Source organism: Diabrotica virgifera, chromosome 1, assembly GCF_917563875.1.
Source record: "Diabrotica virgifera virgifera chromosome 1, PGI_DIABVI_V3a".
In the NCBI taxonomy this organism is placed as follows: Eukaryota; Metazoa; Arthropoda; class Insecta; order Coleoptera; family Chrysomelidae; genus Diabrotica; species Diabrotica virgifera.
The window spans coordinates 41,067,750-41,139,838 of NC_065443.1; the positions used below are offsets into that span (position 1 = coordinate 41,067,750).

Below are 72,089 nucleotides of genomic sequence, written 5' to 3' on the forward strand. Positions count from 1 at the left end.
GCGGTATTTTTAAAATATTAAATAGGAATCCCTATGTTTTTATTGCAGATTTGGATTCGTTACATTATAAGTGACCTTTATTCAAGACATTTTTTCGAAATGGGGATGGATGGCGCTATAATCGGAAAAATACGATTTATCGTGATACCATAGGTAAATTATAGAAACGATCTAATCTCTCGAGAAATAAATGAAAAACCAAAAAATATGTTTTTAATATTTTTAAAAAATGTATTCAATAACACTAAAAACGATCACCACACTCCATCCGATCTAGGGGTGGGGGTAACTTAAATATTAAATAGTAAGCCCCATTTTTTATTGCAGACTTGGATTACTTATAAATAAGTAAGTAAAGTCGCTTCGCTAAACTCAGACACAACTGGCTAGTAACTTTAGTATGTAATTTTGTTAATTTGGTAAAATTGGCAAAACAATAATTACTAAATAGTTAGTAATTTTGCCAATTTTGACAAATTTGGCCAAAAACAAAAAGAAAAGACCTACTAAAATCGCTAGCCAGTTGTGTCTGAGTTTAGCGAACCGACTATAGTATTTATTCGATACATCTTTTAGGATTGTTGATATATGTAATTGGAAAATACGATTCATCAGCGCCATCTATTAACAAATCTACAAAATGTCTCGAATAAATAACATTTACTTTTTTATGAGGTATTAATATCTACAATAAAAAATGGGGGTGCCTATTTAAGATTTTAAATTTACCCCCATCACACCTCCATGGAATGGAGTGGGGGGTCGTGTTTAGTGTTATTCAATAGGATTTTGAAAAATATTAAACACGTGTTTTTATTTTTCATTTGGAGGTGTATTTTTGGAGATATTAGACAGTTTCTATAGTTTACCTAGGGCCTAGGGCCTAGGGTATCAGGGTAAATAGTTTCTTCCTATTATAGCCCCATCTATCCACAAACCGCAAAAATGTCTCGAATAAAAATTACTTATTTTTGCATAAGCAATCTGAATCTACAATAAAAAATTTAGGTTCCTATTTAACCCGGCATCCGATAGGTGGGGTGTAGTACACCCCAACAATTCTGAAGCGCCTAAAACATAAGAAAATTTTGCATGGAGTGGCCACAGCGACTAGATAGCCTTTTATTGTATATTCATCCATGCGATAACACATTCATAGTTTATAGTCGTCTGTTTAGATTCAGCAAGTACATTTGGATTGAAAGTGGTCAATCCCTACGAGTAGGATTTTGTACTTTCTGTAGAATTGTCTTATTTTGTTTTACTCCTATGAATAAGTAGGTATAGGAAAGAGAATAATACTTATTACGGATTTAACATATTTTTTATTGATCTAAGCCAGCAGTCGGCAACCTGCGGCTCGCGAGCCGCATGGCGAGCCGCCATGCTGCTCTTTGGATGCGAAGCTGCGGCTCTTTAGTTCAACACTCAAATATTATTTGCATTAACATATTTGCAGGTGGAAGATATTCAACTTTCTTCCGCCTTATCACTTGCTATAGATGAGTCTTACGACTTAAAAGACACGGCACAATTTGCCCTTTTTGTCAGGTATATGTCTTCCCAAGGTCCCAAAGAAGAACTTCTGGGATTGATACCGCTCTCGGGATAAACTAGAAGGGAAGATGTAGTGAATGCCGTACAAAAATGCCTTAAAGACAATGAGATCGATTTAAATAAAATCGTTTCAATAGCAACTGATAGAGCCAGAAGTATGACAGGAAAAAATGAAGGGGCAACAACGATTCTTCAAAGCAAAGTAAATCATGAAATTTATTCTTATCGCTGCATAATGCACCAAGAAACGCTTTGTGACTAAACATTTCCAGCCGAAATAGTTGAGGTCATGAATTTGGTGACCAATATTGTTTATATCAAAAGCACTCGACCATCGTCAGTTTAAAGAATTCTTAAACGAAATGGAGGCTCAGTATTCCGATCCTCCGTATGTAGTTAGGCGACGCAATATTCAAATACATATAATAAGACAACTGAACGAGTAAATACAAGGCAATTGGTATGGCAAGGGTGCATGAGGCACGAAGAAGAACAAATGGACCAGAAAAGCTTTGACTAAACTCCATCAAATAGGACAAAATCAGGAAGTTCACAAACTACATGGATTAACAGAGTGATATCTAAAAGGAGAGTCTGAGTACTCAATGAAGATTCCTGATGAAACAAAAAGACATGGTGATCGAAGCGCTGGATGCTGCAGAAGCTGTAGGACCCCCGCATATACATGCATGCATCTTTATACGTGTCTACATGCCCATTCTAGACCATCAGATTTCAATGCGAAGTTCAACCACGATTTTGACCGCTATGCCATATGGTAAAATGGCATAAGGGAGAAATCGTGTCGCAGCACATGGGAGGATTTTTTAAATCTCCCTACGAAATCATACATTTTTCATATACTATTTTACTCTCCTTGATTTCATCTTATGCAACCCATTTAACATTTAAGATATTTTCGTTTACTCCTGTAATAACTAAAATTAATCTAGGAAACGTCAAACACGATAACAGTGTCCCATCAAAACGCTCGACTCAATAAAGCCGAAGCTTTGAATTATGAGAGAAGGACTAAATTAGGTACAATATAACATTTTAGAAGTACAAAGCTTTAGCAAAATTAAGCCCTGTGAATATCGGTAACAAGCCATTTAACTTTGTGTCTTGGATTATCGAACACGACACTTGAACAAAATCAATTCAACTTTTAATGAGCGAAACACTATCTACGGTATAAGTTCGAAATTGGTTTTTGGTTTGTGGGGGTAAATATATATAACACAGCTTTTAGTTCTCCTAATAAGGAAATGACCAGGAATGGATTCTACGCCATACTGTTATTTGTTTAATCAATAGTTGTATAATCCACAAATTGATAAATATATACTGTATTATAATAAGTTTTCCTCGATTAATACAATGAAACTTTCATCTAAACTAAAATCAATATCAATAAAAGGATTAATATTAAAAATAAACTCGCCAGGCTTCCGGGTTGAACCGCGTCGTTGTTTTCTAGGCCGAGCTTTCGACGTCCTCTCTGACGTCATCTTCAAAACTTTCGGGGTCTCAGTCTCCTGAGACACTACACTTACTACTCACTACTTCACTACTCACTACAATACTGTTGTGCGCGATGTAGGAACGGTCATTTATAGCGTGGTTCGCTGACGTGGCCTTTGGGTGAGGGTTCGCTGAAGTGGCCTTTGGATGGGATTTGGCGCGAAGATTAGTCACTGCGGGAATTGGATTGGCGCAAAGATTTTTGACGGTACCGTATTTCGAAGTATTTTCGTAATTATTTCGACTCTAAAATGACATTTTCTTTATATGTATTTATATTTAGGTATATTTGGCGATCAAAATTCTCGAGCTAAAACTCCATCCTTTGTTCTCTCCAAAGGCCTCCAAAAGGCCTCCAAATGTCCATGCTTCGACACCATACAAGAGGACTGACCAAATGTAGCATTTAATCATGCGCTTTCGAAGTTGAAGTTGCAAGGTATCATTACAGAAGAATGACCTCATTTTTAAAAATGTCGTGCGGGCTATCTCGATTCTACATTTTATCTCTTTATCTGGATCTAGTTGTTCAGTAATATGGCAACCAAGATATTTAATACTGGGTACTCTTTAAATTATATGACCATCAACATATAACCGTGAATCTTGATGGGCCAAACTGCTAAATACCATGTATTTTGTTTTTGAGCAGTTTATATTTAGGCCAAACTCTCTTCCCACTGTGTCAATGGCATTTAAAAGGTGTTGTAATCCATTCATATCATCACTTAAAATAACTGTATCGTCTGCATATCTGATTGTATTTATCAGAATTCCCCAATTCTATTAATTTTCACACCCCATTCCAAATTATGCAGCGCTTCCTTAAATATTATATCTGAATATAAATTGAATAACAGTGGGGACAGTATACAACCCTGTCTGACACCTCTTTGTATTTTGCATATTTCTGTTGATTTTCCATTTATACAAGCTGTCGCTGTTTGACGCCAGTATAATTTTTCTATGATTCGTACATCTTGACTATCAACTCCTTTAGTCTTTAATATTTTAATTAATTTGTGATGTACTCGATCAAAAGCCTTCTCATAGTCAATAAATACAGCAAAGACGTCTTTCCTTTGATCTCGGCATTTCTGCGATAACACATTTAGTGAAAAGAGTGCGTCCCGGGTTCCCAGTCCATTTCTGAAGCCAAATTGTGTTTCGCGCAAATAATATAAGAATAATGTGCATTTTTAATGGTATGAGCATATTAGTTGGACCACACACACTACACATACAAAGATTCAAATTTAGATATGATGCCATATCTGATTTTGTCTTTTACAAAAATGGCGGGCATTTAAAACGAGTCTGCCGCACATGGTACATGTGAAGTAGTGTTGCCCAAAATCGGTCTTGGTCTTGCAGTCTTGGTCTTGTTCTTGCGTTTTCGCAAGACCAAGACCAAGACCAAGACCGCCTAATTTTAAGAAGACCAAGACCAAGACTTACCATGCAAGACTTGAGCAAGAACAAGACTTAGCCTGCGAGACTCTTGCGTCTTGCAGTTAGAACTGAGGGTCGTTTTAGGGAGTATGTATATTAGTTCGGCTATAGTCTTATATACTTTAAGAGAAACAAAAACAAATTGTAACAAAAATTTTGAAAATTGGACTTATGTTCACTACGAACAACACCATAAACATACATAGCGAGTCAAAATATCCATTTAAAGAACACTTGACACATTTGACACGTACTCAGGTCATAATTACAATGTAAAAATAAAATATTTTGTACTTTCCTTCCCATCAGACGACTTCTCTGAAATTAGTTGTCCGGGTTATAGGTCTGGATCCCGCGTATGAAAAAAAAGTTGATTAATAGCAAGCTGAAAATTTGTTAATAGCTTAAGGGTGTCTAGTCGGACAAACTTTGATATATGGGAACACTGGAACAGGGGAAGTTTTAACTGTGGAACAGTTTAAAAATTTGGAACCGTCAGACCACGAAAACGTCACATGTATTTTGTGCGACAGAACTTCCAATTGATTTGTTACCCTTTCATTAAACTCTCATGCAAAAATCAGGCTGCTATTTATCACCAAATGGGCAAGATAATGAGTGGAACACGTAGAACATGTCAAATGACAGGAATTATGACAGGTGATAAATAGCAGTCTAATTTTTGCGTGAGAGTTTAATGAAAGGGTAACAAATCAATTGGAAGTTCTGTCGGACAAAATACATGTGACGTTTTCGTGGTCTGACCGTTCCAAATTTTTAACCCGTTCCACAATTAAAACTTCCCCTTTTCCAGTGTTCCCATATACCAAAGTTTGTCCGACTAGACACCCTTAAGCTCTTAACAAATTTTCAGTTTGCTATTAATCAACTGTTTTTTCATACGCGGGATCCAGACCTATTATGAGAATAGTCGCCTTCTAATCATAACATAACATTCTTGCTTTGCGACGCCGATAGTAATATCAAATAACGTATCCAAACTTTTTAAAGATATGTCACCTTGCTGAGAAAAAATATACCTAATAAGTAATTAATTTTTGTCATTATTAGTTTTCTAGGAATTTAAACACCACAAATTTAATCTTATCGGTATATAGAATAGTAACACTATTATGTATTATTTTTGCTGAATGTACTATGACCTATGCTATGAGATCACTGGGTTTCAGAAAATTTGCCGAAACAGCGCGGCTATTATATTTAAAAGTATAAATAGTGTGATAACGAGACAAAGGAACAGTGTAAATAAAATACCGAAATTAACGATATACACTTCTCCAAAAAATTTACTCACCACCTTAAAAACAGGTCATTGTTAATGTCTTGAATTTCCTAAGCCTGTTGTCCGATTTAAGTGATGTTTTTAATGTGTTGTCTTATTTTTATAAATATCGCTGTACTATTATTGTTGCTAGACAGGTCAATTATTATTGTCACTGTAGACCGGGTGTACCAATAAAAGTTTGTTATTTCACAGAGCTAGCATCACTCTGTGGAATATTCTAGCATTTATAAAATACTGAAATTACAACTATAACCTCATATTTTCGCTTATATTGGATAATAAAATACACTACTACTACTATTACTATCGGCTTACAGCGTTCTTCGATGTCTTCCGACTCCTAACCTCTATTCTTCTCTGTTTAACCATGGACCTGGAGGGATTTCTCTTTCCTCTAGTTCTTTTTTAACTCCCTTCCTCCAGCTTCTTCTCGGCCTTCCTCTTTTTCTTCTCCCTTGTGGTGTCCATGCCATCTGGAATTCTCTGTACATGGCCGTACCATACTAGTTGTTTTGTTTTTATGTCATCAATTATTGTATGTGTGACTCCCATCATTTATCGTATTCTCTCATTTGGTATCCGATCTCTTCTTGATTTGCCTGCTGCTCTTCTCCAGAAGTCCATTTCTGTTACTAGTAGCATTTTCTCCGTTCTTTGTTTCAGTGGCCAAACTTCACTGCCCTATGTGATTATACTTTTAAGTATGATATTGTATATGAGCTATTTGTTCGCTTTAGATATTTTCTGATCCCACAGAATGCCGTTCATCATGGATATGGCTTTGCAACCAATAAAATATATAAGTTTCTAATAAACTTTAGTTAGTTAAATAATAATAATATCGTATGGCATTTTTGCCGGGGAGATCCTTTCGGATAGTTCCAGCGCCAATTACATCTTTAACCCTGTTTCAAGTAACTAGTGTCGATGTACACTAGCCCAGGGGGACCGACGGCTTAACGTACTCTCCGAGGCACGGTGAGACAGCTCGTGTCATTATTGGAAATGAAAATGGTTTGTCTTTGGCAGGGATCGAACCCACGTCTACTGGCGTATGAGGCCAGCGTTTATGCCGTTACCCACGGCCGCTCACCTTTAGTTAGTTAGAACATAGGCACGGATCACTTAGATCATGGGTTCAAACTCCACCCGGTATCAGTTGTCTAGATCAGTAATTCTCAATCTCTTTGAGTCATGAACCACAATAGTACATTGTTTACCGGGTAGGAAAAGCTTAACATTCCTGGACGACTGTGAAGATTGCTAAGTCGAGGCGCAAGCCGAGACTTAGCAACACAGAGTCCAGGAATGTGGCTTTTCCTACGAGGTAAACATACTATTTTTCCGCAAATCGTTTAAAATTCGACAGATATTGATTGATTAAAAAAAACGCGATAATTTTATTCCCAAATAAATGGTGCTTTGAAATTCCTAATAAAATTACTTGGGTTACTATGGAAACGTATTGAGGTTGAATTGTAATGAAGGCTTATAAATTTAATTGCTGGTGTTCTCGAAAGTAAAATGATAAGTGATGATGAAATTTCCATTCCTGGGGCTCCTCCAGAGCTGGTTGAGGCAGTGAGTACTGCTTCATTAGAATTATTGCCAAAGAAATCAAGTGAAAAGTACGAAAATGCATACAGACGTTTTATGGATTATCGCATGAGTAAAAATACGAGTTCTTTCTCAGAAATTGTTGTAATGGCATACTTCCTAGACCTTTGTTTAAAGATGAAATCTTCAACATTATGGGCCAATTATTCAATGCTGAAGTTAACCCTTGCACTTAAACACAATGTAGATATATCTACATACTCAAAACTTCGTTCTTTATTGAAACGGCAAGCTCAAGGTTATAGGGCAAAGAAATCTAAGATTTTAACGAAGGAAGAAATTGAAAAATTTATCCAGGAAGCTCCAGATAAAGAAAATTTAATGATTAAGGTAATTTACAAGTAATTACGTATTTTTTATGGGAAATAAGCCACAATTTTACTAAAAAATGAATTTATTAACGTTTCTAAGCTCAAATAAATTCATATTTTAGTAAAATTGTGGCTTATTTCCCATAAAAAATACGTAATTATAAAAATTCCACAAGGAAATAGCTTCAGAACAACAGTAATTTACAAGGTTTTAATAGCAATGTGTTTTCTATCATTTATGTAGAACACTAACAACTGTACGGAAATATCATTTCCTTACAGTAAGGAAATGACATTTCCTTAGAGTAAGGAAGTCCTGACTTTTTCTTCAAGAAATTTTGACAGGAATGTCAAAATTTCCTGGCGATTTGCGGAAAAATACTTTTTATTATTTTTGTTACCAACTAACTGAAATAGGTATCTAGCTAGGTAATCTAATTAAGTATAATAATAATTGTGGTGCTGATTTTAGCTGTGTTTACGTTTTGTGTACCACCGCAAATAATGATATATACCACCAGTGGTACATGCACCCCAAATTGAGAACCGCTGGTCTAGATATTTATTAATTTGGCTGGTCTTTACTACGGCTATGATATTCTAGCTTAAAATGTACATCTCTATCGCGTTGTTCAAACATATGCAAGACTTGCTTATGTAATAGGCAACTGCGAGACTTGCAAGACTCTTGCTGCAAGACCAAGACCAAGACCAAGACCGGGAGCGCAATACCAAGACCAAGACCAAGACCAGGTGTACTGGCGCAAGACCAAGACCAAGACTGTCTAAGTCTCGTCTTGCTCTTGCATTTGGGCAACACTAATGTGAAGATACGTTATGCATTTAATAAATGGTAGTTAACATAACTAAAAGTTTAAAACATTTTCTTAAAAACACTTTTACACTCTTTTCAACGGCGGTATTACCTTTTTGAAAAAAATACATATAGAGGGTGAAAGAATTGAAAAAAACAACAACATATTTTTACATAAAAAACAGTAAAAACAAAACTTCTGGTAAACCGAATCTTCTGGTTTAAGACCTCGATCTAATTTATCAAAAAAATAACCTTGATGCCAAATTTGGCTGAAATCGGACTTTTTGTTCAATAGTTATCGTACTATTAGTCACATATGTATAGTAGCCATTTTGAATGACTTTTTTTTCAATTCAAAATCTGAGAAGGCCTTATATCTAAATTTGAATCTTAATGTGTGTAGTATATGTGATCCAAATTATATACTTCTACCATTAAATGCACAATAATTCTTATAATATCTGCACGATTCTCCCACACATAGGTACATGAGAAGGTACGTTATGCATTTATAAAATGGTAATTAACATAACTAAAAAGTTCAAAACATGTCCTAAAAAATATTTTTACGCTCTTTTCAACAACGGTACTAAGTTTTTGAAAAATTAATATATACAGGGTGATAGAATTGAAAAAAAAACAACAAATTTTTACATAAAAACCAGGAAAAGCACAACTTTTGGTATACCGATAATAAAATTTGGTTGAAATCGGACGTCTCGTTCAAAACTTATCGTGCTATATTCACATATGTATAGTCGCCATTTTGAATGCCCGCCATTTTTGTAAAATGCAAAATTTGAGATGGCCTCATATCTAAATTTGAACCTTAACATGTATAGTATACCTATGTGGGACAAGTTATATAGGGTGAGGCAGATAACTGGCCTATTAGAAATATCTCGAGAACTAAAGGCAACAGAATCATGAAAATTTGAATGAAGGGGTTTTGAAGGATCATCTATTAAACGAAAATATTTTCATCTCTTTGGAACTTCCGGTTATACCGGAAGTTGCTTATAACTTCGTTTTTTTAAATGGGACACCCTGTATATTTTTACATTTTTGGATTCTCTTCGATGTCTTCTATCTTAAAATATGAGGTTTTGTAATGTTATACAGGGTATTTTAAAAGATAATTACGTTTTTTTATTAATTTCGTAGCACAATTAACACCCTGTAGAATTGTAGTAGTTTGACATCTAAAACTCTACTTACGTTCAAATGATTTTTAATATACTCTACTATTGTTAAGAATCATTAGTATAGCTAAATTTTTAATTTTAGTATACAGGGTTGGTCGAAACTCGGAATGAGTATTTTCTGAGTTTTCTTAACCCATTAACCGCCAAGCAAAGAAATACTGCAATAATATGGAATATATTTGATTAACTAGAGTAAAATAAACTTAAACATTCGTAAAAAAATTATTTTACACTTTGATAATGGCAGGTGTCACAACAACAAAATGGTTCGTTTTCGAACCTTTGGCGGAAATGAGATATAAAAATTGAAATACACAATTTTATATTTTTGTGAAAAGTCTCAAAACATTTAGAGTGTAAATGGACCTGGAAGTTTTGATAAACAAAAATAGTATTGTTAGAACATTGCCTACACCTTCTTCAGCTTCTTTATCAAAAACGAAGTCGAACGGACCTCTATCTTTTTTAGAAATTATTTTAGATATTTCCAGTTTACACTTTCCATTCCTGTATCTTGCACTGTGCCAGTTGCATAAATTCGACAAATCGACATATTGTCTACAACACTACGCAACCTCCCTTATGTAGCCTCCTCCCCCTCCCCCACCCCCACCCTAGATTTTAACAAAACTGAATACCAGAATACCCGTCTTTCTAAAGGTACGTATCCACTACGTTCGTAATATTGGACCACCGAGGCACTGCCGCACGGTCGTTGGCGCACTGTTGCACGGTCCGGGAGCGCCAACCATCCAATATGTTCACAAACCTCTTGCACTCCGCGCTCCCTGCACCTGCTCCAGTCGATACGGTATGCGCTCCTCTACATATAAACCGACACCAATTGGAACGCCGAGGCGGAGCGCGCACTGTTGCACGGTCTGGGAGCGCCAACCATCCACTATGTTCACAAACTTCTTGCGCTCCGCGCTCCCTTCAACTGCTCCCATCTACATGCATGCGCTCCTCTACATATAAACCGCCATCTATTGGACCGTTAAGGCGGAGCGCCCACTGTTGCAACCATCCACTATGTTCACGAAATTCTTGCGCTCCGCGCTCCCTGCAACTGCTCCAATCGATACGGTATGCGCTCCCTTACATATAAACTGCCACAGATTGGAGCGCCGAGGCAGAGTGCGCACAATTGCACAGTCCGGGAGCGCCAAACGTGTCCACTATGTGGAGCAGTTCCAGGAGCTCGGAGCGCAAGCATAGTGGATACGTGTTTTTGCACATAATAAAGAAATATCCCAACAAATTACTGCCTGTGCATCACCTTGAACTTATTCCTGCTCAGACATGATTATATGTCGACTTCCGCCAATGGTTCGTTATCGAACCATTATTTTCAAACACGAGATTTGATGACTCAGAAATTATTTTTTTTGTATTTTTATAACAATTGGTGTACAAATAGGTTAAAAAAATAATGTTTTAATTTATTTGACCACAAAAGTGTTATGCCAATAAAATTACTACAGTAAAAATAAAGTTGTGTCGAAGGATTGAAAATGTCGGGACATTTAGAAAATATTTTTGTGATGAAAGCACGAGTTTGGAAATTAAACAAAATTAAATATAGTTACACTTATATCTTGTGCTTGCTTAAAAAATACAAAGATTTAAAAAAAAATTAACGAATTGTCAAAAAAAAAATTCTACAAAAAAATGGTGCGTTTTCGCACCTTTAGCGCTAAATGGGTTAAATATAATACCCTGTATTTCTGTCTTGTAGTGAAATGATATTTTATAGTACTTTTTTATTTCTTAAGCATTCCCTATACCTAACTGCTTTAATTTTTGAGTTATTGGTGATTCAAGGTAAACATTAATTGCAACAAAAAATACGTAAAATTTTATTAGGTTGGCCGTGGAAATACTCAATCCCAGATAATTTTTCAGAAATAAATACATATTAATCCAGACTGGTCCTTAAAATTACCAATAATAGTTTAGCTATCAAAATACCTACGTAGTTAAGATTGTTGGTGCGATAAGCAATTAATCACAAATTAAAGCAGTTAGGTATAGGGAATGTTTAAGAAATAAAAAAGTAACATAAAATATCATTTCATTACAATACTAAAATACAGGGTGTTCCATTTAAGAAAACTGAGAAAATACTAATTCCGAGTTTCGACCAACCCTGTATAGTAAAATTAAAAATTTAGCTATACTAATGATTCTTAACAATAGTAGAGTATATTAAAAATCATTTGAATGTAAGTAGAGTTTTAGATGTCAAACTACTACAATTCTACAGGGTGTTAATTTTGCTACGAAATTAATAAAAAAACGTAATTATCTTTTAAAATACCCTGTATAATATCACAAAACCTCATATTTTAGGAAAGAAGACATCGAAGAGAATCCAAAAATGTAAAAATATACAGGGTGTCCCATTTAAAAAAACGAAGTTATAAGCAACTTCCGGTATAACCGGAAGTTGCAAAGAGATGAAAATATTTTCATTTAATAGATCATCCTTCAAAACCCCCTTTATTCCAATTTTCATGATTCTGTTGCCTTTAGTTCTCGAGATATTTCTAATAGGCCCTTTATTTGCCTCACCATGTATACTTCTATCTGTCAATGCACAATTGTTTCACATATCGGCTGCACTAAAGATATAACAACTCCATGAATATATCCACCTAGGCCAAATTCTGAAACTTGACAAAGAAAACCAAAGTGCAATAATCACCAGATGAACAAGACTGGCATGGGCAAGATTTGAAAAATTTTGTAACCTTAGAACATTTGGACAACGTTGGAATATAACACTACAAAATTGGAGACCTTACAAAAATAAACGACCATGAGGAAGACTAGATGAAATATATAGATCATATTAAAATAATAGCCGGAACTAATTGAAAGATTGTTGCTCAGGATTAAGATCAATGAAAGGAGTTGGGAGAGGCATATGTCCAATAATTATTGAACGATAGAATGCTATCAAGAAAAAGAACATATATATTCTAGATGCGCTCTTACCTACAGCTTAGCTCCATGCGTTTACTAGAGAAAACAAACAATTCTAAATATTATACTAAAGAAAACGTTCTCCGTCCGATATTTTCGGTAAATCCGTACCCGTCCCAATCCAAAACTGGATTCCATGCCTTGAAGAGTTCTTCTTGTTGTTCTTTTTGTGTAGACATGACTCTGTATTTCTTCTTCTTTTTCTTTTTCTTTTTCTTTTTCTTTTTCTTTTTCTTTTTCTTTTTCTTTTTCTTTTTCTTTTTCTTTTTCTTTTTCTTTTTCTTTTTCTTTTTCTTTTTCTTTTTCGTTTTCTCTTTCTTTTTCTTTTTCTTTTTCTTTTTCTTTTTCTTTTTCTTTTTCTTTTTCTTTTTCTTTTTTTTTCTTTTTCTTTTTTTTTTATTTCTCTTTTTCTTTCTCTTTTTCTTTTTCTTTTACTTTTTTTCTTTCTAGAGCAAGTTGTGGTTTCATCGTTTTTGTGGCCTTCCACTGATCGCCTTATTATTGGGGAACCTTCTCTCACCGTTTTTCATTCCACTCGTCTGTTTCTTACCCGGTTATCAATGTTCTCAACCTGGTATCTCGGTCGTATAACTGTACTTCTCGCTATGTTCCATAGTGTGTTCCCATCGATCTTTCGAAGGATTTTCATTCCTACTGTTTCTAGCACTCTTCTTGTCTTCTCTGTGCAAGGTCATGTTTCTGCCGCATATATGTCATTATAGGTCTCATAAGTGTTTTGTAAATTCTTCTTTTCATTTCTTTTCCGATATATTTATTTCTCCATATTGTTTCATTCAGGCAACCTGCTGCTCTGTTTGTTCTATTCTCTTTATCTTCCATTTCTGTTTCGAGCTTTCCATAGCCAGATAGTGTGATGCCTAGATATTCAAATTCCGTAACTTGTTTTATTATAATACCCTCTAGCTCTAATTTGCATCTTAGTAGATTTACTGTTATAACCATGCATTTTGATTTTTGGGGAAATTAACATGTTAAATTTTATGGCAGTTATCTTAAATTGGTGCAGCATACGTTATAAATGATTCTCAGTTTGAGGGATTAGTATCGCATCGTCTGTATAGCAGATTATCTTAAATTGTTTCTTTCATTCGGTATCATTTTTTGTTCTTATATTTTTATTATTTCTTTCATGATCAGGTTGAACAAGAGAGGACTCAGTGAATCCTCCTATCTTATCCCATTGGCAGCTTTAATTGGGTCAGTAGTTCTTCTTCTACTTTTACTTTTATTGTTTCTTTTAATAGGTATTTTCGATCGTTATAATTATTCCTAAAAGTAACTCTACTGTCTACAATAAATGGATAACGTCCTTTAATTTGACTCTATCAAATACTTTTTTACTGTTCACGAAATATAGGTACCGAAATATGTCGGTTTGTTGTATTTTAACGATTTCTCTTGACCTTGCCTCATTATAAATATAGCGTCGGTGCAAGATCATCCCGACTTAAAACTTTGTTGTTCTTTTGCTTATGTTAAAATTTTATTCAGTTTGTTTGTTATCGCTTCGATTGATAATTTTAATATTGTGTTTAATAAATTAATTTCGTTGTAATAGAAGCTAATCTGGAAAGCTCAACGTAGGTGGCGCTCGTGTAGTTGGAGGTCACGTCAACTTACCTCAACATTCAAATCAATCTATTTCTAAGTAAATAATGCATAATTTGTTTCGCTGTGTGAATAAAATTTGAGAAAATAAAATGCCTCAATGTTGTGCTGTGCATTTGTGCTAATCAAGAACATCAGGACACAGGTTTTCCAAAGATATTCTGATGAGAAAAAAGTGGATTGTAATAAAAAGAAGGGATAAATATGTGCCGACAATAAATGCACGTATCTACAACAAACCTTTTGTTGAAGCAGATTACGTATTGCCCCTAGATTCAACTGTAAAAAATAGAATACTTACTATAAAAATCAAATCAAAATTTATTATAAACGCACGAATTAAGATATGCGATTTTATATACATACACACTGTTGCCACATCTACAATCGCTTTTTATGGAGCGAAAATATAAAAAAAATATATTTGAAATAATAGTATAGAAAAATGTGAAATAATAATTTGAAATAACTCTCAACTTCTCAATACTTATTAGTGACTAAAACATACCTGACCAAACCTAACCTAGCGTAATCGAAAATAATATAAACAAGTTAATAAATGAAAATTAAAGTGACCTAGTACCATTCAAATATTCTTTAGTGACTAAAACATAACTTAATTAAACCTAACCCTAAATTTTTCTAATTTCCACTTAAATTTAAGGTCGCCTTTCACCTAGACAAACACCCAAATAATTATACTTAATTAAATTAATACATTCTACATTTCCATGAAGAATTATATATATATTTTTTTAATAAGGCAACGTTGCAGAATCAACTGCGCTCAACCCATGCTTAAACCAAATTTACACCAAATGCGCAACTGTCGTGGCGACCATATTTTGAAAATAGGTGAAAATATCACATTTTTAAATTAAATAAACACAAAAATTAATGCTGAGCGCACTCGTTTGTGAATTTTAAATTGATAAAAAAATAAGGCAGATATCATATACAAAGTTGTTAGAATCGTGGGAGGAGTGAGTTAATACCAAATAAAAAATGTTCGCTGTGTTTATCATTCGATACGGGCTTCTTTTTTTCCAGTAACTCTCACATTCCTTCTCCTCGATTCGCTTTTCAACACACAAACAATCCAAGATCCGTATTTTTCTGCAATCATTTATTATTTATTAAATCGTAAACAAAAACACCATATACAAACTTCATGAGTTGTCAAAACGTTGACCCCCAACTACACTAGCGCCGCCAAGCGAGAGCAACGGCGTACATAGCTGCAATTATCCGGGTTCGAGTTGTCTCTTTGTGATATTCTGTTTTATTCTATTATTTTTGAAGTTATACTTCTTTACGATCGGGGGTGAAATTTTATAATTCCCTGGCGCATGCGCAGACACACAGGGTCAGGGACAGGGACAGACGCATTGCTAATCTTTCAAATTATGTATGTATCAGCGCAAATAAGTCATTATAATAATATATTCGTGTTATTAATTTTCTCCTTCTTCTTCCTTCTTTTATGTAGGCTTTAAAGCCTGTTTCTTCTTCAATATTAGCCTCATAAATTGTTTAAGTTATCGCACCATCTTTTTCTTGGTCTGCCAATACTTCTTCGTCCATTTGGAGACTTATCTCGTGCTATTCGTAATATCCTATCCTCTGCCATTCTACTAATGCGTTCGTTCCACTCCTGTGTCCGTTTTGTCACCCATCCATTTATGTCTTCTACATTGCATGATCTTCTTATGTTTTCGTTTCTTTCCCTATCCAACAGACTTTTCCCTGATATTCGTCGGAGTATTTTCATATCTGTTGTTTCTAGTAATCGTCTCATTTGAGATGTGTCAGGTCTTGTCTCCGGCGTGTATGTCAATATAGGTCTAATTGCTGCTTTATAGATTCTTAGTAAATGTTCTTGGTATAGTGTTCTTAGTAAATGTATTATTTATTATAATTTTTGTGTCTTTAGATTTGTCTTCCTCGGGCGTAAGATAATAAATATCTATTTTTATACTTCACTTTGATCTATTTGTCACCGTGATGTGTAATTATATCCGACACGTCAGTAGCACGGGGCTTCATAGCTCGGTTGGTAAAGCATTGGACCAGAGATCGAGAGATCGCAGGTTCGAATCCCGGATGATTCATATTTATATTCATTTTTTTTGGTATTGTTAAGTTTTGGTTAATTTTTGGTAATTATTGTTAATTTTTGGTATTGTAACTGTTAAGTATATTTATTTCGTTGAAATTATAAAATATAATAGAACTATAACTTCTTACGTGCGTACAAAGTACACACACATTCTTTTTTTAAATTAGTTTTAATAGGTGTTTGGTCAGATCTTGTCCTCCGTACTTTAGGACTTTATTTAATATTCTGTCCTCCTTGGTGATTTTTGATATTTTAATTTCCTAATGCTTGAAGATTTAAAAGCATGCAACAAGAACCTCTGGGAGGGTATACAACCTGTAGAGTAAATGAACTTAGACATCACCAACTACAACATTTTTGATACAACAATTAGTATATTTAACATTTCTAACTTATGATTTTACTGATTATTAACTCTTTTTAACAAAACTTTTTTGAAAACTATTTTATTTTTTAATGCCTTCAAATTGATTAGTTATTTTTGTTTGAGTTTGTGTCACCTTATAATGTTTGTGAATTTTGAAAAATACAATTGTTATATAGGTTATTAGTTTTCGACAAAAATTTATTCAATTATCAGAACAGTCCGACTGACGGAAATTATGATGGTGGCCGAAATCAATCGAAGGTTTACGTCACTTCCGGTCTTGTATTGGATACATAATAGGAGTACAAAACAGGAAATTAAAATGTACGTTGAAACATGGCAGCAACACCACACCAAAACCAATATTAATGATTTATTTGTACATTAGACTGTATGGAAATGGTCCTGTTGTCTATGTATATACTGTGATAATTATTAAATGATATCCGACCTACATTATGATAATTGACAAATGACGGGAATTGAGATCTAATCAAGCGAAAAAATTAGATCTTTGTCATGTTTACGTTTAAACAATATTGCATGCATTGAATTATGAGAAATTTGTTAATTTTTGGAAAGTACACTAAGCATCAAAATTAACGCACCACCTTATGGGACATTTTTGATGGCTCGTATTTCCTAAACCTGTTATCCGATTTTAGTGATTTTTTTAGTATATTATAGACTTATTCTTTAAGAATATCGGTGTAATAATATTATTGCTAAAGAGGTAAGTGTCACTGTATACCTAGAGTAACAATAATAGTGTGTTTTTTCCTCAAACTTTGGAACACCCTGTGGAATATTCTAGCGTATATAAAATATTGAAATTTAAACTCAACTATAGCCTTAGGCTTTCTTAACATTTTGCATTTTGACTCATTCGCTTATGCGGGATAATAAAAAAGTTAGGTACTTTACCAACTAGCTATGTTCTTCATCAATACAGGGTGTTTCTAAATAGGTGCGACACACTTTAAGGGGTAATTCTGCATAAAAAAATCATGTCCATTTGCTTGATAATCATATATCCGCAAATGCCTTGTTTCCGAGATACGGGATGTTGAATTTTTTCTTACAAACTGACGATTTATTTATTGCTCTAAAACTGACCGAGATATGCAAATTAAATTTGGTAGGTTTTAAGGGGTAGTTAATGCGCACCTTTTGACATACAATCAAGAGTTTTATATTCACCATTGGCGTGCATACGGAATGTATCTAAAATGTTTATACCCGTATTCACGCCAATGGTGAATATAAAATTCTTAATAGTATGTCAAATTTTTTTTTATTATAGGATATTTACTACATGCAATCAATACATAAAAATTATAAGCATGTTTGTTGTTTGTTCAGAGGGGTGTTTGTGTGTATAAATTTGGATTTGTTATCCAGCGATATCAAAGACTCCACTAGTCTCTTAAATTATTGAACTGTGCCCTGTATGGGTAAGTACTTCACTGCACTGCACTGCACTCCACTTCACTTCACTGCTGCTTAGAACCTATATGGTAGCTCCAATGGTTTGTGCTTCTTCAGTCTCCGAGTCAGCTCACTATTATCTAACAGGTTCAGTGCAAGATTACTTGGGTGGTTTTCTAATTTTACCAAATGGCGGCTGCTGTATCCACTCACTATCTCATTAACTGTGGCTACTTGGAGATTGTCTCGGATTTCTCTGCTTGGTATAAACCAAGGTGCATTTTTATGGTCCGTAGTACCTTCGACTGGAAGCGTTCCAATATCTCAATGTTTGAGTTTGCAGCCGTACCCCATAGTTGTATACAATATGTCCATATTGGGTAAAAGGCTACTTTATACACCAATAATTTGTTTTTTAAACTAAGTTTTGACTGTCTTCCCAATAGCCAGTAGTATTTGCTGAGTTTCAAGCCAAGTTCGCTTTTGTTAAAAATGTGCTTTCTCCAGGTCAGTCCTTTGTAAAAGTGCATCCCTAAATACTTAACGCTGTCAGATTGAGGCAGATCTTGTCCATTTATTGTAACAGGTGGCACTGTACCTCTGCATTTGGTAAATGTAACCTGCAGTGATTTTACTTCATTGAATTTAATTCTCCAGTTTCTTCTCCAGTCCTGAATTTTCACTAGATGCTGTTGGAGAATTCTTGCGGCTATGACTGGGTCTTTGTGTTTGTGCGGTTGTGACTGGAAGATCAGCTGTGTACCTAAGATAGAGAAGTGGACCAAGAACACTGCCTTGTGGTATCCCTGCCTTTATCAATGTGATTTCTGATGTTGTCTGTCCGTACCTTACAGTAAAATATCTTTTTTTTAGGTAGGATTCCATAATAATGTACAGTGTGTCGGGGAGTGATTTTTTTAATTTAAACAGTAGTCCATCATGCCAAACCTTATCAAAGGCTTGACTCACATCTAAGAAAGCAGTCGTGCAGTAACTTTTTTGCTGAAATGCTTCATTTATTTCATCCACTACTCTGTGTATCTGTTCAATTGTGCTATGATCCTTTCTTAATCCGAATTGGTGTTCAGGAATCAGGTGGTTTTTCTTCTATTATGGGAGTCAGTCGGGTTATGAGTAGCATTTCTAGGAGTCTACCAAGGACTGGCAGCAGGCTGATTGGTCTGTATAAAGTTACTTCATTTATTGGTTTAACCGGTTTCGGAATAAGTATAAGCTCGGTAACTTTTCATTGAGCAGGGAAGTGTCCTAATTGTAGCACTGTGTTAAATATTGTTGTTACTAGCACTATCCCTTTTCTTGGGAGCTCTTTAATAAGACGGCCTTTGATCAGATCAAACCCTGGAGCCTTATCTGGATTTAAGTTTCTTCTGATTGTCTCATGTATCTCCTAACTTTGAAGAGTTTTGGAATTTGAGACATTTAATGTGGAGCTCCAAGAGTTTCTTTGATTTTAGCTTCTATTTTAGGCGTGTTTTGCGATGGAAGAGGCTGAAAGACTTCCTCCAGATATTCCCGGAAGGTATTTGATTTTTCCTCATCAGTGCGTGCCCATGTTCGGTCTCTTTTACGAATTGGTGGAATTTGCTCATTTTGTCTTTTTAAGTTCCTAACCGATTTCCATAATGAGTAGTCTGTATCTTCTGTACTTTTTTTTGTGATTTGATATTTCTGGTGTTGCATTTTTCTCAGCAGTGTGGATAAGGTTTGTTAAGTGATTTACTGCAGTTTCAATTTCTGTTTTTGTTTTTAATGATATTTTTAAGTCAATTTTTGCATTAATTTGGTTTATGTCAAAAAATGTGCAGTAACTACCCCTTGGAAACCTACCAAATTTCATTTGCATATCTCAACCAGTTTTAGACCAATAAATAAATCGTCAGTTTGTAAGAAGAAATTCAACATGCCGCATCTCGGAAACAAAGCATTTGCGGACATATGTTTATAAAGCAAACAGTCATTATTTTTTCCTGTAGTTTGTAACTCCTTAAAGTTTGTCGCACTTATTTAGAAACACACTGTATTGATGAATAACATTGCTAGTTGTTAAAGTACCTAACTTTTTTACTATCCAACACAATCGAATGAATCAAAAAGCAAAATGTTAAGAAAGGCTAAGGATACAGTAGAGTTTTAATTTCAATATTTTATATACGCTACAATATTCCACAGGGTGTTCCAAACTTTGAGGAAAAACACACTATATGAGACACTTTTATCATTTTAGCAATAATAATATGACATCGATATTGTTAAAGAATAAAGCTATAATATGAAAAATGAAGAATAATAATATCGTATAATGTACTAAAAAAATCACTCAAATCGGATAACAGGTTTAGGAAATACGAAACGTCCAAAATGTTCCACTTTTAAGGTGATGCGTAAATTTTGATGCTTAGTGTATTTATAAAAAATAATCGGTAATTATACTAAATAAATAAAACTTAACCAAGCATGATGAAATAATTTTTAAAAGTAATAAATAAACTACTGGCGTAGGCGCAAAATTTCTCGGCAATGTGTTTTAAATACATTTATTTCTTTCGAAACCTCAGAAAACTAAAGTATTTTTAAAAATTTTAAACGCAGAGTGAAAGAATGCAACATTACCGAGTGCCGAAATTACCTTCTTCTATATTTTTTATATTAATGGGTTACAGGGGTGAAAAAAAAAGAAAATTTAGTGAGACTTTTGATTTCAAATATCTCATTCAACAGAAACTTTTCGGTTATTTTAAAGGCAATTCGGCCCTCGGTAATGTTATCTTCCATACTGTGTTTAAATTTTTAAAAAATACTTATTAGATTTCTCAGGATTCGAAAAAAAAAGGAATGCATTTAAAACAAATTGCCCTTAAACTCTCCCAAGTTATGATTTTTCAGTTTTGCGTGAATTAAAATTTTTAAATTTCAAAAATATCAACTGCATAATATACAGGTTGTTTCATTGGGAAACGGAAATCCGTAAATGGTTAATAAAGGTCACTGAAGCGGTTCTAGATATACTACATTTATTGCCTCATCGACTTTTATACCAGAGTTACAGGGTGTTTTATCGATTTTGTCCATTTTTTTCTGGACCCATAACTTTAGAACCACCTTGTATATTTTTGTGATATTTGGTACACATATGTGTGATCAACTACAAATCACAAGCAAAATCCAGGTCCGGACTAAAAGAATACATAGGTACTTTGAAACAACCCTTTGTATAATAAAATTTTCAAAACCCGTTTGCATATTTGAAAGAGCACAAAAAACTAACTTTAATGATTCGCTTCAATTTTTTGCGCAAACACTTAAATGACTTTAGTTTTGAAATTACATATATTGAAATATTTAAGAACTTTAAGATTAAAAAGCACGTTTTTAAAGCACTCTTAATAAGAAGTTATTAAAGTTAATGAATAAGTACTCATTTTAAAAATAAAAAATACTTATTTACAACATTGGAACCACTCACTTTGTAAATACAAGAAATATCCAGGTAAAAAAACATAAAGTAGTTTTGACCTTGAAACAACACCCAGTAAATTGAAATTTTCAAAATCCGTTTGTATAAGATTTTAGTTTTATATTATTTATATAGAACTGCGTCGGGTACACAATTGTTGTTTTTTAAGATTTTCAGAGAACCATTGCCAACCCTGCAGAATCTTGAGAATCCAACCTTGCAGAATCTTATCGGCCCATTTCCTTGTTATCATGTATCATGAAAACTTTTGAAAGGATTATTAAGCACCGGTTAGAATTTCATTTGACTAGCACTGCTTTTTTCCTTTGGAACAATTTGGTTTTAAAAAAGGGTTTAGTACTATCGACGCAGTATCTTATTTAACAACAGACATTCAGTTACGTTTTTCAAACAACTTTTATTTAGGTGCTGCATTTCTCGGTACAAAAGGTGCCTACGATGCAATTAATATCATTATGTTGAGAGAAAAATTGCTTCAGGCAGATGTTGCTCCAAGAGTGTGTAATGTCTTGTGTGATTTTCTCACACAAAGAAAAGTCTATGTAAGGTCGAATAACGATTTTACAATAAATCCCAGACGGTCATCCACAAGTTTACCACAGGGCTCTGTTATCTTTCTTTTTTTGTTTAATATTTTTACAAAAGAAATACACGATGGAAATAATAATTATAATATTATACAATACGCTGATGATTTTGTCATTTATAACAGTAATAAAAAATTAGATATGAGCTCACGTCACATATAGAGATAACTACTTTAAAATTTGAATCATTAGGTTTTTCCTTAACCCCTCAAAATATAATGTTACCATCATTACAAAACATAATCTGCGCAATATTGATAATATTAATGTAAATGATACACTATACATAGTATCCAATAAGGTAACTTATCTTGGAATTATTCTTGACAAGAATCTTAGCTGGAAACCACTTATACAAAATATAGAATCAAAATATTCAAACGGTATAACTTGGTGGGGAGCAGATCCACAATCGTGTTTAACTTTCCACAAAGCCTTTATTAGGTCCATCCTGGATTACGGATGTACGTTGTATGAATCAGCCAGTTCTTATACCCTAAAACGATTGGAAATAATTTAAATTACTTCCCTAAAACTCTGTTTAGGTGCAATGTGTTCAACGTCTGTGGAACCCCTTCGGATTGAAGCACTAGAACCACTATTACTTTTGCGGAGGGAGCGGTTGTCAAAAATTTTTTTTATTAAGTCTTCTTTCAAAAATCTTACTCCGTCACATAAAATAGCTTCATTAAATACACACAATTTAACAAACAAATATTGGTTAAAAAAAACCTTCTCCTCCATTATGTATGGCTTTTAGAAATATAAGTCCTCACAATAGTGCTTTAAAAAGACCTATTTCAGTCCATAAATCTGAATTCTTTGATATGTTGGAACCAATAGCAATTAATATTCCTGTATACCATGAAAATTTGTTGATAAGTAAAAATACTCTAAGCGCCTGCATAGCAAATCTGCCAGAGTTTCTGGAAATATATACCGACGCATCAAAACAAAATGACGGTACGGGGTGTGCATACTAAATACCATCAACAAACGTTCAAGAAAAATTCAAACTAAATAACAATATTTCCTTTTTTTCTGCAGAAGCGATTGGTATTATTAAGCCTGTGAGTATATCGAAAAAAACTAAAATAAAAAAATATAAAAAAAAATTTGTAGGAAACGCTTTTCCTTAGTTACGAGTGACTAAAGTTAAAAACATTATAAAAAAATCAACTAAAAAGCAAAAAATAAAAAAATTCAAACACATTCGTTAAAGAAAACCGTGGGGCGAAAACCGTTTATTCGATGAAGATGCGCCCCACGCTTTTCTTTAACGAATGTGTTTGAATTTTTTTATTTTTTGCTTTTTAGTTGATCTTTTTATAATATTTTTAACTTTAGTCACTCGTAACTAAAAAAAAGCGTTTCCTAAATTTTTTTTTATATTTTTTTATTTTATACTTTTTAGTATTACAGTTTTCAAACATTAAAATATATCATCATGTTTATTAAAATATATGTATAAAACATAACATGATTAACAAACATGAAAATTAGTCGGAATCGGCAAAAAAATTTAATCTCTATTGTTTATTTATGAAACATAATCTAAAAAATTAACGTAAAAAGTGAAATTATGTATAGTTCATATAACTAGATACAATCTCTAAAACTTTCAAGTTTCTTCATTGTAAAAAACAAGGGAATTTAAGCATTTTCCATTAAAATCGTGTTTTTTTATTTAAACAATTAATAAACATAAAAAAATTTTTATTGACTATTTGTGTATTGTTCCTGCGAATGCATGTCTGCAAATTTTCATTCATTTTCATTGAAAAGAAGGCAGTCAAATTAACGTCTAAATATTTGACACAAACGATTGAACTAAAGAAAAGTGTTTAATAATAAATTACATACAATCTTCTTTTATATCAAGTAATTTAATAAAAAAATTATTTTTGGACACCCTGTACAAATAATTATATAGATTTTTATATTACTAAATAAAGAATTGAATGACCTTTCAAATGAGCTATCGCATGTCCCCTATTCTCATTTAAAAAATCATCGATTACGTCATCGCTTCCAGATGGATGACGTCACTAGTATGACATATATGTCAAAATATCGTAATTTAAAAATAAAAATCGACCTCTTTCGGGATTTTTCCTTAGAGTCGCCTTTTTACGAAATAACGAATTTATTCCTTTCATTTGCATCGTACTGTATAAACAAATATATGAGTGTTCAAAAATTAAAACTTTATTGTTTATTTATGAAGCGTAGCGTAAACAATTAACGTAAAAAGTGAAATTATGTATAGGTTATATCATTAGCTACAATCCGTAAAAGTTTCAAGTTTCTACATTGTAAAAAACAAGTGAATTTAGGCCTTTTTCCATTAAAACCGTTTTTTTTATTTAAACAATTAATAAACATAAACAAAAATGTTTTGTTGTCTATTCGTGTATTGTTCCCGCGAGTGCATATGTCTGCAAATTTTAATTCATTTGCATGGAAGAAAAGGTAGTCAAATTAACATCCAAAGATTTTGTAACGTTTCAATCAGCCGATTGAACGCTACACCAAGCTCCGCTTGGTATTTGTCCCTCGGACTATATATTTCTAGAAGCGACCCTACTATCGTCAAGTCAATTAGTACATCTCTTCGAAGGTATTTAATCCAATACAAATTGGTACTTGCTTCTTTTAACAGAAGTCAGTTCGGTGCTAGCCACCGAAGGAGCAACACGTACGAGCGGAGCGGAGCAGAGCAGCGACAACGCCAAAGAAGTGGGAGTGGCTTGACTGGGGACTTATTAGTTCTGCCCTGAATGTAAGCAGGGTAAACAGTTGAGCGCTTCTTACTCTCTGAGGCGAGAAGAGTACGAGGAGCCAAACGGTGGACGAAGTGTACGATTAGCAGGAATTTTCATTCCAACCACGAATGTAAGCGTGGTAGCGAAATCGTGCACTTCTAAGCCCTAGGCTAGAAGCAGAGGCAAAGGCCGTTCTACTGGATGTGGTGAACTTAGGGAATTTGATTTTATTGGATTCTCTGAGACGCCACAGCTAGAGTTCGGTCAGCAGAAGAAGAAATAGTGGGCTCGACGTGAGCCCACTACGGGATACCTACTGTGCCTCCGTAAGGGATGGGTGCAATTTAAAACATTGCACCTCGACACTGCATAGGTGTTGTTTATTTATCAACACTGTTGCAGCCCCGGCCCCTAGGTCAGTAGGTTGAGAACAGCAAGTGGAACCCGTACCTAGTTCTGTCTGGGTACGTGAACAACCGCGCGTGGTGCAGGGAGCCAACCCTGAAGTCGAGCTGGCGTCGGGCCAGTCGGCAGAAAAAAAGGCTTCGTCAAAACTAGGACAGTTCGCCCCCCAACCCCACAAGATTGATAGAGCTAGGTCTCAATCATTGCCCCGTTCTATGGCACATTCCCTGCCAATATATGAGGGCTCACGCAAAGTGGGCCCAAACCCTTTTCAGGAAATCAGCTCTGACACTGAGGGATACTCATCCGTGGATGATGCGAAAAGCGAGAAAGATGGCTTCAAACTCCCCAGGAGCGAGAGGAAAAAGGAGAAATCCAAAAAGAAGAGAGAGGAGACTAAGAAGGGCGGCGAAGAACCCAAGAAAGACGGTAAAAAACCAGAAGTAGAGCCCATGGTAGAAGACGAGGCCGTGCAGGCAAACAGAGGCACTACCAAACGTGCCAAAGAGAGTGACAGCGAAGATAAAGAAGACAAGAAAGAGAAGATAAAAAAGAAGAATGGCAATGAAGACACTTCAACCTTGATAGAGATGCTGAAAAAGATGTTGGCAGATCAAGAAGAAAAAAACGAGCGACTCACAATCGAAAACGAGAGACTAAAATACCAAATGATGGAAATGTCAAAAAAGATGGACGCCATGATGGAGCTCATGAAGCAGTCAAAACAACCGACGCCAGCCCCCGAAACCACTAAGCCAAAGCTACAGCCACTCCCTGAAGCATTAAAGCCAAAACCATCCGCAGGTGAGAGACTGACGAACATTCGAGGTGCAAAACCAAAAACCAAAGAAGATTTCCCAAAATTGAAATCCCAAATTTCAAAAGAAGATGCGACGTCATGGGAAAACCAAGCAAAAAATGCCATGAGGGCTGCTTCCCCCCCAGCACAAGATAGCTACAACCTGCCCCGAGGTCAAATCCCACCAATCCATCCAGCCACGAGCGCAGGTGGAGGTGCGCCTCCGCCAAGACGTCCCAGTGTCTCAGAGTCGGAACAGATGGTAACAAACCAAGAAGAAGAAGCTGCCGTGTTGCCTGAAAAACAGGCAACATACCAACGTAAGCCGCCTGTAATAAAATTACAGAGCGTAAGCGAGACAGGGGCAATCCTAAATATAGCCCAAAAGCAAAATGTGGTCACGGTAAACAGGATCTCCAAGAGTGGTAGGGAAACCCTCATCCAGGCGAAAAGCCCGGAAGATTACCGCAAAATGACCCACATAATAGAGGAATATGCGAAGTCCATGAAAGACAGAAGATTACAGTGGATAGCCTTCCCATTTGAGGAAGAAGTAAAACCCAAAGTGGTAATAAGAGGGCTACCCACAAATACCACAGAGGCAGACATAAAGAACGAAATGGCAGCTCAATACAACATTGACTGCCAAGCAGCCAAAAATATGTCCTCAAGAACCGGACCAAGAAGACAATTGCCGATGTTTGTTGTGACTCTGAGCCAGGGGGACGTCGAGGCGGCGAGGCGTATAACCAACCTGTGCCACATGAAGGTCGTGGTAGAGGACCTACGCAAGGCAACAGGACCCACGCAGTGCTTCAACTGCCAAGGATTCCACCATGCCCAGAACGCGTGCCATAAGGATCCCAGGTGCGTCAAATGCGGCGAAGACCATTCCACAAAGCAGTGCCAACGTGCCAGAGAAGACAAAGCGACATGCGCCAACTGCAAAGGCAGCCATCCAGCCAGCTACAGAGGATGCCCTAGGTGCCCAACATGGGGAAGACCACCACCAAAGAGGCCACAGCAACCAACACAGCAAAGACGACCACAAGCAACCGGCGTCTCCTACGCCCAAGCCACCCAGAGTACGCAGAACAACATAGCGATCCCCCACGACGAAGACTACCTAGTCAACTTGGTCACCAACATAGTGACTAAGGTAGTCAAAGAAGTGATACTGGGCACCAGGGAGGCACAGAAGTAATGCTGGCAGACAAGGGATACTTGCGGATAGGCTCCTGGAACCCGGGCAGCATAGCAACAAATCAAAACATCATGGATGAACTCGCCAACAGATACGAGATGGACATCGTAGCAATCCAGGAGACCAAACTGACAAACAACTTCAGTCTAAAGTTCCCTGGGTACGATGTATATAGGAACGACCTCACAAGAAGATCAGGAGGAACGGCCATCCTAGTCAAGAAGGGAATCAAACACACCAGATTCACGACCCCACCACTGGTAAACATGGAGGCAACAACAATAGAAGTGAAAATGAGGCAAGGCGCAGTCAGAATAACATCAGCCTATGTAAGACCGCAAGACCCACTAATGGACGACGACCTCGATGCGTTCCTAAACATCGCTGAGACATCCATAATAATAGGAGACCTAAATGCAAGATCCCCCAACTGGAACGATAGAGCTACGAACAGAAACGGACGACTACTAAATAGCTACATAGAAAATAACGAAGATACACTGGCAATGGGCCCAGAAGAACCAACACACTTCCCAGGAAATGGACTTCCCACCCATATCGACATCGTTGTGGCCAAAAACCTAGGACTACAAGCAGAACTAATCACGCTGAACGAAGGTACAACAGATCACAACCCCATTCTACTGGAAATAGGAACATGGGAAGAAACAAACCCGCCGAAAAGAATAAAAAAGAAAATAAAGTGGACAAATTATAAAAGATTAGTGAGTGAAGGAATAAATATAGTGCCAGTTATAAATGACCCGCAACAAATAGAAGAAAAAGTCCTAGAACTAGAAAACATCATCCAAGAAGCAATCAGAAACAGCACAACAGAGGAAGAAGTCGAGATCCACACGGGAAGGTTCAAAGACATACCACAAGAAATACAAGACCTGATAAGGGAAAAAAATAGAGCGAAGCAAATAGCCAGAAGAACAAGAAACCGAGTAGACAAAACCTGGGCAAATACACTAAACAGAGAGGTCAAAACGGCTCTGCAACACCACCGCAGCGAAAAATGGGACAACTACGTACAAGAGATGGAAGAACTAGACTCAAACATGAAAAATGTTTGGAAGCTCCAGAAAATGATGAGAAGCGACAGAAAACCCATCCCACCACTCCATGGAGAAAACGGCATGGTATATAAAATTGAGGAAAAAGCAGAGGTGATGAGGTCCACGCTCGAAAGAGAATGCAGGTTAAATTTCCACCAAGACGAAGACGCAGACTTCCTGGAAGAAGTCGAAGAACAAGAAGAAAGACCAGAAGACCCAGAAGACATCATTCCACCAACATCACCGGAAGAAATTAACGAACATATTAGAAACTGTTCACCGAGAAAAGCGCCTGGTCTAGACAAAATAACAAATAGAGCCCTAAAGTATTTGCCCAGGAGAGCCATAGTGTACTTTACAAATATAGTGAACGCGATATTAAGATATAAAATATTCCCAAACAGATGGAAAGAGGCCCATGTCATCATGATCCCAAAGCCTGGCAAGAACCACACATTCCCGCAGAACTACAGGCCAATCAGCTTACTTCCAGCGATCAGCAAGATAGTGGAAAGAATCATTCTCAGCAGACTGAAAGCGGAAACAACCAGATTAGATATAATCCCAGAAGCTCAATTTGGATTCAGGGCAGAGCATTCCAGCGAGCTACAAGTACTCAGACTAACTGAGTACATAGCAGCTGGATTCAACGACAAGCAGTACACTGGAGCAGCATTCCTGGACGTAAGCAAGGCTTTCGACAGAGTATGGCACAAGGGGCTATTATACAAAATGCGGGATTATGGGTACAGCGGAGCGATGACGAGGCTAATCTCGTCGTACTTAGGCGACCGGTGCTTCAGGGTTCGGATAGGACAAGTCCTGTCCGACCTCGGAAGCCCGGAAGCTGGAGTACCCCAGGGAGCGGTCCTGTCACCTCTGCTGTACACAATATACACCGCCGATGTACCTAGAACACCAGGAACCCTTATGAGCCTCTACGCCGACGATACAGCGATAGCGGCCAAACACAGAAATGTAGACATAGCAGTGACCAACCTGCAAACAGCGCTAGAAGACATCGAGGAATGGAGCATAAAATGGAAGATAGCCATCAACTCAGAAAAGACGCAAGCGGTACTATACAAGAAGGGAAGACAACAGCCAGAAGAACAGCTAACGGTACAGGACACCCCCATCGAGTGGAAAAATGAAGCAAAATACCTAGGAGTTATCATGGACAAAGGATTAACCTTCCAAAAACACGTAGAAGCCACAGTCCAGAAGGCCAACTTCGCGAGAGCAACATTAAGAGGACTCACAGGCAGAAAAAGTAAATTAAGACTAAAAACAAGGTTAAGACTAATAAACAGCATAATATTACCGGTATTAACATACGCATCTCTCGCATGGGGACAAGTATGTAAAACCCACAAAAAGAAGATACAAGCAGTCCATAACAACAGCCTAAGAGAAGCAGCCAGAGTCCCAAGATACGTAGCAGAACGATTCCTGTTTAGAGAACTGCAACAGGTGAGAGTCACCGAAGTGATGACAGACAAGGCAAGGGTCAAATTCGCGGATCTGGAGCACCACCCAAGCCACATACTGCGAGAGATGCTAGGGTATGACGCGTTCCACCGATGGAAGCACAGACGTCCTAAACAACAAATAGTGAACTAAAGCGATAAAGTGAAAAATAAAGTAAAAGTGATAGTAGTCAGTTCGTAGCTCGAAACTCCAAGTGCCGAAGAAAACACGAAACCCAAGCGTAGGTCCAACATCACGATCAGGTAAGTAAACCAGTAGAAAATTAGAGGAAAAGGCGCAAGCCAAACAAAAAAACACAAAAAAAAAAAACAAAAAAGGCGTAAGCCAACAAAAAAATCACACAAAAAACAAAAAAACCCAAAAAGATCTTGGGCTCCGAGCCATTGTACCGAGCCCAGTTGGGCCTGGTGCAATGGCTTGGGCCCCAAGCAACCAAGCAATTTTAGTTCCCGCGGATAAGTAAATAAGAGGATAAAGGCATAGAGCGCATCACGCTGGGCCTAGTTTTTGCATTCGATTAGGGCACCACAATGGAATCTTATTACCCAGGGTTCCATTGTGAAGAGCATTTGGCTACGATAGTTGTGCCCCCATCGCGCATCAGCGTGCTATGGGGGGGAAAGGGATGGCCTGGGGCATTGGAGCGAGGTGGGGTGATCCCTGTTTTACACTCGGGTCAAAACACCTCGCCCCAATGAATTGTTACACCCGAATGTACTTTTTCGATAGGGTGGACATCTCCCACAGGTCGGGTTTAATCAAATTGCTTGCTTGCTTGCACTTGCTTCTTTTGCCATTGCCACGTAAATCAGGCACAATATTGGCATACATTATCGTGTTTGTGTGTAGGACGTTAAACAATGGGTAAGTTTAATTATCTAGTTTTAGCCTAAGTTTTTCACTGACTTCTTTTGCACAGCAGATTCCTACTTTCTCCTTGAAATAAAGCTTAGAGACTTTTATAATTTTATTTCTTTTTCTCTGGTATATAATATATTACTTTATTTCCTGTACATCGTTATAATATTTTATTGAGAGGATTTTTTCCGTTTCTTTTTATTTTTAATAATACCACGCCGTGGCCAGAGATTTTGCTGAGATCGTGTTTCTTTCAATGCTCAGCTTTATTTCTGATCGGGCTTTTCTTTTGGGAGAAAACTGATCCTTGTTTGAATTTTTCTAGCCCCTACCTCGGGAAGAAGACTTTAATCAAGCACTACCTGGAAAAGAAAACACACTACCTTGAAGAGAGGAACTGGCTTACAACCGTATCCTGATGCATCAGTAGAATTAATTAGACAAGACAGCCCTACAGAGACAAGACAGCCCAACAAGGTAGCCCTAGATTTCCCTAACTGCCGACGACGACAAATTCTGCAGGGATTGGGGACCTCCTTTAGGAACTGTGACGGAAAGACTTAAAGCTGAGTAAATTTTTATCTTTATAACTTTTGTACCAATTACCAGCAGGGTCTCGGTCACGGGCTCAGAAAATTAACTTGGTTGTCTGTATACAATAAAATGACTTTTGTTAAGTTTTTTTTTTATATCTAAATAAATAGTATATTTAAAATGATTAGGTAGACTTTTTATTTCCTGTACCTTTCTGGGATGGGTCTGAAGGAAGATTGAACAGGAAACGAACCCAGGGCTGAGCAGTCGGGCAGGACACCATTCTGATGGATTTAACGGTGGACGTTTTTCATTTGAATATCCTAAGGGATGTTCGAGGAATTCCTCCCCTCGTTTCTCCCAGCAGTGTGGTGTTGCTTAATGCCCTGGTCTTGTTATGATCAGGATGTAGGAAAAACTTGCTTCTTTTGCCATTGCCACGTAAATCATGCACAATATTGGCATACATTATCGGGTTTGTGTGCAGGCCGTTAAACAATGGGTAAGTTTAATTATCTAGTTTTAGCCTAAGTTTTTCAGTGATTTCTTTTGCACACCCTGTACAAATAACCTTTCTCCTTGAAATAAAACTTAAAGACTTTTATTATTTTATTTCTTTTTCTTTGGTATATAATATATTACTTTATTTTCTGTACATAGTTATAATATTTTATTGATAGAATTCTTTCCGTTTCTTTTTATTTTTAATAATACCACGCCGTGGTTAGAGATTTTGCTGAGATCGTGTTTCTTTCAATGCTCAGCTTTATTTCTGATCGGGCTTTTCTTTTGGGAGAAAACTGATCCTTGTTTGAATTTTTCTAGCCCCTACTTCGGGAAGAAGACTTTAATCAAGCACTACCTGGAAAAGAAAACACACTACCTTGAAGAGCGGAACTGGCTTACAACCGTATCCTGATGCATCAGTAGAATTAATTAGACAAGACAGCCCTACAGAGACAAGACAGCCCAACAAGGTTGCCCCAGACTTCCCCTAATTGGCGACGACGACAAATTCTGCAGGGATTGGGGACCTCCTTTAGGAACTGTGACGGAAAGACTTAAAGCTGAGTAAATGTTTATCTTTATAACTTTTGTACCGATTACCAGCAGGGTCTCGGTCACGGGCTCAGAAAATTAACTTGGTTGTCTGTATACAATAAAATGGTTTTTGTGAAGTTTTTTTTATATCTAAATAAATAGTATATTTAAAATGATTAGGTAGACTTTTTATTTCCTGTACCTTTCTGGGATGGGTGTGAAGGAAGAATGAGCAGGGAACGAACCCAGGGCTGAGCAGTCGGGCAGAACACCATTCTGATGGATGGAACGGTGGACGTTTTTCTTTTGAATATCCTAAGGGATGTTCGGGGAATTCCTCCCCTCGTTTCTCCCAGCAGTGTGGTGTTGCTTAATGCTCTGGTCTTGTTATGATCAGGATGTTACAAAAAGGCGCAATCTATTGAACTAAATAAAAGCGTTTAAAAATACATCTTTTGAGTTACTCCTTATCGGTTCTTAAATGCATCGCTAACCCAGTTAATGTGGTGGATCTGATGTAAATCCTTTTATTAGAGAATTAAAATTAAAAATTCATAAATTAAGAAAAAGTCAATACGAATTAAGGCCGGCCATTGGTAATGTTATAAGTATAGGCGATCCCATCACCTTTATAAAGTACACCACTCATAATCTAGAGCATATATGTATACCGAAAAATGCTTAACCTACTAACAATATATCTCGCTAATTACAGCCATATTTTTGCTATCCTACCTGTTGTGTACTGTTTATAAAAAAATGTGAAAGTTTTGCTTTTTTCTCAATAAATATAAGAGCGTTTATATCTAAATTACTCAAGTATTTAAATGAATTTCATGATAAAATTTCGTCTAGCACTAATATATATGTAATGGAAGGAAGTAACGTTAAAAAAATGTGAAGTAATAAAGTACTTTTTGCGTGGTGTACTTTTAAAATAAATTTCTTCAATTAATAGAAATTGACATGTGAAACGTAAATCTTGGACATATAATACGAAAAGAGTATAGGAATCTGTAAGAATCTAAGCTCTGTTAATGTAGCCATTATGTATAAGATGGCGCTACGAAAAAAATTATAAAAACCTAAAAAATTCAGGAGCGTAATGGCCCGTTTGAAACTTTCCTTTGGAAATTTCGGTATTTGACGAATATGAGTTTACTAGGGGTCCGGACAAATATAATCCCGGACAAAAAATCCCCACAAATTATACCGGACAAAAAATCCCCACGAAAAATCCCCACAAATAATCCCCGGACAAATAATCCCCACAAAATATCCCGGACACATAATCCCCACAATTTTTTTTGGCAAAATATCCCCGCAAAGAACCCCGGACAAAAAATCCCCAAGAAATATTTTTGCCGAATAAAGTTGTCAAATGAATGCTTATAATCCAAAAATGCTACTAAAGATGAGAAATTTATACTGTCTGGCCGTCGGTACGTCCGACCGCGCATATAACTACTCGTCATTATGCCAGGTAGAATGACAAATGAGGTGTCGAATGAACGGTTATAATCCAACGATGGTACTAAAGATAAGCAATTTGGTCCGTCGGTCTGCCTGACCGCGAATATAACTCCTCCGTCACTGTACCAGATAGAATGACAAATGAGGTGTCGAATGAAAGCTTGTAATCCAAGGATGGTACTAAAGATAAGCAATTTGGTACGTCGGTCTGCCTGACCGCGAATATAACTCCTCCTTCACTGTACCAGGTAGAATGACCAATAAGGTGTCGAATGAAAGCTTATAACCAAGGATGGTACTAAAGATGAGAAATTTGACCAATGCTGTCTGTTCATCTGTCCGTCCGACCGCGAATGTAACCACTCCGTAATTATGCTAGGTAGAATGACAAATGAGGTGTCGAATGAACGGTTATAATCCAACAATGGTACTAAAGATGAGCAATTTGGTCCGTCGGTCTGCCTGACATCGAATATAACTCCTCCGTCACTGTACCAGGTAGAATGACAAATGAGGTGTCGAATGAAAGCTTATAATCGAAGGATGGTACTAAAGATGAGAAATTAGACGAAGGCTGTCTGTCCATCGGTCCGTCCGACCGCGAATGTAACTACTCCGTCATTATGCAAGGTAGAATGACAAATGGGGTGTCGAATGAACGGTTATAATCCAACGATGGTACTAAAGATGAGCAATTTGGTACGTCGGTCTGCTTGACCTCGAATATAACTCCTCCGTCACTGTACCAGGTAGAATGACAAATGAAGTGTCGAATGAAAGCTTATAATCCAAGGATGGTACTAACGATGAGAAATTAGACCAAGGCTGTCTGTCCATCGGTCCGTCCGACCGCGAATGTAACTACTCCGTCATTATGCCAGGCAGAATGACCGATGAGGTGACGAGTGTACAGTGAACGGTAATAATCCAATGATGGTACTAAAGATTCACGCACGCATTTCGTTTCCGAAAGTTGCACTTTCACGCACGGCGTGCGGGAAAGTAAAATACCTTGTCATATGGCATTATAAAATATTATAATACATGCAATAAACTAATATTTAGATATTATTTACTAATTTATTTCAAATTAGCTTATTGTGCTCATGTTTTAATGAAATTAGCGCGATAATTCGATAAAATAAAATTATTTTGACATAATATTGCTCATCTTTAGTACCATCGTTGGATTATAACCGTTCATTCCACATCTCATTTGTCATTTTACCTGGCAAAATGACGGAGTAGTTACATTCGCGGTCGGACGAACAGATGGACAGACAGCCTTGGTCAAATTTCTCATCTTTACTACCATCCTTGGTTATAAGCTTTCATTCGACACCTTATTGGTCATTCTACCTGGTACAGTGACGGAGGAGTTATATTCGCGGTCAGGCAGACCGACGGACCAAATTGCTGATCTTTAGTACCATCGTTGGATTATAATCGTTCATTCGAAACCTCATTTGTCATTTTCCCTGGCATAATGACGGAGTAGTTACATTCGCGGTCGGGCGGACAGATGGACAGACAGCCTTGGTCAAATTTTTCATCTTTAGTACCATCCTCGGTTATAAACTTGCATTCGACACCTTATTTGCCATTCTACCTGGTACAGTGACGGAGGAGTTATATTCGCGGTCAGGCAGACCGACGGACCAAATTGCTTATCTTTAGTACCATCGTTGGATTATAACCATTCATTCGACACCTCATTTGTCATTCTACCTGGCATAATGACGGAGTAGTTACATTCGCGGTTGGGCGGACAGATGGACAGACAGCCTTGGTCAAATTTCTCATCTTTAGTACCATCCTTGGTTATAAGCTTTCATTAAAATACATAGACATTTTCATTCTAAAATAGACAATTAGACATATTTGAGTGATATAATTGTTCTTCCCTGGTATAATTTTATAATATTGGGACATGAGAAGTAGGTAACAAACTATGATGAACCAATATGCGAAATAGATTTCTCCAATACTTTTGGTTTAGATTTTACCACGAGATACGAGCACAGTATTTATCCGAGTAAAATTTTCAGCGAGACCACCTAGAAAACTAAAAGTTCGCACCTGATATATAAAACGATTTTGAGTCGTCTTAGCGAGTCCGCACCTGCATACCTCTCTGTACTGATTAAGAACCAAACTAAACTATATATCGGCCGGCTATGCTGCCTCACTTAGATATCTATTGCGTTATTTCTCCGATAGAGGCAGCATCTCTCGGGAAAGAATCTTTTCTCTCTGTTGCACCGAAAGTAGGGGACCTCTCTTTCATACAACGGTCGGCCTTAAAATTAACTTGGGTAAAAGCTCATATAGGACTTCGTGGAAATGAAGTTTTAGATTTCTTACCCAAAGAAAGCATCACAACTGGACAGTATATGGGGAACACTTTAGGAGCTCAAGAATATTTAACGATATCTAAAAGTAATTTTAAGGGATAATGGGAATTTCATTGGAAAAAATATTGCTGTAATTTGCCCACACGATACACACTGTTACATTCAAGTATTCCGACAGTGTTATGGCACCAAGAGTATGATTTTACAAGGAATGATATTGTGACCATTTGTAGGCTTAAATTCGGACACGCAAGCTTTCATCAACATTTATATAGAATAGGTGTAGTCAATACCGAACTTTGTGAAACCTGCAATGTGGTGAGCGACTTAGATCACATTTTTTATGCTTGCAGTAGATTTGAAATACAAAGACAGGAATTTATTAATAGTCTATTATTGCAAAACTTATACCTTCCTTTCAATCTGCTCCATTTACTATCATTAAATATGTAACAGTTATACAAATTTTTTCTAAGTTTATTAAAATGTGTAACTTAAAACTTTAGTGTAGGTGTTAAGCTCGTTACGTCGGTTATATCGCCAAATATTTTACCTAATTACCTATACTTTCCGTGGTCTACCCTTTCTGTCTGTGAGTCACCTTGAATGACCCCTAGGTGAGAAAAGTAATCCTAGTTCCTCTCCCCATCGTAGTTTTTCTTTTAATTTCCAGAATAATAGTGTAGTTAGTTTAGTTAGAATAGGTTACATATTTGCTACTGGCTGAATGGGCAAATGAGCCCAAAGGAAAAAAAATTTCAGAGAAATATTTTAGGATTGAATTTGCTCTATCTGTAGTGCAATTTCGTATTATGTTTACAAAGTCACCTTGATTTTTATATTTGTTATTGATATTGATATATTTTTTCTATGTGGTGGCCAAAATACGGAAACTGTACACAGTTTTAAAATACTTTCACTTTTTAGGATTTTGTTATCTAATTTTAGTACTGAATCTTCGATATTAATTTTTCCGATCACCATCCATTTTGTTTCGTTTTCGTTGATTGTTAAGTCCTTTGCAATGCATTCGTTTGTTTACTGCGTTCACCGGGGTCTTCCAGACTCTCTGCCATTATAGCAGTGTCATCTGCCTATTTGATGTTATTAATGATTTTACCACCGATTTTAACACCTTCGCGACGATTATTTAACGGTTCATCAAAAATTGGTTCGGGTAGGCATTAAACAATGTCGGTGATATAACACATCCCTGTCTGACACCACGCTTAATAGAAGCTTTAGCTGAAATTTCTTGGCCCAACTTAATACAAGCGGTCTGATTTGTAGAATTACTTCTGATAAAAAATATTGTTTGACAATTTTTTTACAAAAATATTTGTATTTTTCTTTTTCAAAAAGTGTTTCCTGTGGAACAGGTAACTAGCCAAAAAATCAATTTAATTTATTGATATTATTTATAATAATATCTAGAATCAAATCCAATCTCATAGAATATAATGAGACATTTACATTTACATACATTGACACGTTACAAAGAATCAGCCTTACAGCGATATTATAACTGGACTACATTTTGTAACAGTAAAAGACTGCTTCTAAAAATAGCATCTTACGTAATAAAACACAAAGCTTAAATATTTTCCGATTGAGAAAGTTTTCCCCAACTCAGTTAAGTGTGCTGTTTATATTGCCGAAAAGCTTTATTTCTGAGCTTTTTCTTTAATTCGTTTCATTTAACTTTAAGGCGCTCATTTAATAACTAGAATAACTCGATTATCAAAAACCGTAACTTTGCCACTTGAGTAGAGTTGTAAATTTAGACACAAAGTGTGAATTTTAAAGTAGAGATCCAAAAATAGACAATTATATTAATTTATAAAATAGAACTTTAGACCAGGGCGCATCTGTAAAAATATTACTACATTTGGACGTTGAGAGGTGACTCAAATTTTTTTGCAGCAATTGCTTGAAAATAAATCAAATAATAATATTTGAGTTATCCTCCCTCTCAAAAAAGTCCGGAACATTGTTTAAATAATCAAAATGTCAAAAAATTAAGGAAAAATTCGATTTTTTTCTTGGTTTTTTGATTATAACTTTAAAAGTATTCATTTCCGAGAAAAGTTGTACTGACATAAAAGTTGCATAATTAAATTTCCTATAATATAAAAATGGTTTAAAATTTAAAAGATAGTCACCCTTGTTGCAAAATAGCAATAATTGCGAAAAAAAACATACAAAAACAAGTATTCGCATTTTACGTTTTTTAACCATTTATGCTAAACGTAGAACCTTCATATTTCACCCTGAAAAACTTTATGATACAGTAAAACAACACTGTAAATTTTATTAGAATCGGTTCAATAAATTTTGCAAAATAAATTTTGCAATCCAGCTTTCGTAAAAAAAATCATTTTTTCAAAATGTTACAGGACTGAAAATAAAGCAGATAGCAAGTTGAAATTTTTTTTGCATAATATAAGTGTACTGTACCTTTCATTTGCCATTTTGCAAAATTAAAATGGATTAACACCACGGCGTCAGGAATTTTTTTAAATAAACATTAATTATTGGTGCTACGCGCAGGACAGAGGATAGTTTGCTCTTATTGGGCATTTCAATGACTTTTGATAATGATTGATACATTTTAATTTTTATTACATTTTGATATAAATAAATAAACTTGTTTATTGCAAAATAAGAACACATACACTATCCTTTGAAATAACACTTTTATTAGCAAAAACTTTCTTTGTTCATATATTTTAACTTAAATAATAAAAGTTTATTATTTTTAAACATATGCAATTGTTTAAACAATATTTCACAAACAATAATAAAATTAGTTTGATTTTTGTGGAATTAAAATATTAAAATAGAACAAAATATAGAGTAAGAAAATAATATATTAGATAAAGATTGGAAGAAATTTTGGTGGAAATCAACTTGTGTGATTCGAACACCGCTGTCCTGCGCGTAGCACCAAAAATTATTGTTTATTTCAAAAATTATCTGACGCCGTGGTAATTAATCGATTTTAATTTTGAAAATTGCAAATGAAAGGTGAAGTACACTTCTATAAGCAAAAAAATTTTCAACTTGCTATCTGCTTTATTTTCAGCCCTGTAATATTTTGAAGAAATGAATTTTTTTTGCGAAAGCTGGATTGCAAAATTTATTTTGCAAAATTTATTGAACCGATCTTAATGATATTTACACTATTGTTTTACTGTATCATAAAGTTTTTCTGGGTGAAATATGAAGGTTCTAAGTATAGCATAAATGGTTGAAAAACGTAAAATGCGAATACTTGTTTTTGTATGGTTTTTTCGAAATTATTGCTATTTTGCAACTAGGGTGACTATTTTTAAAATTTTTAGCCAATTCTATATTGTAGGAAATTTAATTATGCAACTTTTATGTTAGGAAAACTTTTCTCGGAAGAGAATACTTTTATAGTTATAACCAAAAAACCAAGAAAAAAATCGAATTTTTGCTTCAATTTTTGACATTTTGATTATTTAAACAATGTTCCGGGCCTTTTTGAGAGGGAGGATAACTCAAATATTATTATTTGATTTATTTTCAAGCAATTTCTGCAAAAAAATTTGAGTCACCTCTCAACGTCCATCTCAAAACAGATGCGCCCTGGACTACTTAGAAAGTTGCTCAGTTTTAATAAAAGGAGTAACTGAAAGAAATGTTTCTCCATTAAAGAAATATCCAACACACATAACTGTACGTGAATAATAGTTTCTCATATTTTACATAACAACGGTTACCTATCGCAGTGGTCAACAATTAGTTTCCCTGAGGGTCAGTTTCGAAAACCTATGACACTTCCGGGTCCCGATTTATGCTGCCTGTGTCTGACTGTTCTCATTCGGTTTCTTTGTGGATTCTTGTTAAAAAATATCCCCTATAAACAAATCAGAAGGGTGCCGAGCGAAATTTTTGGGCAGAAATTGTTTAATAGTTTTTTTAACAAATTCAAAACATCACCTCTTTGACCGCGAAAATATGTTTTTAGCATTTTTGGGTCATCTTAAATAAAAAAGATCTGTCATTTTATTAAAACTTAAGAGTTTTCAAGCATCGCAAATGCATATTTTCGGATTTTTCAGATTTTAAATCGCTTATAACTCGAAAACTATTAAGTTTTCAGAAATATGAAAAGATACCGTTATTGTTTATAATTACCCAAGAAACCTAAAAATACATTTTTCGAGGCAAAAAAGTAATTTTCAATTAGTTTAAAAAATGTTTCACCCGGCACCCTTCTGATTTGTTTAAAGAGGACATTTTTGAACAGGAATCCGCAAATAAATCGAGTCAGAAACATTTTTCATACGAAAGTGGCCTCACACATGGACTAATATGGAAAAGAAAACTAATAATATCTGATTGTTTTTTGGTTACTGTATACTTTTCTGTAAGTTTTCCTGGTACAATAAATAAAATATAAATTCATTGTGTATTGTTTTGATGTTATTATCAGTATATTTTGAAAACAGCAGTATTGTAAATTGTTACTGAGAATATTTTAAAAATTAGGAATTTATATTTTGAATGCTAATGAACTTTTTAGACTTCTTCAATTTTGTAGAAAGAAAACTGAGGAATTTAAAATAAATAATCATAGTAGAAAATGCTAATTAACATGTTATGTAAAATGCGGTGTAAAAGTACTCCACTTAACATATAGTAGAGAGGAAATGGATATAAAAAATGCACATGACAATTTTATATTTCACCTTAATTTCAAAATTAATTATTAGTATTAGTAAGTAAAACAATAAGGGGGAAACTCTTTACACAAAATTAAATTATCAGAGAGAAAAATGCCATTTTTTATGTACAACCTGTCTAGTCCTGTCGCCAGGGGGGGTACAACGGCCTCCTTAATTCAGATGGACTTACCCAAGTTTTTTCTATGTATTTTGACCCGTAGAACACGAATTTTTTGAGTAACAGTCGATCCGGATGTCGATAAGATTGTTATAAACAAAGAACTTGAGGAATCACATAACAGCGATTTTTCGCAAAAAAAAACATTTTTTTTGTATTTTTTGGGTCATTCTAGGCAAAAAATGGTCGTGCAAGTTTTTTCGTAGGATGCATAGTTTTCTAGATAAACGCGGTTGAACTTTAAAAAAATCGAAAAAGTGCAATTTTTGAACCAGAATAACTTTTGATTAAAAAATAAAATAGCAATTCTGCTTACTACATTTGAAAGTTCAAGTCAAATTCTATCGGTTTTAATTATTTGTATTGCTAAAAATTAAGTTTTTCTTTGTTAAACAAAGCTATAAAGACATAGTATTTCCCGTGCCTAATGCATGCGTTTTAATGTACGTAATCTACGTAGAAATTCTGTATGCGCGCCTACTCGTTCGATTTCAAATTAGAAATGCATTGAAAATATTATTCAATCACTATGTGTTTTTAGCTTTGTTTAACAATAAAAAAATTAATTTTTAGAAATGATAATATTCAAAACCGATAGAATTTGACTTGAACTTTGAAATGCGGTAAGCAGAATTGCTATTTTATTTTTGAATCAAATGTTATTCGGGTTCAAAATTTGCAATTTTTCGATTTTTTGAAAGTTCAACCGCGTTTATGTCGAAAATTATGCATCCTACGAAAAAACTTGTAAAAACATTTTTTGCTTAGAATGACCCGAATAATACAAAAAAAATATTTTCTTTTGCGAAAAATCGCTGTTATGTGATTTCTCAAGTTCTTTGTTTATAACAATCTTATCGACATCCAGATCGACTGTTACCCAAAAAATTCGTGTTCTACGGGTCAAAATACATAATGAAAACTTGGGTAAGTCCATCTGAATTAAGGAGGCCGTTGTACCCCTACTGGCGACAGGACTAGTCTGAAGTTTGGAGTGAGTTTAATGCAACTGAGTCTCATTAGGGAGTTGAGATATTCATCTGGTAAGTGAGATCTCTACCGATTTTTAATAAGTTCATTCTTGATAAAGCGGCTTCGCACACATAAGTTGAGCCAAACATAATAGTACACAATTTTATGACAAAACATTTTCAAAATTGCCAAACACTACCCTAACAACACACAACATTCCAGGAATGTACTACCAAAGTTCTATCAATATTTGAATGTCCTGGACATTTAGGGAACATTCGGTGAACATCTGTTTAAATTATTCCTGGAATGTTACCATAAGACATTCTGTGAACATACTACCAATGTTCCTATATTTTAAGTTGCGAAATAATACATACGTGTAACAGATACAACATTACTTATAACATACCAGACAAACTAAGTGACATTTTAGGCCTACAGTGCAATAATATGTCAAATTTAAAGAGTTTCCCAAGTTCAATTAATACAATATTATAAACATACAAATGTAATAAAAATTATTGTTCGCGAATATTCAATTTGGAATGTGATTTTGTTAATAAAAAAAATACTTATAACTTATGAAAAACCCAAGAGAGGCATTTATATTTATTTCTTTTACATTCATTTTCAAATTCGCCGTGCATATATTTTTGTGCATGGCGCTTGAGAGGGAATCACGTGACTAAAAACGACCAACCAACGACCTCGCTTCGGCCATCTTGGCATCTTCATCTTGGCCACCTTGCCTTGCCGTGGATCGTTGTTTGTATTATTTGTGCTTTTTAAGAATATTTTTTTAATTCGGGTACTTTTATAATAGCTTTAATAGTATTATTAACATAGTGCATAAAATGGTGTCCTGTTTTTAACGCAGTTGGAGTAGCAGAAACAAATGTAGATAAAAAAATCTGCAGGAATAACGTTTCAATTATGACAGAAGCTCGAAACAAATGACTGAATGAAAAGCCCTATTAAAAGGTTAGTATGCAAATATGTAAACAAAGGCATGTCCTGTATTTCAGAAAATAAATTAATACTATTAATACCCTAATAATACTATTCATAAAAAATCTTTTAAGTAACGTAGATATAACAAAGTGAATAAAAGGCATAAATCAGAAGAATTATTATTTTATTTTATAAGTTAATTATTGGTCATATCCATTTTTTATTTTAATATTAATTGTGAATAAGCCACAAACTTAACTTATTCCTAACTAAAACAGTAAATAGAGATAATAACAAAAGGATTTGTAAAACTAAAATAATTCTTTTTGCGTTTTTGCTAATGTATGCGTTTATAAATAGGATGGTAGACCACACACTATAATATGCAGTACCAACTAATGAATACACAGAATATTATAGTCGATTTGCTAAACTCAGTCTCGGTACTACTGAGTCTCAGACACAACTGGCTAGTGATTTTAGTAAATAATTTTGCCAATTTGGTAAAATTGGCAAAAAAAAATAATAACTAAATAGTTAATAATTACTGTAATTTTGGCAAAATTGGCCAAAAACAAAAAAAATTACCTACTAAAATCACTAGCCAGTTTTTTGTGAGTTCATTAATCATATTTTTTATTTAAAACTAAAATTTGTTAATAATGCTTAGTAATGCATATATTTTGTATTTTTAGCTTTCCTGAAGATCCTGCGAAGAAGATATGAAGTATAGATCAGATTTGTTAATAGAGGAGTATGTTCAAAACACTTTTTAGAAAAAGATATTGACAGAACTTCACTTTCATCTGTTCGTTTGAGAGACTGTGCTGTTCCAATAGCTTATGTCACACAGGTATATGCATAACCTAATTAATAATACAGTCCGTACAATATAGATACTGTTGTAATTCATTATCTACATCGGAGATCTAAGTTGACATTGTTGCCCAACTACAAAAAATTTTTGAATTCATTTTAAGTCAAATATATCACATAATTATTGCGAAGTAGATTATACAACAAAACAGATTAATATTCAATGTAAATAAATAAAAACATCAGAAATAGAAAACAAGAATTAAGGTATAATCTTATGTTACAGTTATTAAGGTACCAAGGGTATTATAAGGATAATAACGCTTGAGGTCAATGGTGTTTTTAACAAGGGCCTTCGGCCTGAGGGATATACGTTGACCGAAAGCGTTATTATTATAATACCTGTGGTGCCTTCAACGTTTAATGTCTGACTAAATTATTCTTTATATGAAAAATTTGAATGAATTTTGAATTGATTAGTTTTTAAATAAGTACATTTACCAGTAACAGTAGTAACGTAATTGTGGTAACCATAGTTTTACTTAGGTTGATATTTGTCAACTTGACAGTATCTAAGTCGTTATTTAAATTTAATGCCCAAGGGCGTTATATCGTACTTAACAGACTTCGAAATGTCATTATTTGTCAAATAATGTACCAGTAGGACATTAAAGTAAATAATAAAAACAATAAATATAATGAATACTAAACACTTATTTGTTTGTGAAATAGCTATTTGTATAACAAGGGAGGAAAGTGTAACTTTTCCTCCCGAGAATGAAGTTTACTGCCCGACGCGTAGCGGAGGGCAGTAATCATTCAAGGGAGGAAAAGGCACTTTACTCCCATGTTATACATATGGTTTTTCCACCTTCCTCAAATAACAAGTCATTTTGTCATTTTTACTTAATTTATTTATGTAACTAACCAACAAAATTTATTAGAACTAAAACAACAAGTAGGTACAATATAACTGTCAGCTGTCAAATATAAGTCAAATTATTAATGTAAACATTGTTAAATAAAAATAACAATTTACTGTTTTTTACCATTCTGCAAAATACAGGATGTTTTATAAATAAACGTTAAAATGTATAGATACTCCGTAATAGAAAATAGATATTATACAGGGCGTCAATAAGTTATATTTCATGAATGAAATATTATGACGTCACTTTTACTTTTCCTCCCTAGGGAGGAAAAATATTTTCCTCCCTAGGGAGGAAAAGTACAACTTTGCTCCCTACAATCAGGTCCGGAAAAGTATACTTTCGGTAGAGGTAGGTGGAAAAATCTATTTCTTGGTGGCTTTTTTGTAATTAACTATTCTAATGGGGAAATAAGCCACAATTTACTTGAAAAAATAATTTTATTAAGGTTTCTACTTCCCATCGGAGGTCGTTGTCAAAATACAAAATGTTCATTATTATTATTTTATTTATTAAATATTATTTATTATTTATTTAAATATTATTTAATATTTATTTTTTTATTATTATTATTTATGCGTATTATTACCTGTAAATAATATTTCTTTTTATTTTCTTTTTTTCTAAATTACTTTTTATTTTATTTTCTTTTAGAATTAGCTGAGAGAAGTGGTCTACAAAAAACCAGAAAGGAAACGGAATATGTGGCTAGTGGCTACGAAAAGCAAAAGAAAGGTTTACAAAGCAAATGTGACACATTTTTTTATAATATTTAGGAATGTCAGTAAATTACATTAAAAAATGTATGTAAAGATTTTTTGCAATAAAAATGTTTATATTTATCAAGGATGTATTATTTGGTATGGCCACATATCGTCAGTGATGTGACAATACCTCCTATCTGTTTTTTTCAAGAGATTTGTAAGATAGACTAAAAACTTGTTTCGGCCACCTCCTGTTTTCATATATTTTTTGACTTGTTTTGCAGTAAATTCAACTATCTATTTACTACAAAAAAAGTCAGAATACGTACGAAAACAGAAAGTGACCTTAAAAAATGTTTTTCGTCTCCTGCAAACCTCATGAAAAAACATATAGGAGGTATTGTCACATTACTGACGATATATTTCAGTGACTGTCTAAAAAATATACTGTGAATGTTCAAAGAACGTTCGTAGACATTCATGGAATGTTCTAACAAGACATTCAGTCTAAAAATATACTGTGAATGTCCAAAGAACATTCATGGAATGTTCCAACAAGACATTCAGTCTAAAAAATAGACTGTGAATGTCCAAAGAACATTCGTAGACATTCATGGAATGTTCCAACAGAACATTCTAAGAATATTTAAAATGCTGACACAGCACTTTCCTGGGACTTTCCAGGGACATTCGTGTGCATTTGGGGACATTCCAGGAATGTTTTCAATGTCCTGTGTGTACATTCTAGGAACATTCATGGAATGTTTTGTGTTATTAGGGTAGGTATATTCTGAATTTATTGACGGTCCGCACAAAACTAGCTCACGGTGCAGATTCGGACCGCGGTCCGCTAATTGGTGACCCCTGACCTATCGTATAAACAGGCTTAGAACTGGTGTCTCACGTTATGCTAGTAGCGTGTGAAAATAGGGATACCAGAAGACCGATAGCTATGATTGTGACGCGGTTCAGAGTACTCATCATCTACTAACATGCATTAACATGACAAAGACTCACACAGATGATGATTTTAGCAAGTAGCAGAGACATTAACCCTCGGTTAGTGTTCTGGGGTGCACCATACCCCAGGTACTCCTTTTATTATTCTAAAATCGAAAATCGATAAAACAGTGTCCTCTAGCCCCTAGTAGCTGTAATTTATACATGTTTTGTCGCAATAACCTTATTGCCAGCTGTCGATACAATTTCAATTTGAATTAGGAGTTTGTCAATGACGGTTGGGGTATGTCATAACCCGGTACACTACTGTTGTAACTTTTAGTTGTTTTGTTTTCTGCAGGTAAGTACATGATATTTTGATGTTTTTTGATATATATTATAATTTTTATTTTTCTTAAAACGCAAATTCCAACAGCAATTCTGATCACACAAGGAAAAAAAATTCGCAGTTCACAATTTGCCTTCAAAGACGATAAAACGACTGTGTCATAGGTTTCTGTTTTGAACAAATCAAAAAATGTAATTATCTTTTTTCGTTGCATCATCATGATACTATAATTAAAGAAACTGGTGAAACGAAATTGCCTGAAATTATCGGCTTTTAAAATTCAACCAAAGGTGGTATAGAAACATTTGATGAGTTATCTATCTGCTAATTACAGTGTATCAAGAAAAAGCCGCAGCCGTCGTTGGACTTTGACATTATTTTATTTCGTTTTTGAATACAGCTGAATAAATGTTCAAGTTATGTAACAACTACAAAAAACTTCAATCTGGAAAGACGAATATTTTTGAATGCAGCTGATTTCTGAGTTTCGAAACCAACGAAGACAAAATCCTTTCTTAGCGTTGTTCACTACGTTATAATCAGCAACCAGTGGTACACCAATTGGGACCTATGTTACGTAGGACAAGAAGTAGATGTTCGGATTGTACAAGGATAGAAAGATGTCCACCAAGATAGGAAGACATTTTTCATATGTATGCGATGTAATACTCAAATTTTTTTGGAACAAACAATACTGACATGTTCAAATTTTGCCTATTTGGAGGAGTTCTAACTTTTAATTTTTCGATGTATTTCGGCAAACATTTTTTTCTTTACTCTGTATAATATTAGGCTATAAGTTTCTTTAGAGTTGTGTATTCAATAAGATGTTTCATAATATTTGAGTGTATTATTGTTCACCCGTGTTTTTTGACTGACATAATAATTGCAATATGTAGCATAAATGATGTTTAACTTTTAAATGTAAGACTTTTATACGCTCTGAGCTTCGCTGGTGTCGCTCCTGGCGGATTACTAATTCAACTTTCACCGGTAATTTTTAAATTCATTATTTAATTGTTATCGCTTAATATTTACAACGCTAAAAAGTAATTAAATTGTAACATATTTTTTTAAGATATTGCTAATCACTTTGACGTTCTATTGATGAAATATTAATTTCTTACTTCGGATACTTTCACAATTATCGTGTAGATGGCGCTAAGATTTAATAGATTAATTTATAATTACATGTTACGGAACATTAAAAAAACGTAAATTCAGTATTTAAAACGTAAGTATATTTAAGGTAAAAATATATACCACAGCTTTGACCAACTAATATTTTTTATAATTAATGTTTTTAATTTTAATTTTAAATTAATCACTTTGACATTTATGTCAAATTTCCGGTAAACGTTTACAGACTTGCCGCTACTGGCGCTCGCGAATTTATAAATATTCCCTCTACGTACGAGCTCACAGCGTATAGTACAATGGTTAACTTATTTGACTCATAAATAGGGCTTTTCATTCACAGTCATTTGTTTCGAGCTTCTGTCATGTGTCACATAATATTAATATATCTACGTCATACGTTATTGATATAACCAATGATACAAACCAAAGACGTATGACGTAGATATATTAATATTATGTGACACATGACAGAAGCTCGAAACAAATGACAATCGATGAAAAGCCCTATAAGCAAAAAACCAAGATTAATCATTTTAAATGATCGATAGTTTAAAATTTTTAAATTCGTGCGTTAGGTAATTTAGGGTATGACATACACCAAACCGGAACACCTCTCGTGCTAATTTATCTGTGCACACTAACGCAGGGTTAAGTGGCGTGTAGACGCCGTGATAAATGAGAGAAATTGTGACAATAAATTGCTACGATTTATTGATTTTTTTAAAGTTTGTTTAGATGCTGCGATATATTGTCGCAATTGATTATAAACTGAAACAACTCGGTCATTACAATAAAATGATGCAATCCGATACCAACTCCAGTCCAACTCCAATTCCGATAAATTGCTACGATGTACCGTTTACACACAACAATAAATTGAAACAACTCGATCGATAGCGATAAATTGCTCGGATTTATCGCGGTGTCTAAACGCTGCCTTCTAATATGACCATCAATTGAAAATATGTATATGATTTAAGATGTTGATGTTACGGACACGGAAGGGAAGTAAATAATATTTATATCCATGTCTAGTAGATCATTTCATTCAGAGGAGATTCTGACCAATAGAAAGCTACAGAAATAAAAAATTAAACTGATAATTTTTGATAATATCCCGTCGTCAAGCATAGTACGTCAGATTCCCTTCGTTTCTACGAAAAAATACATTCAGTGACATTAATGACAATTAATGTTTTAAAAATTATAAAAGTGATGACTTTCAACCGTCAAATATTTATAACAACTGTATGTTTAATTGTACTAATTTGTACTTACATAAATAAATTACAATAAAATTTTGGTTTTGAACAGTTTTATTCATGAAATAATCGCAACTAATTGCACTCAATCTCTAAAATTATTATAGAATTTTTGCCCTCGTGAGACTTTGACATAATTTCACTCCCCTTCGGATCGTGAAATTAAAACTGTCAAATGTCACTCGGGAAAAATTCGGTAATTTAAGAGCTCTTGTGCAATTACTATTGATAATTGATAAAGGAATTTCTGTGAGGGGCGTAGGCGCAAAATTTCAAGCCAATGTGTTTTAATTGCAATAATTTTTTTAATCCTAAAAAATAATACAAGTTAGAATTTTTAAATGTCAAATTTCTAAAAATTGTAGAATAGAAATGAATTCCAGTGACGAGGAGTTTCGGTTTTTTTATTTGTTTATGGTAGAGTAGATAAAATATTGTATGTAACTATGCGTGAAGTACTTTTGCGAACTAACCCGATGTATAGCACTCGCACCGCTGTCGCTCGTGCTCTAAATATCGCGTGCGTTCGCAAAAAACATACTTCACGAACTGTTTCATAAATAACTATTATCTACTCTATGTCATATTATGCATAAATTTTAAGTTTGTGAAAACTGTCATTATAGATAGCAGTGCGTGAAGGATTAAAAGTGTGCGTGAAGTAACAATGTATTTTAAATGGGATTTATTTTTCCCACTGTTTTAACTTTCGCGTTGTCATGGTGATGGCAATATGAGCAGTGAATTACAACAAAAGTTTTGACAGTTTTGTGCTTTGAAAGTAGTTAGAATTTTTAAATGTCAGAGTTCTAAAAATTGTAGAATAGAAATGAATTCCAGTGACGAAGAGTTACAGCTTTTTTTAGTGGCTTATCGTAGATAAAATATTGTATGAAACTGTGCGTGAAGTACTTTTTGCGAATTTACGCGATTTATAGCACTCGCTCCGTTGTCGCTCGTGCTCTAAAAATCGCGTGCGTTAGCAAAAAGTATACTTCACGAACTGTTTCATAAATAACTATTAAAATAAGCAATTCTAAATGTCGATTACGGTCAAACTAAAAGAGATATGCAAAAAACTTGATGACTAATGTAATTTAATAAAAAATGAGAAGTATATTTAACCGCTCATCCATCAGAATTTAAATGCATCGTTTTCCTTTTACAATACCTTTTAATACACCCAATTCGCAAACACAATTCGCCTTGCTGCTGAAGCACATATTGGAAAATCAGTCATTTCAGCTGAACGAAAAAGTGTCCCATGGTGGAATTCCTCTTGCGAAAACGCTGTGGAGCAGCAAAAATCTGCTCTAAAAATTTACAGCAGAAACAAATGTCAGGAGAACCTTATTGCACTTAAAAAAACAAGAGCGAAATCTAGATACATTATTAAATTAAGTAAGAAAACTTCATGGAGACAATATATCTCCTCCATTAATGAAAATAGTAGCCCAAGCCAAGTTTGGAAAAAAATTGGACAAATACAGGGCAAAAAAACTAATCTTAAGATCTCCAATCTCCTTTTTAATCAAAAGGTTATCATTGATAATCAGGAGATAGCCAAAGTTCTGGCAGAAAACTTTAAAGAAAAGTTTCACAACAAATCTGGGCCTAACCCTGTATCCTCTACTCTTCCTTCACCCTTTCCTTATTCTTCTCCAGTTTCACAAGATATCAATTATCTGAATTCTCCTATAACCTATTCCGAATTAAAATCTTCACTCAAATCCTGTAAAAACACAGCTGCTGGCCCTGATGACCTTCCATACATATTCTTAAAGAAATTGTCATCTTCGTGTCTATACAAACTTCTCGAGATATATAATAAAATATGTATTTTCCACAAATTCCCGAATGAATGGCGAACGTCAATAATATTACCAATCAAAAAAAAAAGATCTACCTGCCTCTGTCCCTGATTCTTATAGGCCTATATCCCTTACCTGTACCATGTGTAAAATACTTGAAAAAATTATCAATAAACGTCTTATGTGGTATCTCGACAAACACAAAATTATTCCTAAAGAACAATCTGGCTTTAGACGACACAGATCCACTCGTGATAATCTTGTCCTTCTACAAAGTGACATCGCCAGCTCAATAAATGAAAAGTATGAAGTAACGGCTGTCGTTTTTGACATAAAAGGAGCATTTGACACGATTAATCGACAAGCTATAATCGCCAAGTTAAAGCAGCATAATATCACCGGAAATATATTTTATTTTATACAAAATTTTTTGTCTCAAAGGACGTTCAAAGTTTCTGTAAATGGTGTATTCTCTTCTGTTTATACTCAAACCAATGGCACCCCTCAAGGTTCAGTGTTAAGCCCTACCTTATTTAACCTCGGCATAAGTGATCTTTGTTTTAATTTACCATCTCCTACTAAATATGTAGCTTATGCAGATGATTTAATATTATATTGTCACGGTCGTTCAGCTTCCACTAGTTCTAAAATTTTGCAAGCGGCCATAAACATAGTAATCTCTCGGACCCACTCTTTGGGACTAACTTTATCCCTCACAAAATCCAAAGTTATTAAATTTAGTAGACGGCCTCCAATGCCCCCTACACCTCTATTTATAAATGATTCACTTCTTCCCGTAGTTGATCATTGTAAAATACTGGGATTGACGTTTGACTCTCGCCTCTCTTGGAAGCAACATATTCTCAATTTAAAAAGTGCATGCCACAAAAGATTAAACATTCTTAAAACACTGTCTCACTATCACTGGGGTGCGGATGAAAAGTCGCTCCTTAAAGTATATAAAGCACTAATTCGCTCTAAATTAGATTATGGTAGTATTGCTTATATGTCTGCTTCAAAAAGAGATCTGGATTCCTTAAACTCTATCCATAACACAGCCCTTCGACTATGTCTAGGTGCATTTCGTTCCAGTCCATCTGAAAGTGTCTACTGTGAAGCCGGTGAACCTCCTCTATGGATTAGACGGCAATATCTTCTTCTTTCCTATGCTGCATCTGTCTCTTCTAATCCCCTTAATCCTGTATACCGTTTATTCACAACAACCTATACCACCCCTTCGCCAATAATAAAACCTATATTTTCTATATTGTCCACAATAACAAGCGACATCAATTTTAGACTGACAAATCCCATCCCCTTTCATCGAATTCCTCCTTGGATTATGCAGACCCCTCAAACTAACACAAATTTAACAAAATTCAATAAATATGAAACACCTAAAGAACTCATGATAAAAGCTTTTTTTGAAATTATACACAATAACCACTTTGATCAAGTAATATACACCGATGCTTCCAAAAGTGATTTAGGGGTTGGCTGTTCAGTCACCTCTCAAAACAATCTCATTTGTGCTTCTTTTATTCCTCTTCTGTGCAGCGTACGTACTGGAGAATTATATAGTATCTTACAGGCTGTTAAGAATATTAACCTCCCGAATATAAATATTGCCATTTGTACAGACTCACTAGCTTCAATTTTATGCATTCAGGAATTATTTACCGATCATCCTCTTGTCCAAAATATCCATCATTGTTACTACCACCTTTCTACCTTAAACACTAAGATTACATTTATATGGATTCCGTCTCACATTGGTATACCTGGAAATGAACTTGCAGATCAGCATGCTAAAACGGCTTCAACAGATACCACGTCAACAACCCACATCCAAATTTGTAAAGATTTGAAAACAGAAGCGTACAGATTCACATGGAGATTATGGCAAACCCACTGGAGTTCCTTAAATACATCTTTACGTGCAATCCAGCCCTCAGTATATAAGCCACTTTACACTGGCCCCACAGGACTCTCTAGACAAGACCTTAGAAATATAAGAAGAATCCGTATAGGCCACACCCCACACCAAACTTACTCACGGCTTCCTGATGTCATGAGATATCCGGCCTGTCTGTTTAACATGCCACTGCCAACTTACCGTGAACCACATTATTACCGAATGTCATCAGTTCAGTGTAGTAAGACAACAGCTCAAACTAAAACCGCAGCTATGTGACATTCTAAGTGATACCAACCAGTTAGACAGAGTTCTTCAGTTTTTAAAAAAAAATATCATTGTATCATAAACTTTAATTTTTTTTTATGACATAACTTGTTAATGCTCTTTAATTATACCTCTTGTAGTCTTGTTTGTAATCGTCCCGTGCGAGTGGCCATAGTTGCCGAGCACGTTAATGTAAATAAAAAAAATACCTTTTAATATGGTGTTGTTTCTATGTTCAAAAAGTTGTATGGGTTTAAAACAAATTATTTTGAAAAAAAATAGATCAAACTATAGGGAGAGTTTTTTTAAATTTTCCCAAAAATTTTTTTATGTAACTCGAAAATGATAAAGATACGAAAAAAAGATACTGTACAAAAATGTAGGGTTTTTTTGAGTAAACATTTTATTTTCAAAATTTCTGCTGCTAATTTTTGTATTAGGTTTATCACAAAAATTGTTGATCCTAGATCGTTAATGTCAGAGATATTTATTTGCCCCAACTCGATACTGCGGCAGGCATTAGAAATTCATATAACTAATGCAATCATGCAGCACTTGATTAATTAAACTGGTGAGTATATAGTAATGAACTACTACTTCGTGGTAAACCAATGCTTATTATTATCTATTCAAAAATAGATAATAATGAGAATGTTACTAAGAATCGTATAAAAAAGTAATACAAATTTTTCATTCAAATTTTTCATGTACTAATCAAGGACAAACTTGTCAGGATAGTTTTATATAGCACTGTATGTTTTTATTAAAAATCCTTCCTAAGCAGGACAAAAAGCAGGTTTAAATGATTGACGTCCTAAAGAAAATAATATAAAAATAAACTCATATCTTGTTTTTAGTCGAAACTCTTTAGAAAGGAAATATGTTGTGACTAGTGAGCAATAAGTATGAAAAATTTTCTTTTGTTCGTCGGAAAACACCTGCGTGACATTAAATTTTTCCATGTTATAAATAAGGTTAGAACGACGGTAATCCTGAGTTATGAAGAAGGTAAAGAATATATGCCGCTAAAGGGTCGTTCTGTGAGTCGGATAGGGAAGATTGGGGACAAAATAGATAGATATACCAAAACAATTGTAATCTTTAAAATATGTAATTGCTTATTACGATGTTTGCGACGTAAACTGTTAGCTGTCTTAAAATGATTTTATACTTATTTTATTATGACGTATCAAAATTGATAAAATATTTTTTGTACTCTTTTCGTAAAAAATTGTTTTATTTATATAGTCACATCATTAAGATAGACTACGTATTTTACATGAACATACACGACCTGCAGCAATTTGTCTCTCCTTATACTAAAGGGGCCTAAAATTAGCCAAATATTATTAAAATATGTAAACTCTATTTCAAAAATTTTTAGTATTCCTAACTAGCATTGGTAAAGTTTTTCTCTTGTTTTTCTTTTTGTGTAACGAGAAAACTCGCCTGTTAGCAATTTGCTGCATCCGACTTATCTAGACTACAAGAGGCTCCGTTAGCAAAAAGGCCGCTAACATTTTACATTGGATATTTTCAGATAAATATAAATTGTTTAATAATTTATTTATGTGTGTGATATACACATACATGTTTTTAAACTAAACGAAATATTACGCATACATACCTAGATATTATACAGTTAGATCACAATATACTAACTTACAGATTACAGATGTAACTAAGATTATAAAAATATAATCGAAACAAAGACATAATGAAAATTATTGACTCATTATAGAATAATTCTCATGGGGTGTAAAAACCGGGAATCAAGAACCGAGAAAATTCGCTTATGCTGAAAACTTAGCCATTGGCTTCCAAGATAATAGTAAAGAAGCTGGAGAACGAGCTCTAAACGAAGACCTAACTACACTAAGTAACCACTTTAAGAACCGGCGCTTACGTCCTAATACAAGCAAAACTGAAACCTATCTATTTCACCTGTCGAATCAACTTGCGGGCGATACTCTCAGTGTAACTCTAAATGATACAGCTATCAAACATAACAACGGCCCCAAATATCTAGGCATCACACTTGATAGAACACTCAACTTCAAAAGCCATCTTACAAACGCAGCCGGTAAACTGAGAACAAAAAACAATATAAAAACAAAACTTGCTGGAACAACTTGGGGTGCTTCTGCAGATACTCTTCGGACCTCTGCTCTAGGTTTGGTTTTGTCAGTGGCAGAATATTGTGCACCAGTATGATTAAATAGTGCACATAGAACAAAATCGAAGTCCAAATTAATTATCCTCCTCCTCTATCTGTTCTCCTTCGTAAGGATGTAGTGGAGTCCATGTAAGTCGTTTGACTATTTCTATCAAATCCGCTCTCTCCAATTCCGTTCTTTGGAACCAATTTTTGTCCTATTTTTTGCAATTGTTTTACTGCGTAACTTAATGCGAAACTTGGCTTGTAGCATTTTATAGTCCGAACCACAGTCTGCAGCTGGTTTTGTCTTCACATTGGTTAGATAGTTCCTCCATCGTTTAGTGATGAGAATATAATCTATTTGGTCCTCGTATCGTCCTCCAGGCAAAGACCATGTTGATAATATTCACGGATGATGTTTAAACATTGTGTTTACTATACTGAGGTCCATATCGATGGCAAATTAAAGGAGCCGTTCACCACTGTTATTTCGCTCGCCTAAGCCATGCTCACCTATCGTTCCTTTCAAATGTTCTTCTACTTTCGTTCTTCCTATTTTTGCGTTCCAATCTCCTATTATCATCATTGGTTCTTTCTTAGGTATATTAGCGATGGTTTCATGTATCAGATGCTATGTTTCTTCTTCTATATCTTCTGTCGCTTCGGATGTTGGCATATACTTGTATAATGTGCATTTTGACTGGTTTAGCGTTTAGGGTTATTTTTATTATACGATCATTTACTGGAAGGTATTCATGTACATATTTTACCCAACGTTTTTGAATTGATATTACTACGAATTTTTGTCCTGATTTGTTAGCTCCTGACATGAAAACTTTATAGTGAGTTGCTTCCCAATCTCCTTGGCCTTCCCAGTGTTTCAGATATCCCGCAGATATCTATCTTCTCCTTGATCAGTTCATTTTCTAGTATATACAATTTACCTGGCTCTAGCAGCCCCCTAACCTTCCACGTTGCGATGCGGTGTTTTTTACGTAATGCTAAGTTTGATCTTCCAGTATCCCATTTTGCAGATATTGCCTGGTCGTCCACAATTATCTACCCGGTCGCCCATTTCACAACATTAGACCCGAAATCGATACGGCGCCGGTTGCTAGCCGGATTGCAAAGCACAGAATTTCCTTGCCTAGTCGTCATTTCATAACGCTCTCTGGGAAGATAATCAGGTGGTTTCCCGTTGCCTGCCTGATCGCAGTATCACAGTCAGTTGAACTAAGATGTAGTTGCCGCCTGTGAGTATTTTACACCAGACCTGTATGAATCATACTGCCCCAGTGCAATAATGACGTAGCTGCTGCCCTATGTCATGCCCTCAGTTGATCCGCGGGTACTTATTCGGTTTAACCTTATTCGTACCTGACCTGCATATCTACAGGAACGTTCCCTATCAGCCATTGGGACGCGCCGTGTCGGGGTTGAGAACATCCTCCCAGTCCGTCCTCTGTGAAGTACTGAAGAGCCCCTACTCAATTCAGAGCTCCTGCCCCACGCAAGCTAGGACCGGCACGGTCAAAATTAATCATACCATGAGAATAATCACTGGAACAATAAAATCAACCCCAGTGAGATGGCTGCCTACTTTGAGCAATATTGCTCCACCAGATATATGCCGTACAGCAGCATTAATGAGAGAGTACCAGAAAATCGTAGCCAACGTATGTACAATTACCAATCCATCAAGATATACCAGACATCTCAAAAGAGCACCAGCGACTCAGATCTAGAAATCCTCCAATCAGATCTGCCCGAAAAATTGGCGATTCCTATGATATACAGAGGCAATGGTCCACCAGATGGATGGCAACAATAGCAACAGACTATATTCAGATATCCACCCCAACTCAGCGTTTCATCGGATCAAATCTGCCCCGGTCCACCTGGGCGAAGCTTAATTGCATACGTACCGGACATGGTAAATTTGCTGAATCTCTGTTCAAATTGGGTCGTGCGGAAAGTCAACAGTGCCATTGCGGATCACCTAGACAGACCATAATGGTCTAAGAGCTAGCAACGTTCTCGAGAAAGTATTTTAAGACATCTGATTCTTTAATATATTGTTCCATATGCTTCCTCGACTACCGTACCGGTCATATGGTTGCTGATACCGGTTGCGTTCATTACGGCGCAGCACATCTGTACAGGTAACTACAAAATCAGGGTGGTTGATTAGTGTGATAAAGCTTAGTAGATCCACTATAGTAATAGATAGCAGTAAAAGTTAACAACAGAAATTGTAGCTAACTGTGAGCTTCTAATTACCATATTAGTTAGAATGTTACAGGGTGTTCGATAACATAGTGGCAGACCAAAGTTTTGTTTTTTTTTTAAATGGAACACCCTATATTTTATTTTATATTCAAATTCTTCTTAACTTCCTCATCACAAAAATTTAAAGGTTTGTTATGTTATACAGGGTAATTACAAAGTTATTACCAATGTTCTATGAAAATCGTAATCAGTTCAGCTCCCTGTATAAATAAAAATATGCGCAAGAGCAATGATTTATTGGTACCTTATTTTTTTGTTTATTGTCAGAATTTATAAAAATGGATGATATTGCTATTTTTCTTTATATCGATTACAGGATGAGTCAAAACGCAAGTACATTATTTTCTCAGTAATTTTAAACAGAACACCATAATTAATAACTTACTCTGAAAAATGAAAATATCTCGAAAACTAACAAATTTAGACAGGGAATATTATACAAAAATTAAAGTACGGAAACGGTACTTTTCAATAGTGATATAAAATACAGGGTTTTCCATTTAAAATTTCTGAGAAAATAATGTACTTGCGTTTTGACTCACCTTGTATTCGATATGAAGAGAATTAGCAATATCAACAATTCTTTAAAATATTTACAATCAACAAAAAAGTATGGCACCAATAAACCGTTGCTGTTGTGCTTATTCTTATTTATACAGGGAGCTGAACTTGTTAGGATTTTCAAAGAAAATTGGTTATAACTTTGTAAAAGCCCTATATAACATAACAAACCTTTACATTTTTGTGATGGGGAAGTTAAGAGTATTTTAAATATAAAATAAAATATAGTGTGTTCCATTTAAAAAAACATATATTTGGTCCGCCAATATGTTATTGAACACCCTGTAACATTCTAACTAATTTTGTGATGTGAAGCTCAAAGTTAGCTACAATTTTTGTTACTAACTTTTATTGCTATCTTTTACTATAGAAGATCTACTGAGCTTTATAAAACTAATCAATCGCCTAGCATATTGAATTTACAATTATTTTAAGACGAAAAATGTTTTGTCATTATTTTTAAACCACAGAAATGTCTGGCAATTATAATTCATAGTTCTAATAATGTTTAAAAAGTAATAACAAAAAAATTTTTCGTCTTAAAATAATAATTTTAAATTCAATATATTTACCTGTACAAGTGTGTTGCGCAGTAATGAACGCAACCGGTATCAGTTGCCAGATGGTCGGTACGGTGTTCGAGGAAATATAGGGAAGAGAACAAGTTGTCTTAAAATACTTTTTTTCCGGCGCTCATTGTGTTTCAGACTGCCTAAATCGTGCTTACCGTGGAAACCTCCAGGACTTTCTGGAATGTTCCCCAGAAGCAATTAAATGTCTATGTAAATTGAACATTAATATTTAGGTTGATTCATTATATTTTAGTGTTTGAATAATATATATTATTATATTTGTGTATTTATCGCACTGTGAAAGTCTATACGCTAAATAAAAAATAAAACCGGGAACTAAAAATAATGCATTTTCATTAAACCATCAAAATATAAAATAATATCACGTTGCAATTGAAGATAAAGAGAAGGTTCAATTGGTGGATGCGAGGTTTGATTGATATTCTCATCGATGATATTCTAAACCCGAGCAAATGTTTCTGCAATACTCTTCTCTGCGTCGCTATCGATATCTGTATGATTTGTTATTATTGCATAATCAGCATCACTAGAATCAGATAAATCATCACCTAACTGGTCTAAATAGTCCGAAACAGAATCATATTGGGACCGTGCAAGTTCGGCAAAGCAACACCTGGTTTCTACGCTCAGCAACATTATTCGCACTTTTAATTATATTGGAAAATTATATTAGTCCTGGTTACTGGATAATTGTCAAGGCCATAGTCCAAAAAAATAATAAGAAGAAATAATAAGATTCAGGTTATGTTATTGAAAAGTAAACAATTGTGTGTAGTAAATAAAATTAGTTATTAAAATGCAGTACTGCAAGCAAAATACAATTAATTAAATTTACCTTTATATAATTGCATATCATATCAATATTGTGGAGCAATATATAATTTTTCTTCTTCAATAACAGTAGATATGAAATATATCGCACTATGAGTGCAAGAGTATCGCAACTGTTTGGCTCAAATTTTTATTTTTTTTACATTAACCGTATTAATGATAGAATGGTATTGTGAATTAAAACAACACATTTAGAGTGACTCATTTTAGTTAGTGTTTTTAAAATACTAACATAATATACTGATAATGATATATTTAAAGTTAAGATAGTCTTGCACCGGAGTAATAATACATATTTTGCCATATACGATACTAATTTAATAAGTTAGCATACTCTTGCACCGGAGTAATAATACAAATTTTGGCATATACGATCCTAATGGTAGGGGAGCCCAAGCGGGGATTTTTGCAGTTACTGGAGCGCGTCAGATTATATATGGGGAGAAACCTGGTACCCTGCAGATGTACCTCTACCATATATTGGCTCTTAACACAGGGGCGTTCGTTAAGGGGGCCCGAAAAAAATTCTATCCTTAAAAATACTCGAAATTGTCAGATTAAGATAAGGTAAGTTAAGTACATGCAAAAGAGTGTATATTTCAAAAATCTGACGAATTGATCGGAGCATAAGGAAATGGGAGGGCCAAAAAGTTTCACAAAAAAAAGCAAATATTTCGCGAAATGAACGTCATATCGAAAAACTAAAAAATACGTGTTCAATATTTATCAAAAATATATCGAATGATACAAAATATGACCGCCCACGGAGAGGGGTGGGGGTAATTTTATATACAAATCTCGCGATATTTCGCAAAATAAACATCAGATCGAAAAACTGCATATTATACTTATTCAATATTTTTGAAAAATCTATCGAATGGTATCAAACAGGACCCCCGTGGCGGTGGGGTGGGGGGTTACTTTAAAACCTTAAATAGGAGCCCCACATTTTTATTGCAAATTAGGATTATTTACCTAAAAATAAGTAACTCTTATTCGAAATATTTTTTTCGAATTATGGATAGATGTCGCTCTAATCGGAAAAACCATAGTCCGAAATGGAAAATTAAATTAAAAAATGAAAAGTCCCCACCAAAATGGAACATTTTACTTAAGTTTTTTGGTTTTATGACCTAATGTCGTTATTCGTAAGTGGGTGTAATACTATCACATTTTGATATAAGATAAGATAAGATAAGATAAGTAATCGCATAAAAATAGAACGGGGGGTTAGACAAGGAGACCCAATGTCACCTAAACTTTTTAATACGGTCTTAGAACATGCTTTCAAGAGTTTGGATTGGATGACAAAGGGAATAAAAATAGATGGAGAATACCTAAACAACTTACGTTTCGCCGATGATATAGTCATAGTAGCTGAGGATCTAGGTATGGCAAGAGAGATGGTACAAGAACTCGTTGTGGCTATAGAAAATGTAGGTTTAAATATAAACATCTCAAAACCAAAAATAATGACAAATTTGGTACCCAACCAGAACTTCAGTATTGGTGGGAAGGAAATAGAACTCGTAGATAGATATAAATACCTGGGACATGAAATTACGATTGGCAGGGATAAACAGACTCATGAGCTGAAGAGAAGAATCGGTCTTGGGTGGGCAGCATTTGGAAAACTGAGAGAAACTTTTAAAAATGAGTTGCCCACATGCCTAAAGAGAAAGGAATTTGATCAGTACGTCCTCCCAGTCTTGACCTACGGATCAGAAACACTTACCTTAACTAAAGCCTCGGCTACCAAACTAAGAGTCACGCAGAGAAGAATGGAGCGGTCAATGTTAGGAATAACTCTGCGAGACAAAATCAGAAACGAAGAAATCAGGAGAAGGACAAAGATGACTGACGTCATCGAGAGGATAGCCAGGTTAAAGTGGAGATGGGCAGAACACATAGCCAGAATGACAGATGGGCGATGGACGAAGAGGTTATTGGAATGGAGGCCAAGAGAAGACAAGAGAAGTGTCGGTCGACCGCCTACAAGATGGACTGACGACTTAAAAAAGGTAAATAAAAACTGGATGAGAGCGGCGCAGGATAGATGGGGTTGGAAACGAGGGGAGGAGGCCTATATTCAGCAGTGGACCTTTGAGGCTGGATGATGATGATTGATATAAGATACCCAAATTTATTACCGCGTTCGGCAATTAGATGTAAGACTATCATATTTCCAATGTGATAGTCTTGCACAAAAAGGATAAGCCTTATACGCGAATACTATAGTATCTTAACTTGGGAATTATACCATGAAAATTAATTTTTTTTTTAAATAGTTTTGTCCTCATAATATAAAGTGCTATTAATGAAACATTTTCCCCGATTATCTCAAATTTTCTTTTTTTTTGACTTACGATAGTATTGCACTCATAGTGCCATATGTCAATTTGACAAATTCAATTGACAATGAACTATTTAAGAAAGTTGCAAGATTTCTCCGCCATTCTCGCACGATCGTTTCTTGTATCCCCTTCAAGTACTTGTACACCGCGAATAGACTTTTCAATCGATTTGTTCTTTCTCATATGGATTATATAACTCCATTGTAAATTAATCACTTAATGCATGCATTATCCCGTGTCTGACATGGAGCCGCATGCCGGTAAATTTGGGAATTGCCCGTGTCTCACCCGGGCTGGCCTTGTACAGCGCTATTCAATCATTGTATGGCTGTTTGTGGTCTATAACGAGTTTATTATGGTATTTTTAATTGTAACTATACTTTCGTTGAAACGTTTCATGGCCGCTTTTGGTTTGTTGTAGGAAGAAAATGCATTTTAAAAAGTGCTCAAAACATAAAAACTCGTAACTCGGAAACTAATCCTGGTAATGAGTCTAATTTACTTAGGAGGTTTTTGAGGTTACTAAACACGAATATGGGGTCGGCGAAAATGTAAGAAGTAGCTGGTGCCAGGTATTCCGGTATTCACGTCGTCTCCTGCAGTTTTATGGAAATTCATTATGAAAATGATTGAAACTTGTTATCCCGAAGTATTTCATGTCCCTGAACACGAATATTGCTTCAGCGATGCTGTATGAAATATCTGGTACCTGGCATGTACCTCACCTCGCGGATTTTTATGAAAATTCGTTATATAGTCCATTAAAATGTTACATTTAGTGTGCATTTCTTAGAGGAGTCAATTTTATTTCTTTAATGTGTAGGAGGGTTCAGTAGAAGCTTAAGTTCAAGTTTATGGGGTTGGGGCCCTTGTCCCCCGCCCGCCATCTTGGAAAAAGAGGTGCAAAGGGCTTTCGCGCTGTATCTCGTAAACTAGCTACCCTGCAGAAAATTTAATTTCACATAAAATGAAGCAAATTAAATTTTATACAATTTTATATCTATTACTTTTTATCGTAAAGTGACCAACAAAAAAGTTATAAACAAAAATAAGAGAAAATTTTGTAAGAAATTTCCTTTTGGAGGTTATAACTTTTTTTACGTTCATTTCACAATAAAATAACATCATAGCGATTTTGTATAGGATTTTTCAGTAAACAATTTTCACTATAAAGTTGTTTAATTTTATTTATTATCTAGGTTTTACAGCGCTCCAAACTTGACCAGATTCTCGAATTCTCGTAGAAAAATAATGCTTTTCTATCTATATATTAGACGAGCGGCATTAACCGTTATGCCAACCACGAAAATCAAATTTAAGGTGAATGATCAATTTTGGTCTATTTTTATGTTTTCGAGATCGCTGAATCCGAGTATGAAGTTTATTTTTATCTAGAGTTGGTGCAACATGTTAAAAAAAAAAAATTTATACAAAAATGGCAAAAATCAATTTTGATGACTTTTCAAATTTACCTCGCTGTATCTTTGGTCGCTGTAAATATTTTCTTTTAAAAATTTTACTTTGTCAGCTTTGAAGTATGTAGATTACAATGAAATTTGTCCAAAATGTTTAAACACATTAAAAAAGGAGTTGTTAATTTATTAACATTTTGTCATCATATTTCGTTAGTTTCATGTTTACTTAAAAAAGTTGAGTGACAAACTTTTTAGTTTATAATTTTAACCAACACAACAATAAAATATAGTTCATGAAGAAGTTTTTTTGGAAAATTTTAAATCAAAATATATAATAGGAAAAAAGTTATGTTACTTCATATATACAAGCGGCACACCCCAAAAAACGCTTATATCTCGAGATCCTGACCACGGTGTGGTGAATGGCTAATTTTTATCATACTTTATGATTTTGATATCAAAAATCGTTTTTTTTTGCTCTGCTTAAGAATTTTGCATTTTGCGGTTGCGTCATTCTTCTTCTGAAGCGGCGAATTTATCCTCAAACAACTTCTTGGGCCTTTTCTACATATGCTTAGAGTTATAAGTTTTATAATGGGAAGAAAGGTCAAAAACAGATTAATAATACCATAGGAATGTTAAAATCATAATAAATTGTATGAATAAAAAATATATATAGATAGAAATGTAAGCCTAACTTCTGTTTTTATTTTATCCCTATCAGCATTCGAGAATCTGGTCAAGTTTGGAGCGCTGTAAAACCTATATAAATAAATAGAATTAAACAACTTTATAGTGGAAATTGTTCGCTGAAAACCCTCTACAAAATTTCTATAATGTTATTTTATTTTAAAATGAACTGAAAAAAAGTTATAACAACCAAAAGCAAACTTGTTAAAAAAATTTACATATTTTTGGTTATATCTTTTTTGTTGGTCACTTGACGATAAAAAGTAATAGAAACAAAATTGTGGAAAATTTAATTTGCTACATTTTATGTTTAACTAGATTTTCCGTAGGGTTGGTAGTTTACGAGATATAGCGCGAAACCACTTTGCACCCCATTTCCAAGATGGCGACCGGGGGACAAGGATGGCGACCCCAAAAACTTGAACTTAAGCTTCTACCGATCCCCCCTACACATTAAAGAAATAAAATTGACTCCTCTAAGAAATGCAAGGTACGGCTTAAAAAATGTAACATTTTAATGGACTAATAAGAATAGTTTAATTTTTTTTTTTTGGTTTTCGTGGTCGCTGAAAACAAATATCGGGTCGGCGAAGCTGTAAGAGGTACCTATGCCCTGTATCTACTTCGTATTCTGGAATTTTATTAAAATTCGTTATGAAAATAGTTAAAATTTTTTATCTCGAGGATTTGAGGTCTCTGGACACGAATATTGCATTATAATGACGATATTAAATATGCGTAACTCCAATATAATAAATTTCAACCAATTTCATAACGAATTTTCAAAAAATCCCAGCATATGAGATAACTACCTGTCTCAAGGTAGCTCGTACAGCATCTTCAATGTTATATATTCGTATCCAGCGACCTCAAAAACCCCGAGATAATAAATTTCAACTATTTTCATAACGAATTTCCATAAAAATCTAGGACACGACGTAAATACCGTGCACCAGGTACCTGTTACAGCTTCGTCGACCCGATATTCGTTTTCAGCTATCTCAAGAACCACGGGATAATAAGTGTAAATGATTATCATAACAAATGTCGATAAAACTCTAGGATACGACGTATATACCGGACACCAGGTACCTCTTACAGCTTCGGGATAAAAACCTCGGGATAATAAGTTTAAATGATTGTCATAACGAATGTTCATAAAACTTCAGGAGACAACGTAGACATTGGGTAATCAGCTTCGCCAACACGATATTCCTGTTCAGCGACCTTAAAATCCCCCGAGTACCAAAATTGAACTTATTTCTATGAATATTTTCCGAGGTGCGAATTTTTATTTTTTAAACACTTTGATCAACGCTTTGAAAAATTTTCCGCCTACAACAATGCAATTTTTATTTTTCCCTCATCCCAATAGGTCAACTTTTTTCTTGAGGCTTTCTCGAATCGAATTCAAAAGGTTTCATAACGGTCTGTCTTACTTTAAAAAATTAGATGTGTAATGCTTTATTTCCTCGACTAAACTGAAAAATGACAAATCAAACACGATTTACCTACACATTGCAGAAATCTTCTAATACGATTCGAAACGTGTGTATGTAATGTAAATAATACAAGAATAAAAAACCGCTAAACGCCGTAAAAATGAGTGGCGCGAAACTGTATTTTCATTTTGATGCAAAATAAAATTTTAGTTTTATTTTAAACCATGTCTCCATAACATTTGCTAAATTTGAAATAAAACGCGCCACAAAAGAGTAACTTTGTTACAGTTTGAATTTTGAAACTCTTTTTTGGCGCGTTTACTTCAAATTTAGCAAATATTATGGAAAAATCGTTTAAAATATAACTAAAATATTATTTTGCATCAAAGTGAAAATAGAGTTTCGCGCCACGTAATATTCATATCAGATATTTTGTAGCTGGAATATTGTATGCGCCACTCATTTTTAGGACGTTAGGCAAAAAAACATATTTATTTATAACTTTAATACTAGTAACTTTTGAGGAAAACGTCAGGAAACTTATTTTATTTACAGTGTCCCAAACAATTTAGAAAAAATATTTTTCGGAGGAAAATAGGAGATTTTTGAAATAGAGCGCGCCGCACCGGCCAAAAAATCGGATAGACATGCATAATTAACAATTAAAAAGCTACGGTCTAAATAATTGAAGTTAGACCCGACGACTCTTCGGAATCTTAAAAAGGAATACTTAAGCTTTAATTCAAGTTATTGGCACCCTTCAAAATACTAATTTAAATATGAGTTTTTAAGCCTCGAAAATGCATATTTTCGCATTTTTTAGATTTTAAATCGCCTATAACTCGAAAACTGTCAATTTTTAAGAAGAATCACAAGATACCTTTCTTGTTTAGAATTACCCAAAAAAACCTAAAAATATATTTTTTGCAACAATAAAAGGTGATCTTATGTATTTGTTTAAAAAAAATTTTTAAACAATTTCTGCCCAAAAATTCCGTTCGGAACCCTTCAGATTTTTTTAAAGGGGACATTTTTGAATATAAATCCGCAGACAAACCGAATTAGAAATGTTTTTCAGACGGGAGCGGTCTCACCACATGGACTAACTAAATTTTTCTTCTATTTGAAATAGTGAAAAAAATATTTGGATGGTCGGTTAATGAACGCGGATTGCCCGTTGCCAGATCAAATTTAGCGTCGTAGCCACTACAACTACATAAACCATTTCGGGAATAATCGTTAATTTTATTATACGATTTGTAGCTTAGTAACTTCTAAACGGCTTAACCAATTTTGATTACTAAAAATGAGTTTGAAATATATTGACAAGTAGTATCGGATGCATCTAAGGTCAAGTATGATTACTGAAGCTATTACAGGAATTATTGAGCTTGAAAATAGATTTGATCATATTTATGAAGCCTATAACTGAAAATTTCGAATTTTTACAGATATGAGGTATACACCGTCAGATTCGTCTAGAGTCCTTCTACAAACGCTCAGTTATTGGCGCAATTCGTAGGTTGAAATTTTAAGTAATTGTCAAAAAACCAAAATTTTAAAAGCTTAGTTTTTCAATTTTTCGGCGATACTGAGCCGTGTGCTTGTCTACTCCTGACGGCTTAATAACCATTTGAAAGCTTAACTCAACACTATTGATTTAGTGTATTTGCGGTTCTCCTGTCTCGTCTTGAACCGAAGATATATACCCCCAAAAAAATGCCGTTTTGTACCTACCAAGTCCTATAGCTGGCTTATGGGTGGTCAATAGTCACAAAAGACACCGGTTCTGAATCGGCCCTAACCCCCTCTTCAAACACAGAAAAAAAATTCAGATCGGTTTAACTTTTCCAGTCACATACATACATACATCATATCCACAAACATTTTCCCTTTTTTTTAATAGAAATTGAGTCATATTTCTGAGCTCGGTAACTTTTGAATGGTATAACCGATTTTCAAAATTAGACATGCGTTGGAAAGGTAATGATCCGTGCTATTAGAAGCCGTAAAGGTAGGACTTAAATTTTCGAAGATTTTGGGAGTTTTGGGGACGAGAACGAAAAACAGTCCCTAAATAGGAAGTGCCGTAAAATTCACACCCTTGGACCAAAATGGATTGTTGACATATGAATTGGTGAGTCTTCTCCTGAACTTTAAGATGGGAGTTGGCACAATTTTCAATTCCGTCAGATTTATAAAATCGAAAATTTCGTGTATACAGAGTGAATTTTATGTATGGAACACTCAATTATCTCGGAAACAGCTTGTACGAGTTTTATAGATTTTGGTGGGTAAGGGTTTTCTAAGGCGGCCGATATTATAGTGGCAATAACATTGCTGTCAGAATTTTCCGCTTTTCTGGAAATCGAATGAACTTTCTTATTTTAAATGGAACACCCTGTATATTTCTTGCGTTTTAAAGTCCTAAAGACATACTGATTATTTTTCATCTTATACATATTCTCTATACCTAAATGCCAGATTTTCGGAGTTATTGCTACATTTATTTAAAAAAAAATTGAAACAAATTATAAAAATCAATTTTTTCGCCTCGGATAAATATTATTTTAGGTTCTTTGGATCATTGGGAACAAAAAAGATCTTTTGTAATTTTTTTATGAAATAATCGTTTCCGAGTTATAAACAATTTTAAAACTGAAAAAAATTTAATAATGACAATTTTCAAAGTTCAGAAACACAAATAAAAATTATTAGTTTTGAAACTGCGTAGTACCCAAATTCAAGTTCAATCCTTATTTTATCAGATGTCGATAAGTAATTTGAACTTGTTTTATACTAAAATATTTTTTTTTCTACGAGCGTGCAAAAATCTCTACTTTCGCGCACGCGTTTTAGTTTAAAAAGTTTTACTTTTCCGCACACTTTTTATTTTTCCGCACGCGTTTTTTAATATGGCTTTAAAATAATTATAATACATGCAATAAACTAATATTTAGATATTATTTACAATTTTATTTCAAATGTATCTTATTGTGTTCCTGTTTTATTGAAATTAATGCGACAATTCGATGAAATAAAATTATTTTGACATAATATTCGAAAGTCAAATCGGTAGACAATAGCAGTCGTTTTGAATCGTCGTCATGGAAACCAAGATCGTCGTCATGCTAACTAATTATATTGATTATTTCATTCATAGGAGATTCTGACCAATAGATAGCTACAGAAATGCAAATTAATGTGATAATTTTTGATAATATCCCGTCGTTAAGCATATTACGTCAGATGCTCTTCGTTGCTACGAAAAAAATACATTCAGTGACATTAATGACAATTAATGTTTTAAAAACTATAAAAGTGATGACTTTCAATCGTCATATTATATTTATAAAAACTGTGTGTTTAATGGTACTTTGTACTTACATAAATAAATTACAATTAAATTTTGGTTTTGAACAGTTTTATTCATGAAATAATCGCAACAAATTGCACACGATCTCTGAAATTAATATAGAATTTTTGCTCTCGTAACACTTTGACATAATTTCACTCGCCTTCGGCTCGTTAAATTAAAACTGTCAAAATGTCACTCGGGAAAAATTCAATAATTTCAGAGCTCTTGTGCAATTACTACTGAAAGTTTGGTTTTGACAACCTTGTCAAAGAATTAATTTGTGTATGTATTTTCATATTAATTAAATTAATTGATTAAGATTTGGTCATTTTTTAAAGACTCGTAGAAAAAATATTGTTCCCAACTCTTGCAGAAAGTCTCTTTTCCTCACTCGACTGCTTGCCGAACTCCCGCTTCGCGTTGTTCGGCAAACTGCAGTCGCGTGCGGAAAAGTATGGCTTTCTGCACTTGTAGGAAAATAACTATTTTAGTTGTTAATTCAGCCCCATCGGCCGTCCTCTCATATGCGCTTTATTAACAAATTAAAAAGCGATGTTTTAGAATAAAACGTGCCAAAAACTCTTATGGCGGGCTCCTAGAAAAATAATTGAGCTTGAATTTAGTTATTTCATAATTTCTAAAATTATATTTTTTATTTGTTTTTTTTGAACCTTGAAAATCGTCATTATTCGGTTTTTTTCAGTTTTAAATTGTTGATAACTCGGAAACGATTATTTTACAGAAAAATTACGAAACATCTTTTTTGTTCCCAAAGATCCAAAGAACCTAAAGTAATATTTACCCGAGCAAAAAATTTTTTTTTTAGTAAATGTAGCAATAACTCCGAAATTATGGTATTAAGGTATAGGGAATATAACATGAAAAATATTCAGTATTTCTTTAGGACTTCAAAACGCAAAATATATATAGAGTGTTCCGTTTGAAATAAGAAAGTTCACTAGATATCCAGAAAAATGGAAAATCTGCACTCAAAAAAATTTAGTTCGTAATATTGATTAACAGTGATTATTGAATAGTATTTCGTTCTCACAACAATTTGATTTGTTGTTTCAACGAACTTTTAGACATTGACGAATGTACTTGGTTATTGTCACAATGATTGAATAATAATTGTGAGAATAACTAGAGTACATTAATCAATAACACTCAATTTATTCAGCCAATAACTTAGTTTCGTATATTTAATAAATACTGTTAATTGTGGCAGCAACTCACGTTCTTGATTTCGTAGATGACAAGCAATTACCTTGGTTTATCGTGACAACGTACAGATTTCATTAAAACAATGTACAAATGTTGTTAATATAGAGTAATATATGATTATTGAATAGATGTACACTGATTGTTGTGCCAACGAATGCATTAATTAATCTACTACTGCCTTTAATTCCCACAATCAATGCGTTAATTGTGACAATAATCATGGTTGTTGAGACAATAAATGTCTTGCTTGACCCGTGACCCGTCAAAATAGCCCGGTCAAAACAGCCCCGTCAAAAAAGCCCCGTCAAAATAGCCTCAACACAAAATAGCCTCGACAAAATAGCCCGCACACAAAATAGCCCCGACAAAATAGCCCGCACACAAAATAGCCCCGGTCAAAACAGCCCCGGTCAAAACAGCCCCGGTCAAAACAGCCCCGGCTAAAATAGCCCCGGCTAAAACAGCCTCTTATAAACAATTACATAATTATTTATACAAGGTGTCCAAAAACTTTTTTTTAATTTAAATTATTTGACAAAAAGGAAGAATGTATTTAATTTATTTAATTTAAAATGCATTTTACTGTTGCCCGAAAACAGAAAAAAATGTTTATATCATAAATTAACATTGATTTTTGCTTAACTTTATTGTTCAAACTTCCAAGAGGCAGGAAAGACAGGACTCGAGTTCTCTGAAAAGACAATTTTTATTTAATGTGGTTAAGATAAACATCTGAATAGAGGATAATTACCATTTCCGAAAAAATGTATATTTAAGGAATTATTTCATGATGAATTCTGAAGGGAGCTTTTTTTTCGGGGCTATTTTGTCGGGGCTATTTTGTCGGCGGGCTATTATTCCGCGGCGATTTTGTCTGCAGGCTATTTTGTCGGAGCTATTTTGTGTGCGGGATATTATGTCGGGGCTATTTTGTCGGAGCTTTTTTGACGGGGCTATTTTGACGGGGTACCGCTTGACCATTTGAAATGTAACGGTTTTTCCTTGAAAGTGCCGAATAATAATTGCATTTTGTTTCCAAGTGTAGTCCGTAGTAGAAGGAAGATAAGAATAAGATATTACTTATTTTTTATATTTGAATAAAAGTAAGTTTTTTCTGATAAGGTAAATACGGGAGAACATTCTAATTAAAAATAAACTTGTCAGTGTCTTATGTTTGTAAGTGTTTACTTTTAATATTGTCTTGTGATGTTATTTATAAGATGAACTGAAAATGAATTTTCGAATCCTGAATGAAAAAAAATAATTAGTATTTTTGAAAATTTAAACGCAGAATAAAATATTACAGTATTATCGAGGGTCTGACGTCTCTGAGAACTTCTATAATGATTATTTTAATAAGTCACAGGGGTGAAAAATAGAAAATTTAGTATGATTTTTTTATTTCAAATATACTATTCAAAAGAAACTTTTTGTTTATTTTAAGGGATTTTCAGCCCTCAGTAATAATGTAGTCTCTTATTCTGCGGTTAAATTTTTCAAAAATACTTATTAGTTTTCTCAGGATTCCAAAAAAATGAATGCGTTTAAAAATAATTCGATCGAAATTTTGTCCCTGCGCTCTCAAAAATGATTAAAGTGTTATACATTTTTGAAATCACCATTTCAAACACTTTTAAATGAGCTGTCACATGATGTACTTTCCCATTAAAAAAATCAAAGTTACGTCTGTCACCTGAAGAGGGATCGTGTAAAATTCGAAACACTGATGTTATAATATACTTTGATAATTTTAAAAATCGACCTGTCTGAGCGTTTTGCTTATGTACTAAAAATAAATAAGTTAATAAGGGGGGGGGGGGAGTGTAACACTTATTCCAGTGCACTGTATATGCGAT

The 72,089-nt window shown here is 34.5% G+C and overlaps 1 protein-coding gene across 1 annotated transcript; it reads left to right on the top strand.

Annotated features, from left to right (window-relative positions):
• Positions 1–25,788: 25,788 nt before the first annotated feature.
• LOC126890039 (nucleolar protein 58-like) lies at positions 25,789–30,996 on the top strand. The gene is made up of 2 exons (XM_050658870.1): positions 25,789–26,306; positions 30,978–30,996. Exons 1-2 carry the CDS (start codon positions 25,789–25,791, stop codon positions 30,994–30,996), a joined length of 537 nt encoding a protein of 178 aa, XP_050514827.1.
• Positions 30,997–72,089: the final 41,093 nt, after the last annotated feature.

Excerpts from the sequence above, each read along its gene's own strand:
- LOC126890039 (XM_050658870.1), top strand. The coding sequence starts at position 25,789 with ATGGCACATTCCCTGCCAATATATGAGGGCTCACGCAAAGTGGGCCCA.